The sequence below is a fragment of the Cryptomeria japonica genome, chromosome 10 (genome assembly GCF_030272615.1).
Source record: "Cryptomeria japonica chromosome 10, Sugi_1.0, whole genome shotgun sequence".
NCBI lineage: Eukaryota > Viridiplantae > Streptophyta > Pinopsida > Cupressales > Cupressaceae > Cryptomeria > Cryptomeria japonica.
In genome coordinates, this window is record NC_081414.1 from 857,861,038 (window position 1) to 857,933,126 (window position 72,089).

A 72,089-nucleotide genomic window follows, 5' to 3' on the forward strand; every position below is an offset into this window, starting at 1 on the left:
TACTAAAAATAGTAAGTGACTCCCAACTTCGTTAGGGCACAAACTGGGATTAACTATTACTTACTAAAAATAGTAAGTCCACTAAAGAATAATTAGACGAAGTTGCATGTCATATTGCTAGAAAACTCTTAAAAACCAAGAAAAATGTGCTATTCAACCCCTACTTACTAAAAATAGTAAGTATGCAAACCTCAACTAAATGTGATGCATGTATCATCACTGTGAAGCTCTCTGAAAACCCAAAAAAACTCTACAATCAGAAATCCTAAACTCCAACTACTTCCCACTCAAAATCCTCTCGGAAGATGGAAACCCTAATTCTACTCAAAATAGCCTATGGGCCTCCTAAATAGGCTATTCTCCACCATGAGTAATCACTGGCTGGGAGAGGACATTACAGTTTGACTCAGTTTCTCATACTTACTATTTATAGTAAGTCAGGGGATGATTGAGAGGGACCCTTACTATTTTTAGTAAGGCAATCAGATGCAATGGTTGACTCCTTAGTTCAGACGGAATCGAGAAATAATGTGATGCAGGAGCATCCCCGGTTCACAACAATCTTGCATCAACCAAAAACATTTCCTTTTCTAGTTTTTTTTTGTTTGCAGTTTTAGTTTCCTTTCTGTGTGTCCTAGTTTTGGCTCACCGATTCTTGTGGAGTTGGATTTTACTTGAAGACTTGATCATCTTTAATTCTTTCAAACCGTATCTCATTTGGATCACTTTCCGGCAAGATATCGCTACCGGTTTCCTTGATAGTTTCTTGTTACCGGTTGTTCCTTTGTTACCGGTTGCCTGAGACCTATTCTAGTGATCTACCAGAACCCATTCCGAAACTTGTAGAGCCTTGGGCATTGATCTCGATGTTGCTTGGCATGTGGCCGACCTTCTACGTTTCATCCTTTGGATTTTCCGGAGGAATCTCTTGGTGGAGGCCAACCTTGTTCATTTTGCAGGTTAGGTCTTGTTCTTCGGGTTTTGATCCTTTTTGGGTGACCAGATCCTTTGGGACGATATATATATTTGTAGTCATGATTTAGAATGTAATCAATCAGTCAGAGAATCAAGGAACATCAAATAGATAGATTGTGCCTAGAAGATAGATCCTTCGATTCAAGGTCCCGGTGTGACCTATTCTACCAAGTCTGCGTGCCGGTATGTTGTAACCCAGTTGTTACCGATTGGATGTAATTAACTTTCATGCAATAAAACTATCTGCTATGCATTGTCTCCATCATATTTGTGTGAGTCCGTTGTGTTTACTCTTGCTAATCAGTTTGGACTGATCTCTTCGAGGTCCCTCCACATCGGTGATTGCACCAATTGGCATCAGAGCGAAGTTCGTTCTAGAGGTTGCGTGTCCTGAATCTTGTTGTAGGGTGGCGGATTGTAGATCTCACCTGCAATTGCAAAGGACTAGCATGGATCAATGGTGCGAAGAGGAACTAGGAATGGTGGAGCACGTGGGAATGAAGACCCTGCTGTAATGGAGATGTTGCGAGATATAGTAGCTCGGTTAGAAGCCGTGGAGACAATCCAAAGAAGAGGCTAATATGTTGAGGATATGAGCGAAGACGAAGGAGAAGAAGCCCTGACAAAACAAGTGTAATATCCCAGTTATTTTTTTTTGTTTTTAGGCCAATAATAATCATCCACAAACAGATAACCCGTTAAGGTTAGAAAGCATAAACTAAAAACTTGCTGAAAAAAACAACCCTTCCAATTTTTGATCACCAAGTACCCAATGTCAGAAGGTGAGAACATACCGTGAATAGGGGAACGTTAGATCTCAAATCTGCTGAAAGATGAATTGGAATACAATACTGGGCGGCAAGCCAGCCCCTTCCGCTTATCTAGCAGTAATGCAAGAAACTTGGCAGTGAACCAGCCAAGAGAAACACACAAAGGCACAAATCACTCGACCGCGATATTTCAGCGGGAGGAATGAAATTACAAACAAGCTCAACTCAACCGCTTATGTAGTGGGAGGACCATTATAATCAATCATCACTCGACCGCTTATCCAGCGGGAGGACTAAATTACAATTAAATTGAAATAGGCGGCAAGCTAGCCTCTTCCACTTTTCAGTGGGATGAGAGTTACATGCGAGAATTGGTTAGTAGTACTACTACTTATCCTTACAGTTTTCAAGATAGCGAGAGAAGAAGAGTAATGCTCAACATCCAAATAATAAGATGAAATTTCTGCTAAGATCAAAATCTGTAGGCTCGAAATGCAAAACCAGCAGCCTATGGATTCACTAAAATGCTCATAACTCTCTCATTACTCACCCAATTCACCAAAAATTAGTTCTAAACTAATGCTACACCAGCCACAATGAAAACAAACCAAAAGAAAGCTATCAAAACACCCATATTTATTTTGCACACTTCCCAATGCACTCACTAAACCCAACACCTAACTTGGGAAGTTCAATTTTCAATATGAAAATCCCCAATCAAAATAAGATGCTAAAAACTTACAAAATGCATCGCTAGTGGTAGGAAGGATGGATGAGCTGGTACCCAGAATGATGGAATTGCCTGGCCAAGAGGTATGAGCAATATACACTTTCAGCAGTTCCGCGACCAGCAACCAGAAAACACTCCAATCTCACAAAAAACACTCCACAATCTACAACTCACTCACTAACAACACTGGAAATACATGGACACAGCTAGGTACTATCTTGAAGTACAAACTGAGACTTAGCTAGGAAGCCACACTTCGAAGCTCAGATTTTTCAATCACAAATTCGGTAGCATAACGATGCAAATTCATATGATAACCAAAATGGGAGCCCAAGGCTCTTAATTTTTAACTTCTCACTCCCCAAAACAAAATGCAAATGCTTACAAATTCGCCCAAATTCAACTTCTTCATTTGCATTTCCTTTACCACGTGGACCCAAGGATGGTGCCCAAACCATAAGTCAAAGAATTATGCCAAAAAGCACAAGCCCGCGATTTTGAATTAGCAAACATTTGTGGTGAATAAAGATAATATCTCCCACATCAAATCGGTATCCCTTTCTAGACATAAAATTTGCCTACCACTTAGGAGATAATATGCGCAATTTCCATAGTCATTAATCAATAGTAAAAATAATCAAATTAATTAAATATTAAACCTTAGGATAAGGAAATATTATTTAATTATATCACTTATAACTCCAATACTAATTATTGCCAAAACCAGGATGAAGCTAAGCTAGGAAGACAACTAAACTGCTGCAGGATCAAGACCCTGTCCACTGCCAAAAATAGAAATATGCCATACTGCCACTTACTAAAAATAGTAAGTCATGAACTACTGCTCCGAAAAGCATGATCTTCGCACCTAGTGACAGAGCATGGAGAGCTCAGTAGGACAGATCACCAAAATGGCCAACCCCTGACTTACTAAAAAATAGTAAGTTCTCACCTCATCAATGCTTGACCCTCATTCTTCATTCCACCTAGCCTATGGGTCTCAGAAATAGGCTAATGGACCATTGGAAAGACATCAACGAGGAAGGGAACATTACAGTCTGCGCTCCCTAAAATTGTTTGTCCTCAAGCAACTGTAAGGCTGGATGCAGTAAAATCTCCTCATTTTCTCACGTAGCATCCTCTGCTGGTAAATTTTTCCATTTGATCAAGTATTCCTTGATCACCCTTCTCCTCAAAGAACGTTCCCTGAAATCAAGGATAGCTTCAGGAACCAAAACTAGCTCTCCCTCCTCATCAAGCGGGGGTAACTCAGCTGAAGCAACAACGTTGTGTCCCGAAGCCTTCTTGAGGTGTGACACATGAAATACATTATGAATCCTGCTGCTTGATGGTAATTCCAGCTCATATGCCACTTCTCCAATTCTCTTGCTGACTCTGAAAGGCCCATAGAATCGTGACTTCAATTTCTCAACCCCACTCTTCTTGAGAGTAGACTATCTGTAGGGCTGGAGCCTCAAGTAAACCATGTCGCCCACCTCAAAGGTGCGTTCAATTTGCTGCTGATCAGCGTACAACTTCTGTTGATTCTGTGCATGCTAGAGATTGTCCCTCGGAATCCTCAGAATATCCTAACTTTGTTGCATCATATCCTTCGCCTGAGGGGTTCTGCTATTACCAAATACTAAGTCAGCGAAGCTCGGAGCTTCTTAATCGTATGGAACCATGAATGGTGACATCCGGATGGACATGTCGTAGGAGGAATTGTAGCAATACTCCCCCAGGTGAAGCCATCTCACCCATGCATTCTGCTGCTCTGAGACATAGTTTCTAAGATATCCTTCCAACCACTTATTCACTATCTCGGTCTGCCCATTAGTCTGTGGGTGATAACTTGTGCTTGGAGTGAGCACAATACCACATAATCTAAAGATCTCCTGCCAAAAGGCACTTAGGAACTTGTTGTCCCTATCACTTACAATGTTCTTTGGTAACCCATGCAATCTGAACACATCCCGAAAGAACACTTCGGCAACCTGGGCTGCTGTAAAAGAGCTAGTGATGGCAAAAAAATGAGCAAACTTAGTTAGCTTGTCTACCACCACATAAATACTATCCTTCCCTTGAGCTCGTGGCAACTTGTTGATGTGTCTTTTGTACAGGACCAAACACAAAATAAAATACCTAAAGGTACCTTATCCTCTCTTGAACAAATTTTCCCGACTGCTGAAGATTTCACCGAAGGATCAATCGGAGTAACTCCAAGGTTCTGATATGTAGGTTCTCTACGTGTGGATAAGCTCTTTGCAGTACGATATGATTTTGCTGGAATCACAAGGGGACTTACTTTCGATGGCCTGAACGTCTGATTTACTTTGGATATCACTAGAACGTGGGTCTTTATTGATCCTTGATTTTTTTTAAAAAGGGAAAAAGGATAAGGGTTGGAGAGGAATCTAATTCTAATGCTAAGAATGTAGGAGCAATGGATGACTTTTGATGAAATTCTAACTAAGTCTTGCTTTGACATCCTAGGATCATCTCCACAAGATTAGTGCAATCTTCTGAGGAAAGCTTTATGATGTTTAGATCACCACTACAAGCATGGACACTGTCAGGTTGATGCATATCAATGAAGAAGCGATAATTGAAGTTAAGCTTAAGCTGAATAATTCCAGTTGACTATGCAAGGCAAGTCTACCATCAACAAACCGCTAGTAGTATGGATATACGAATTTCACCGTTGATCATACAAATTTCTTCCATTCACCTAATAACATGAAATCAAATTTGAGAAGTATAGAGACCATGCAAATTGCTGAATTGATCCATAGAATTCACCATTTCTTCAATGAAGTTTACAAGTCTTTTGCAACAATATCTTGGCAACAATCTTTTCTTTCTCTTTCTACTCTACTCTAACTATTTCCTACTCTCTGACTATTCACTATTAGCTAACTATTAAATATTAACCCTTACAAATGAGAAGCCAGGGCTTTATATAGAGAGCTCCTTACAAATTGATGGCTCTGATTGACTTAGAACCAATGGCTAGGATTACAAGATAGAAACCCTAATTGGGGTACACCGAAGTTTGTGTTGTCTTCAATGAGTCAGGTACATTGAATCTGGACATGCTGAGGTGGACCAATCCGACTGGAGGAACAATGACTGGGATGCCACCTTGTCTGACGTTTGTGCCTTGATTGATATTCCTTCGTCCTTGATGTACTTTGATGAACAACGTACCTCCTTGACTCCCATATGCTTGATGAGGCTTTCTTATTGTCAAGTCTTCCCTTTCTGGTAGCATACCTTGCCTCGAAGTGCTGGCAAAGCCTTTCTTTGTCATCTTGTGGTAGAATGAGGTCTTGAGGCTAACTTGAACTCCTTGAGCACCCCTAGTCTTCCAACGCTTCAAAGCACCTTGAGTCCTCCCTTTTTGCATGTGCAACATCCTTGATGATGATGGACTGGAATAGGTCGTCCTTGTCCTGGCTTGGTCTCCTCCTATCTGCAAAATAAATCAAAGGATGATTAAGTACATATGACATATTCATTTCAACATAGTAGTTTGCACCTAAAATCATTAACGAGAAGCCATCAAAATGGAATTTCGCTCAATATCCTCTCCAGGGACAGGCCCCATAAGAATTTCGCTCTAGATCCTTTAGAAGGGTCAGGAGGAGCGAATTTTGGCAAATTTGCTCAATCAAACCTCATTTTCATCATTACTTCACCAGGATCAAGTCATTCACTCCCAAAATTGCCAAGGAATAGGTTTTGCTCAAGGACCTAGGCAACATATTAGACCACTTAGGAATTTCGCTCTAGACCCTCTGGAAGGGTCAGGAGCGAAATCCTTGTTTAGGGTCAAGTTCTATCACTTCTCCACTCCAAAATGTCTTCCAAGGCAAGCATACACTAGTCTTCTCTCCATCAAGGCTTGGGAATCCATCTCTTGACCTTCATCATGAGCAAATTAGGTGAAATCGAGAATTTCGCTCTGGACCCTTTGGAAGCATCAGGAGCGAAATTCTTGACTTTCTTGTTTTCCTTCACCTAAGTCTACTCTTTTCACTTTTCATACCTGGACTTTCATTTTTGGATCCCTTTCTCAACATGACAAAAATTGCTTGACCCTCAAAATGGCTAGAAAGGATAATTTCGCAAAGAATCATGGCCAGGGACAGGACCTATTTAGGATTTCGCTCTGGACCCTTTGGAAGGGTTAGGAGCAAAATCCTAGTTTAAGCTCAAAATCTTGATCATTGGTGGCCACAATCAATTCAAAGGCATGCCTAGGGATCCTTCCAAGCTCAATCTACCTTGATCCACACTTAGCTTGACACAAAAATGGAAGGAAAAGAGTGTTTTTGGGAATTTCACTCTGGACCCTTTGGAAGGGTCAGGAGTGAAATTCAAGATTTAGGCTTGATTCTTCATTCCCTTTGCCCTCATTCACTTCCTAAGGCAAAAACATGTTGATTTACTTCCAAATACGCCCAAGGGACTAAGATCTTGATTCGAACAAGGAAGAAATGGGTGTCTTCTTGGAATTTCGCTCTAGACCCTTTGGAAGGGTCAGGAGCGAAATTTGCATTTTAGGACAAATTCTATCATGTCTCTCACTTCAACTCACCTCAAAGGTCAAGGAAACGTTGCTGCATTCTTCCCTGAGCCATAAAAACCAAAAGTTTGACTTGATTTGCAAGGGAAATAGGCGATCTTAGGAATTTCGCTCTGGACCCTTTGGAAGGGTTAGGAGCGAAATCCTAGTTTTTGCTCAATTACTTCAAATTTATTGATTATTAGCAACTCAAAGTCATGCCCAAGGACATCTCCAATCCTATTTCACCTTGACACACACTAGACTTGGCAAAAAACTGAGAGAAAAGAGTGGTTTTGTGAAATTTCGCTCTGGACTCTTTGGAAGGGTCAAGAGCGAAATTCCAACTCTAGGCTTGACTCTTCATCTCTTCAACTCCAATCTTCTCTGGAAGGAAAAAATATATCACTCTCCACCCAAGGAACAAGGTTTGTAGCCTAAGTAAGGGAGCAAATGAGGTTCATAATGAATTTTGCTCTGGACCCTTTGGAAGGGTCAGGAGCAAATTTCATCCTTTAGGCAAAATATTCATATTCCAATGCTTTCAACCACCTCTCAAGGAAATAACACATCAATCCACCTTCCAAAATGCCTTATAAACCAACACTTCACCAAAACTAGGAAGGAAATGAGAGTTATGGGGATTTTCGTTCTGGACCCTTTGGAAGGGTCAGGAGCAAAATCCTCATTCTTGGTTGATTTTCCACTTCATTTATCCAATTCTCTCTCAAACTTGATCAATTTCAAGGTCCTTTCATCATAATCAAGGAAATCCACCATCAAACTAGCTCCAGACAAGGCTAACCTAGGGCCTAAAGCAAAAAAGAAGGTCAAATGGAGGATTTCGCTCTAGACCCTTTGGAAGGGTCAGGAGCGAAATTCTCCTTCCAGGTTGATTTCCATCATTTCATCGCCTCAAACCTCCTCTCCAAGGAAAATATGCATCCAAGTCTTCCAAACCATGCCTTAGAAGTTCCAAACTTGGTTAAGTTAAAGAGCAAAATAGAGGAAATATGAATTTCGCTCTGGACCCTTTGGAAGGGTCAGGAGCAAAATTTTCCTTCTAGGCTCATTTTCACTTTTTTCCTCCCTTCTTTGGCTTGGATATAACTCATTAGGCTTCTCCTGATCATCTTCCATTCCAAGTTAGCATTCACTTCAAGGCTTTGTGAAGAAAAAAGGGGCTCATATGAATTTTGCTCTGGACCCTTTGGAAGGGTCAGAAGCGAAATTCTTGTCTTGGTCAAAAATCCTTCACTCCTTCAAATTCTCTCACTTGGAAAGGCAAAGACACATCATTTACCTTCCAAATACGCCCAAGGAACAAGGTTGGTAGTCTAAGCAAGGAAGCAAATGAGGCTTATGAAGAATTTCGCTCTGGACCCTTTAGAAGGGTCAGGAGTGAAATTTCTATTTTACGCTAAAATCCTTGGCTCCTTCACTTTTAGTCACTCCCTAAGGCAAGAACATATCCATCTACCCCCACCATGACCAAGGAACAAGGATGTTAGCCCAAACAAGGGAGAAAATAGTGTAGGGAGAATTTCGCTCTGGACCCTTTGGAAGGGTCAGGAGCGAAATTCACATTTAGGCTCAAATCTTGACTTCATTTCTCACATTTCTTCATCCAAACAAGTGTTTTTCCCTAAATAATGCCTGGGAATGAGTTAGTTCTAAGTTTGGGTCAAAGTAGAATGTCTTATGGAGAATTTCACTCCTGACCCTTCTCTGGACCCTTTGGAAGGGTCAGGAGAGAAATTGAAATTTGCTTTGGACCCTTTGGAAGGGTCAGGAGCGAAATTTGGCATTCTTATACTTTACGTTATATTCCATATATATTGTCACGATGTTTGAGAGTGGTTTCGGACCTCCAAGAGTTATAATGCAAAATCTAGTTTTTGGAGGATTCTTCAATTTTCTAGACTTAGTCAAATTTCAGGATCAGGATGACATTCCAGATAGTCCAATTTCAGGACATTTGAAGATCAGGATGACATTCCAGAATTTATCACTCACCAATTTTACCTAACTCAGACCTTCAAAGATGATATTCACTCACCAAGCTTCGTTGACCTCCTCAAACTCAACCAAGACACAATTAGCAACAAGAGCAAAATCTTGTCTTAAGGAAGACATCCAAATATGACCCTAACCCAGAGCATCCGCTGACTCACCTTTCGCTAAAACAGAGCCTTCTCTCTTAGTGATCCCTCTGACAACACTCAGCATGCAAAGGCAAATAGACAAAACCCTAAAAGACCTAGAAACAAACCCCAGAAAGCAAAAAAGTAGGGGTCCCCATTTGCAATGGGGCGATGTGTGAATACGTCACAACACAACCCAGTGATGAAGTCCATGGAAATACTTTCCCATTTTTGACCGGGAATAGGCAAGGGTTGTAACAAACCAGCTGGGAGAGTGTGCTCATCTTTGTTTCTCTAACATGTATGATACTCCTTAATGTACTTCAAAACATCATTTTTAAGTCCCTTCCAAGAAAATCTCTCTCAAATCTGCCTGTGTGCTTTGAAGTAACCTTAGTGGCCAGCGAGGGGGATGTCATAGAAAGTCTACAAAATCTTCTCTTTTAGCTTAGATTCAGCCACTATGAAGACCCTTCCTTTGTACAATATCAACCCCTCAACCAATTTGTACCTTTCATCATGAAAAGTACCTTCTATAATGTTGGTTGCAAACTGATTTTTGGCATAATAAGCAAGCAACAACTCCGTCCAATCAGCAGTAAGCTCGCATAGTGAGCTTAAATGGGGCCTTTTGGATAAGGCATCAGCCACAATATTGTTATTTCCTTAACATACTCAATATCGAAATCGTAAGCCTGCAACTTATTCACCCACTTCTGTTGTCTTTCATTCAAATCCTTCCGATGCATGAAATGTTTAAGACTATTATGATCAGTCTTAACAATCAACTTACTCCCCACCAGATACTGCCTGAACTTCGCAAGGGCATGCATTATGGCAAGCATTTCCTTGTCATAAATTGAATACAGCCTTTCAGGTCCTCTCAACTTCCTGCTCTCAAAGACTATAGGATGCTTATCCTGCATAAGGACTGCACCAACACCTTCCCCAAATGCATCACACTGCAGCTCAAAAGGTTTGGTGAAATCAGGGAAAGCCAAAAAAGGGCAGGAAGTCATGATCCCCTTAAACCGTTCAAACACTGTCTGTGCCTTTTCGAACCATTCAAAAGATCCTTTCTTCGTAAGATCTGTGAGGGGGGCAGCCAACTGAGAATATCCCTTCACAAACCTCCAATAAAAACCACAGACCCAAAAATCCCTTCAAATGTGTTATGTTTTCAGGAGGAGGCCAATCAATGATGGCTCTAATCTTTTCAGGGTCCACCTTCACACCACCTGCACTGATAATGTTGGCTCTAATCTTTTCAGGGTCCACCTTCACACCACCTGCACTGATAATGTGACCAAGGTAGAGCAACTCTTCCATTCCAAACTCACATTTGGACTCCTTGGCAAACAGGGATTTGGATTGTAGTATGCTTAGCACCTCATCCAAGTGTTGTAAATGCTCCTTCCAAGATTTGTTGAATATGAGTATGTCATCAAAGAATATCAAAACAAACATCCTTAGCTGTTCTTGGAAGATTTTGTTCATACATGACTGAAATGTAGTGGGTGCATTAGTCAAGCCAAAGGGCATGACTAGGAACTCAAAATGCCCAAAGTGGCATCTGAAAGCGGTCTTCTCCACATCTGAAGCTCTCATTCTAATCTGATGATACCCCGACCTGAGGTCAATCTTAGAGAAGAACATTGCACCATGTAGCTCGTCAATGAGCTCATCAATTCTCGGGATAGGATACCGATTCTTGATATTTTCTGATTTAGGGCTCTGTAATCCACGCACATGTGCATGGTCCCATCCTTCTTTCTCACCAAAACAACAGCTGAAGCATAGGGGCTTTTGCTAGGCTGTATGTAACCCATGTCAAGCAATTCCTGGATTGCTTTCTCAATCTCATCCTTCTGCTTCTTAGGATACTAGTAAGGAGTAGTCATAACTGGCTTAGCTCCTTCTTCAAGCTCAATGATGTGTTCGGCACCTCTTTTAGGGGGTCTGCCAGGAGGTGGGTTTTCAAACACCTTACTTCTCTTGGTTATCAAGGCTTGAATGTCTTCAGGATAATTCCAATTTTCTTTTTGTGGTTTTGAGGGCATGACCATGACCTTACTTCTATCCATGATCATTGCTTGAATGTTTGTGGAATAGCTGCCCTTGTCTACCAATTGATTTGAAAGCATTATCAAACACTCTGCTGCCCACTCCACCTGATTATGGTGGATCAGCCTTTCCATCCTTTTCAAAGATACAACTTTAAGTCCACCATGCAACATTCCTCTCAATACTACCTTCTCCCCCTCAGATATGAATTTCAGATCCATGGTTTGCAAGTTTAGTGTGATCTCACCAAGAGATCTTAGCCATTGAATCTTGGGGACTGCATCATCAGTCCCACCAATGCTAACCACAAAGAAATCATCTCTGATTTCATGATTTCCCAACTTCAGAGACATGTTGGAAATCATCCGATTGCAGGATATAGTGGAGCCATTTGCTACCATGACTTTGAAGCCCCCAACTTCCTCTACCACTAGTCCCCTCTTACCAACAATCCTTTCATCAATGAAGTTGTGTGTCGCTCCTATGTCAATAAGAGCAATGACACGATGCTCTCCAATCACACCCCGAACTCTAAAGGACTCATTTTTCTGAATGGTCAAGAGTTGAGATACCACTCCTCTATCCTCTGACCCAAATTCAGGCCCTTCAAGAGCCTCTTCATACTCGTTGTCCTCAACTTTAGTTTGCTGTTCTGAAATTTCAGAATCTGATCCATCTGTAGAATAGCACTCCATCTGATGCAAATTTCCCTTTCCATGACACTTATGTCCTGGGGCCCAAGGTTCTTTGCAAGAATAATAAAGATTCTTCCTCTGAAGCTCTTGACGGAGCTCATCATCCATTCATGGAGAGAACCTCTTGATCTGATTTGTGAACTTCCTCTTATCCTTTCTGAAAGGAAAAGGCTTGGACTGAATTTTATTCCTTGGGGCAGCCAACTCCATGCTTCAAGATTTCTTAATAGCTTCTGCCAAGGTGGTCGGATCAAATGCTTTAACCCAACCTTTCAAAGGTTCCTCAAGTCCTTCAGTGAAAAGGACAACTAACTACTTCTCAGAGATGCTACTTACCATAACTGATAGATTTTGGAATTCAGTTATGTAAGTATCCAACGAACCTTGCTGCTTGAGTTGTGCAAGTTCTCTAAATTTCACCTCTGGATCCTTGGTGTCGAATCTCTAAATCAGCTTGTTCGTGAAATCAGCATAGGTGGTGATCAAGTTATGACCAAGGGTGACCAACCCATGGTACCATCATTCGTGGGCCACTCCATCCAAGCGCAAGGTAGCAAACTGGATGGCATCCTCTTTCGGCATAGGCCTCAAGGACAAGTAATTGTCCAACTTTTGCACCCATGCTCTAGTTGTGCTCTTAGTGCTTCCATCAAAGTGTGCTAAGGTCACTCTTCCAAGAGCTTGCTGATAATCTCTTGGGGCAGCAAACTTATAGTCATTCCTCCTTCCTCTCTTCATTTTCTGATTCATAAACTGATCTAGAGTTAGGATATCTCAGACCTCACCAGGGAGAGAAGCATACTCCATGTAGTTGTTTCTTATTTCATCAGCTATAGGTATCTCTATTTCAGCTTGATGTACTTCTCTTGGCAGAAATACAAGTTGTAAAGGTCTTGGAGCTGAACCTCCATTGTTGCTCCCATTGTTACTCCCATTTCCATTGCCTACCTAAGCATTAGAAGTGTTGGCTTCCGTTCTATTGTTGGGTTGGTTAGGGGTCCCAACCACGTTTTGGTTAAGTTTGGCCAGCAGTAGAGACATCATGTCCCTCATGGCATTGAATTGTCTCCCAGCCTTCTAATTAGGTGCCTCATTCTGTTTTGTAGTCTTGTCTGCTATTGAATCCACTGAGTCTGAAGAATCTAAATCCTTCCCTCTGTTCCTCAGTACTTCTGAAAATGTGTCCTCTTCTGGCACTATCGAAATCTGAAACTGCTATCTCTTTTGTTCTCGGTTGTAGTATCTGACGCCTCTTTCACTCATGGAGGCTTCTGTACCCACTGAAACTCACAGGCTAGCAGGAAAACCAGCTTTGATACCACTGTAATATCCCAGTTATTTTTTTTTGTTTTTAGGCCAATAATAATCATCTACAGACAGATAACCCGTTATAGTTAGAAAACATTAATTGAAAACTTGCTGAAAAAAACAACCCTTCCACTTTCTGATCACCAAGTGCCCAATGTGGGAAGGTAAGAGCATACGGTGAATAGGGGATCGTTAGATCTCAAATCTGCTAAAAGATGAAGTGGAATACAATATTGGGCGGCAATCCAGCCCCTTCCGCTTATCTAGCGGGAATGCAAGAAACTTGGCAGTGAACTAGCCAAGAGAAACACACAAAGGCACAAATCACTCGACTACGATATTTCAGCGGGAGGACTAAAATTACAAACAATCTCAACTCAACAACTTATGCAGCGGGAGGACCATTACAATCAATCATCACTTGACCGCTTATGCAGCGGGAGGACTGAATTACAATTCAATTGAAATAGGCAGCAAGCCAGCCTCTTCCACTTTTCAGCGGGATGAGAGTTACATGCGAGAATTGGTTAGTAGTACTACTACTTAACCTTACAGTAATCAAGATAGTGAAAGAAGAAGAGTAATGTTGAACATCCAAATAATAAGCATGAAATTTCTGCTAACATCAAAATCTGTAGGCTGGAAATGCAAAACCAGCAGCCTATGGATTCACTAAAATGCTCATAACTCTCTCATTACTCACCCAATTCACCCAAAATCAGTTCTAAACTAATTCTACACCAGCCACAATGAAAACAAGCCCAAAGAAAGCTATCAAAACACCCATATTTATTTTGCACGCTTCCTATTGTACTCACTAAACCCAACGCCTAACCTGGGAAGTTCGATTTTCAATATAAAAATCCACACTCAAAATAAGATGCTAAAAAGTTACAAAATGCATCACTAGTGGTAGGAAGGATGGATGAGCTGGTACCCAAAATGATGGAATCGCTTGGCCAAGAGGTATGAGCAAAATACACTTTCAGCAGTTTCGAGACTAGCAACCAGAAAACACTCCAATCTCACACAAAACACTCCACAATCTACAACTCAGTAACCAACAGCATTGGAAATACATGGACACAGCTAGGTACTATCTTGCAAGTATGAAATTGAGACTTAGCTAGGAAGCCACACTTCGAACCTCAAATTTTTCAATCACAAATTCGGCAGCATAACGATGCAAATTCATATGATAACCAAAATGGGAGCCCAAGGCTCTTATTTATAACTTCTAACTCCCCAAAACCAAATGCAAATGCTTACAAATTCGCTCAAATTCAACTTCTTCATTTGCATTTCCTTTACCACGTGGACCCAAGGATGGCGCCCAAACCATAAGTCAAAGAATTATGCCAAAAAGCACAAGACCATGATTTTGACTTAGCAAACATTTGTGGTGAATAAAAATAATATCTCCCACATCAAATCGGCATCCCTTTCTAGACATAAAATTCGCCTACCACTTAGGAGATAATATGTGCAATTTCCCAAAGTCATTAATCAGTAGTAAAAATAATCAAATTAATTAAATAATAAACCTTAGGATAAAGAAATAATATTTAATTATATCACTTATGACTCCAATACTGATTATTGCCAAAACCAGGATGAAGCTGAGCCAGGAAGACCACTAAACTGGTGCAAGATCAGGACCCTATCCACTGCCAAAAATAGAAATATGCCATACTACCACTTACTAAAAATAGTAAGTCATGACCTACTGTTCCAAAAAGCATGATCTTCGCACCCAGTGACAGAGCATGGAGAGCTCAGTAGGACAGTGTCACCAAAACAGCCAACCCCTGACTTACTAAAAATAGTAAGTTCTCACCTCATCAATGCTTGACCCTCATTCTTCATTCCACCTAGCCTACGGGTCTCAGGAATAGGCTAATGGACCACTGGAAAGACATCAACGAGAAGGGAACATTACAACAAGTGAACCTACCGGCAGTTGATCCAGAGGAGGAAAGGTTTTTAATGGTTTTGAGTAGGGCGAACACTAAACCTCATTTTACCCCACCGGAATATGATGGGAAGTTAGATTCGGATGAATTGATGGATTGGATCTCGGAGATGGAGAAGTATTTTGACTTTGAAAACACTGCAGAAGAGAGGAAGGTGAAGTATGCCTGTACCAGGTTGAAGGGTCATGCATCTCTTTGGTGGGAGCACTTGCAAGTTGATAGGCAAAGAAGAGGTAAAGAAAAGATTAAGACATGGGATAGGATGATTGCTAAGTTAAAATCAAAGTTTGTCCCGGCAAATTATCAAGTAGATTTGTTTCGAAAGTTGCAGAATCTGAGATAGAAGGAATCTAGTATGAAAGAGTACACCGAAGCATTTTACAAGTTGAACATCAGATCCGGACATGTTGATGATGAAATTGAACAAATTGCAAGATATTTGAACGAATTGCGGATGTCTATACAATATGAACTTAGTATGATCAAATTAGAGAGTGTTGAAGAGGCTTACCAGTATGCAATAAAGGCTGAAGAGAAATTGAATAAAAGGCATGAGCAAAGACAAAGAGGTAGAGGTGGAAGGTTTACCGAAGGAAGATTTCACGGAGAAAGAGGATACACTAGAGGAAGAGGAACCGGTACAGATTAGAACAAGGACAAGGAAGTGAGAAAGGAAGGTAAAACTTGCAATCAAAGGAAAATTTTCCACCTGCATTTAGGAAGAAAAAACATAGAAAACAAACTCAAAATGCGATGAAATTTAAAACATGGATCGAGGATGGACTGAGGATAAATCCCTTCCAAGGGCGAAGAAAAATTTTGCCTCGAGAAGCGTTCCTTAGAGTAAAATTTTCATTTTTTAATAAAAATTTCAAAGGGGTTGTCTATTTTTGTGAATACAAAAATATGAACAACATTGAGAGAAATCAGTGAAAATGTGTGTATTAGTGGGTTTGATCGCCTCCCTTACAGACCTGATAATGTCTTAAAAAATTACCTTCAAACACCCTGGAAATGCTCTCACAAAGATCACCTATCTCCTCAATGAGTGTTGGTTTCAAAAACATCAAATACACATAAATCTGAAGCATCCTTCCCATTCATACTCCATGAATGCTGAAGCCAAAAACTCAGTAAGCTCAAATGTGAAAGAATGAAGCATCCTTCACTCTCTTTTGCAACCCTAGTAAAACTTGGCCCTTGGCCAACCAATTAGCTCTATGAGATGACTGAATTATCACCTCCACAAATGCATTAATCTCAGCTGATAGTTTCACTTCCTCAAAATTGCTTAACCTAGAAGAGTTTTCGTTCCCAAAGGCTCAAAAATGGAAGAAACCCAAACCGGTTCCTTGTCCATACAAGAACTCCAAATCAAATATCAAATCTTGGATGATTAGAAGCTTAACTTGACCTTCTTTTATACTTTTTCTCCATCCTTTCAAGAAGCATCGAGAAATAATATTAAAATAATATTATTTGATTTATTTCACTTAAGTGACTTTTATGATATAATATTAATTTAAGTCACTTTATTAAATTAATTAAATATAAAGTTTCCTTTTAATTTTTATTTATTTGATCTTTATAAATAATTAACTTAATACTTGTAATTAAAATAATCAACTAAGCTATCAAAATATTAAGTTAATTACACTTCAAAAAATGGGGACATTACACTTCTTCCATTGGGATGTTCATCGTTGGATGCTCTTGTGCGTGGAGGTGGATTCTTATCTCTTTAGCTATGGATGGATACTTAGAGAAAATTGAGGTGTATGTTTCATATGCCATATGTATTTTGTAGATTAGGAAACATTAATGTATCATGAGACACTCATATTGTATTTGGAGACTATGTATCTTCCATAAAAGAATCTTGTAATCATTTATATTAGGATATGATGTGATTGGTTATGTTGTAATAATCTTTGTTGGATCTATGTGTTAATTGGATATTCATTATGTGAATCTAGAGATTGGGATATATGTTTGAATAAGGGTTGTTATTAGATTTGTACTATATGCATCTTATGATATGGAATGGAGAAGTCTAGTTAAAGATAATGTTAGTAATAAGTTAATAATGATATATGGTAATATTGGGATTAGGAACATTTTGTATTGGTGCTTTAAAATGAACCTTAAAGTATTAGTGGGGAATTGGTTAATGATAGATTGTAATTGAGTAAATGGTTAATCTTTAAGTGATGACGTTGAGATACCGTAGGGGAAATTAATGGATGAGTTGTTATGTTCAATTCTGCTTGCGTAGTATGTGTTCTTATGATTATGTGTTTATCTTGTTGATGACTATCAAATGCATGTGTAAATGTTTTTTTTTTAAATTTTATCTCTATTTGCATGTTAGATAGTTGTATTTCTCTAGGGTATTTTGGCAGGCATTACACTTACCCCCCTTGACCTTGCACAAATTTATACATGAAATGAGGGGGTTGACTCCAGACTTAGTCAAACACCTCCCCTACCTAGGTCCTACACAATGTGAGCTTGTAATTCATGACCTTTGTGCTTGCAATTCCTTATGGGATTACAAGCAAGCTTACCATTCTTTGTTCAATCATCAATTCCCAACAACATCCTGCATGTTGACAACATTAGCAACTTGTCAACATTGACAACATTGACAACTTTGACAACATTTGCAACTTATCCCCTCTCACAAATAAAGGTTAACGACTAGGATTACTTCCAAGATAAGACATCTAAACCAAAACACCAAACTGAAAGCAAAAAGTGAGTCCCCATTTGCAATGCAGCAATGTGTGATAACATCACAACAGACACCAATCCAAAATTAGCAAGCACCATTCCTTAGTTAGGCTTGCACTATAATACTTAAACATGAACAAACTCATTATATGGGGAGTACATGATAGTGTCCTAAGAAAATATGAAGGTAAATAGATAAATAAAATGTAATTATTTCCAATTTTCCAATTGCTAAGAAAACCATTGCACAAATCATTATTCATGCCTAGAAAATCTGTGGAACACTTTCTTCCAAAATCCTCATGGTAGAATATCTCATTACCAAATTATTTAATTTTTCATCTCCGCAAAAGGCATGAATAGTTGCAAAACTAGATCACAATGCAAACAATTTTCCAATAAAGCAAATCATATAAGAATGTACCTGTATAGAGGAAAAACGGATTCCATATAGCGGGTAGCCCCATTATCATTGTAAACATTTCGAGTCACTATGAGTAGAATGAGTGCCACTAAGAGGGCAATGGAGCAGCCAGTAAAAAATCCTAGATGTAATGAGAGATACAAATTAGATCTTTCAATTTTAAGTGTTATAAGCAATCAGCCATTTCTTTTATTCCTTTACTAGCTACAAATTCAATTAACAAGTATTTCCAAAATATATAACTTCCTTTTTCTTGAACTTGGTCTAATTGACATCAAACTTCTTGTGCAATATCATGCAAATTTACTTGGTGCTACAAATGCCTTTTTGTTAGTCATTTAATATGTCTACTTGAATTCCCTATAGATGAAAATTATGTCCAAATAAAAAGGGCAGATTATCATTCCTGTCCAAATGAAACTAAAGTCAAATAAACATTCCTAGATCAAATGAAATAAAGGGCACAAGAGAACTATTTCTGGAACAATATAAAGACCAAATTAAAATTCATGATCTAAAGAAATGAAAAGATAAAATTCCTATCCAAATAAGAATAAAAACCAAGAAAATGCTTGGTCTAAATGGAATAAAGACACAGATAAGAATGCCTAATCCAAATAAATTACAAAAAAGGCAGGAGATAATTGCCCGTAAATCACAAAAAAACAATTAAAATATCACTAACTGGAGAATTCATGAAGAGGGCAAAGGGACAGCTGTCTACATGTGGGTCTTTTAATGATTGTTCAATATGCCAAACCTTGTTTGTTTTCTCAATAAACAGTACCAGCAAGTAGTTTGTTGTTTCCTTGCAATTTATCATAGGATGAAATTAATAACAAAGGGATAATACTAAAAACTATTATAATAGCAAGAACCCCTCTTTTGGTGCTGCTTGATTGGCTGACTTTGATTAAGTGTATGGTGTTAATGTTTCTTAATTTTGAAAAGTTAATTGCAGAAAAATCAAAACCTGGAACAAAAAATTACTTAGTTTTATTTTTCACTTCCTACGAAAAAATATTCAAAAACCTAGCTGAAAACAATTCCAAACAGCTCCAAGTCAAAATCTACATAAAGAAGACACCTGTTGCACCAATGCCTGCTATAAATTTTGAAATTATATTGATTTTCCTTTTTTCCACATAAAGCTTTGTGCCTTGCACACACTCCCCGTCGTCGACAGGGTCCCCCTTTTCATTGCTACCTCGTTGAGGTCCTGCATAGGAGTTTTCGTAGGTAGGAAGAGTAGATTGCGACTGTTAGAATATTTAATCTTTACTTGGCTTAGGTTTATTTGTATTTAGTTTGAGATATTCCTTTAGAATCCCTACATGTAATTTGTCCTCTAGTACATGTGTGAGAAAAAATCATTTCTTGTATTTTCCTTTATTAAGGAATATTAGTTTATCTTCCTTGAGGATGTTGACACATTGCACACACATATCATGAATGGTGGCATTCATAGATTTGGGAGTTACTTTGTATCTCCTTTTCTGATCTCTATTTAAGAGAGATTCTTCAGTTTGGATATCATTGTAATGAGCTTCTCTCTCTCTTTCTCTCTCTCTCTTTCTCTCTCTCTCTTTAGGCTTTGCTTTCATTCATAATACATAAGGGGTTTTTCTTTGTTTTTCCCCTTTCAAAAGCTCTTGCGTCCCCTCTTCAATTTTTGGGTGATTGCTCTTAAGTTGCTCTCTACTTTGGTAACATTACTTCAATCAGCATACTTAATTGGATTTATTTTTCATTTTCTTTCTCTTGTATTTCCTTTCAGCGACAATGGGAGAGTAGACCTTGGAGAGATGATTTAAAATAGAGTTGCAAGCTAATCAAAGGTCCTGAGTCCTAGAGGTAGCAAAGTATGAATTGGGTCTAAGGGGAGATGGGTCTAAGGAATCAATACGTAAATGAAACTGAAATTCACTAAGGTGAAAATGTCACAATATTGCGTAAATGAGCAAATGAGGAAAAACTCAGCCCTTTATCTAATCTTGCAAAAGGCAAGTAAAGTTCGGTATTTTAGTTAGTTTTGCTAGTTAAGGGAGCAGAAACAAATTTGCACCTTTTGGCTGATTCGGCCGAAATCCATTTTATACTAGGAAAGGGGCACTCATTTTTTTTACATGACAAAATTGCCCAAATAAGTCGAAATGCGCAAATTTGAAAGGGGCGACTTAATTTAAATATCAAAGTCGCACATTTCTTGCTAAATGCGCGAAGTTGAAAAGGCGTTCACAAAACACCCTGATTGCCCGAAATTAAAGAGCAAGGCGATATAGTATGCAAATGAAACTCGCGCATTTCAGTTAAAAGGCCCGAAGTTCACAAAGGGGGCGTAAAAAACTTTTAGGCAAAATCACGTAAAATGATCAAAGAACCTGAAATTTAATCAAAGGGCATTTTAACTTAAAAGCCAAGACAAAAATCGCACAAATAAGTTAAAATGCACTAAATTTGTATATAGGGGCATCTTAACTTGAAAGGAAACAAATCACGCAAAACCTCCAATAAGGCTGAGTTTTGCCACAAAAGAGAAAGGTGCATTTAAAAAACTAAAGGCAAGTTCGCTCATTTTGAGCAAAAGGCCCGAATTTCATAAAGGCCAAAGGGGCATTGAACTAAAACAACAAATCGCACTTTTTTTATTGAAAGGGTCGAATTTCATGTTAAGTGAGTTAGGCGTTCGAAGTCAAAACAAATCGTGCATTTTCAACAAAATGGATGAAGTTTTGAAAGGCAAGACCTTTTAACTTAAAAGAAAATCGCATTTTTGCCAAAAGTGTCGAGTTTATAAGGATACAAAGACGAAATAATGAAATTCGGCCTTTTCTCGTATTTTGCAAGAAAGGCAAACCAAACCACATCGCAGAGAAAAAAAATTAAAAATGGACTATTTAGGCCAAAATGACCGAGTTTCATTCAAAGGAGAGGCATCTAGATAAAATCACACCATTTCAATAAAGTGTGCGAATTTCATAAGTTAAAATCGCCCATTTTAGGCTAAATGGCCGAAGTTGGGTGGTTGTAATGTCCCCTTCTCAGTAAGGAGAAACTAGTGGTCCATTAGCCTATTCCGGAGACCCATAGGTTGACTGGAATTGAGAATTAGGGTTTCCTATTTTTGTGGAATACTGTGTGAGCCAATTGATGCAGACGGTAGGGATTCTTCGATTTCGATTATGGACTCCTTCTGGGTTTTTTGAAGGCTTCGCAATGGTATAACATGCATCTTGTTCTAAAGTGATTTCTGAATTTACTATTTTTAGTAAGTTTGTGGCAGCTAACTAGATTTTGACATTTTTCTGGGTTTTCCGAGCTCATTCAGGGGGTGCGACGAGCATGTTTTTCGGAGTTGTTTTCATGACTTACTATTTTTAGTAAGTGTCAGTTCAAGCGATACTATTTTTGGCAATCTTGGGTAGAGCTCCAATCCAGTTCAAATTAGTGATTTCTTGCACTTCAGTTCATAGTTTGATTTGGCAGTGATCAGTAGTTGATTAATTAAATATTATTACTTTATCTTTAAGTTTGATATTTAATTATTTTACTAATCATTTTTGGAAAAGAGTGCATATTATCACTATTTCCCTAAGTTAGAAAGGCGAGTTATTTTGACTCCATATTGGACGCTAAAAAGTGTGAAATTCAATAAAGTTATAATATTTTTTGATGCAAATGTGGACTTAGGACAATGTGGTGTGATTTATGCCTAAGTGTGGATGCCAAGCATGGGGGCCACTTAGAATGAAATGCAAATGAGATTAAGGGGAATTTGGCGCCATTTACATTTGAATTTGAGATTTAAAAATCTATAAATACATGGTTGGGCGTCTCATTTTGATTATCTTGGAGAAATTATAACGTTATGCTGTTAGAATGGTGATTGAGTTTGAGCTTGCACAGTTTTGTACTTCAAATACAGTACCTAGCTGATCAGTGTGTTTGTTGGAGAAGTTTTGAGAGTGTGTTTTCAGTTTCCAATGTGTTCAGTGTTTTCTTTGTTGCTGGTTTGTGTGTGTTGAAGGTGTTTTTTGCTCGTGGCTCCCTGTGTGCTTGACATGTGGTTCTGGGTATCGGCTCCATCTCTTCCTATACAATGAGAAAATTAAATTGCCAAAAAATATCTATAATTTTCCTTTGCAATCCCTTTTATATCCTCTTTTTGAATTTTCAAGAAATTTTACTTTATTTCTCATAAAATGGACTTTTTAATTTTTAATTTATTTTTAGGCCTTGCAATAAGTCAAATTGTAATTGAATGTTCAAATTTGTAAAGATAATTAATTAAACATAAGTTGTCCATAAATTAAGACAACTTAATTTAATTAATCAAATATTCTCTTACCAACATTCCAGTTAGCCTATGCCAATTAAATAGGTTAAGGGGCTTCACCAAACACTCACTCCTAAGAAGAGGCAATTATATATAATTTTGCAATTTTGAAGAATCTATATATTCTCGATCTTTTTTCATGATAACTACTTGCAATCTTTAGAATGGAGTTGAGAAAGATATCTCAACATGGCTGTTTTCTCTTTACAGCCAAGTTCTATCATCAATGGGTGCAGTCCAAGACATATTTTTGCAGATTTTGGAGTTAAAATCCTCTTCTTCTATTTGTATTGGTAAGCTAGTGAGCTCATTATTGTTATTGTTGGACAATTTTTTTCCCATATTGATAATTAAAAACATACGTCTTCGTTGTTTGAAACCTCATTCTTCACTCCAAGAGATTCATTGTAGAAATTCCTCTCATTGTTCCTACAAGACAATAGAAGAACATGAAAACAACAAACAAGTGGACCAAAGTATAGAAAATAACACTTGGCTCAACCAAACAATGAAGTTTCAGCATAACATTGGACATGACACAAAAAAATTCCATATAAGAAAAACACATAATTGATATAACATTACTATGAACTACTTAAGATGTTAAATACTTCAAAATTTCCACATTCACCACATTCATATAGATAAGAAGATACTTTCCTTTTTCTATTAACAAGTTTGAATACCTTATGAAAAACAAAAAAACAAAAAAATGGTCGAAGTGGCATTATAGAAGAATATAGCTCACCTATAAAAAAGGTAAGTCTATGTCTTTGCCTTTTTATTGTTGGCCTTAATATCTTTACAACTTTGCTTTGGTTTCCAGTTGCAAAGTGTTTTGTAAACGTTTCCTCAACTCTCTCCAATAATTTATTAACCTACAAAATCCAATCAAGAGACAAAAAAAATATGGCTACTAAATAAAGTATGCATAAAATTTCTAGTTTTCTAAAAATTCAAATGAACTGAAGTTTGTAGAAAAATTTGTAATTGATCATTCACTTGATAATAACAATTTATTAATAAAAGAAAAGGATGTCATGCGTTGATTTAAAATAAAATTTGAACATTACAAAGGCAATTGATATGTCCTTTAAGCCATCTTTTTTTTTTTTGCCTAAGTTGAGTTCAATGCCAAAATATTTGCTACAAATTCTCTACTACCAAGTTTATGGCATTTTCGATGGTAACAAAAGTAACAACAAACACAAAAAGATTAGATAAATAGATCTTTTCATATAAGTAGCATCTTTATGATCGCTTGGTATAGGGATGGCCCAAAACAACATACTTTCACTACCATATATGTTTTTTGAGTAGCAATGCTTACAATTAGTAATTACACAACTATCAACAACTGAATCACAAAAAGATAGATCATTACATAATGACAACAAACATAACAACTCAGCTACAACAAAAGAATATTAAACCAATGGTTTACATGCTCCATGTACAATTATAGCCCTCAAAAGTGTTAGCATTTTAATTCATACCTTTCAATGTGACACAAAACAAAACAGCTTTATTGGTACCCTATCATACCTAGCTTCCATACTACCCATTGATGTGTTTTTTATGCACATGCAAACACAGAATAAAATACCCAAAAGTATCTTATCCTCTCTTGAACAAAATCTTTCAAATGCTGAAGATTAGCTTAAGGATCACTTGAGAAGACTCCAAGTTTCATGAATGTAAGGCCACTACATGTGGATAAGCTCATTGGTTTGATGTGATTATGTTGGAATCACAAGGGGACTTACATTTGAATGCCTGAATGCTTGATTTGCTAGAACTTAGATCATTACAATCTGGTGATGTTTTTTGTCCTAAACTAACTTGAGTTTGAAAAAATGGCAAAAGATGAAGGGTTAAGAGAGTCTATTCTAAAGCTTAGAATGTGAGAAGATGGATGAATGATTAGATGGAATCCTACCAAGCTAGGTCTCACCATCAACTTGAACAATTTGACACAAGCTCAGTGCAATCTTCTAAGGATGTTTCAAAAATGTTCAAATCAATTCCATAAAACATTGATCACCATTCAAGTTAATGCATAAGCAATGAGTGTAGAACGATTCAAAATTAAGCTCATATCATTCCAGTTGACCACACAAGGCGCACTTACAAGCAGCAAGAGGCTAGTGGTATGGAATGAATGGATTCCACATAAATACATTCAACAAATTCTTCCATTCAATCTAATTATTTATCATCTAACATGAAGATCCAACAAGAAACCATGCACATTGTAAAGAAACAATACACTTCACCGTAACTTCATTGAAAATGGAGTTCATTTACAACTTAGGCAACAATTTCTGCCTTCTCCTCCTATTCTATTCTAATTGCTATTCTATTTTTCTATTCTATTCTCCTCTTTCTACTAACTATTCACTATTAACCTTTACAAATGAAGAGTTTGAGCTTTATATAGAGAGCTCATTTACAATGAATGGCCAGAATTGATTCTCCATCAATGGCCAAGATTTAATAATGAAACCCTAATTAGGGTTTGTTACAACAAACTCTCCTTAGCCAATGAGAAAATTACATTCAATGAGCGTGGACCAATAGATATCAAGGGTAGGTACATTGGAGTTTGTGCCATCACTGGTGAGTCTAGTACATTGAATCAAGACATGCTGAGGTAGACCTTCCCTGATTGGCGAATGGTGACTGGGATGATGACTAGGATGCCACTTCAACTCGCACTTTGTAGGATTGATTTGATTCATCACCATGAAGGGATGTTGAGAGATATCTCTTGATGCTCAAAATTATTCAATTTGGTCAATGTAATGATTGATGAGAAAAAAACTTTGATTAACTCTTCTGAAACTATCTACTTCGTCAATCATGTTTGATACAAGTGTTGTGATGACTTTGGTTGACTTTCTCTTGCTCATGATGTACTTTGAGTGGATGATGCACTTGGTTGAATGTAGCTCTTCAGTGTACTGACTTCGATTCTTGGATTCCCGAAGGGAAGGGAATTCAATATTGTAAAACATTCTCTCACCGTGTAAGTTATCCTTCATGCTCTAGTGTTTGCTGATGAAGTTTCTTGAAGAGGTCTTCCTTGTATCTTGATCTTGGTATTGAAATTTTCTCCTTGAGATACCTGCTCCAATCTTCCTCCAACCTGGTCCTTTTGATCTCTTTCCTTACCTCCTGTAAAACAAACAAATGGGCATCAAACATACATGATATATAACCTTTACATACTCCCATCTTGACTTGATCTTTTATTCTATTTGTTGCAGATCTGATATGTGTTTCTAAAGAGGAGATCGCTTCTTGGTTTTAGCAAATTTGCTGTCCTTTTGATGAATTCACTCCTTCCTTTGTGAATTTGCTGTCCTTTTGATGAATTCACTCCTTCCTTTGTGAATTTGCTGTTGTTCTGATAGAATTCGCCCCTTAAAGTGACTGATTCTTCTCCTTTGCTGATTATGATCACAATTCCTACTCTTGTGAAGTTCGCTGCCCTGCTCTCGAATTTGCTTTTGGAGAAGTGAATTGCCTTAAAATGGTGATCAAATGAGCATTTTGAATCCCTTATATAGGCGTCTAGGTAAGAGTCATGTCTCTTTGGGTACAGGCCGACTTAGTTTTGTAATTAAATTTGATTTCTCTTTTCCTAGAGAAGGCCGACTTATCATTTATAAAAACACATGTTCGAATTGTCCTAGCATGAAGTCGTTCCAATTTGGGAGCAAGGATAAAATTCGCTCAAAATCTGTTGCAAGGTACATGATCTTGAAGTGAATTTCACTCAAATTCCTTGGCAAGGTATGGTTCCAAATGAGAAATTCGCTCCATGTCCTTAGCAAGGTACAAGGTTCAAGTGAGAAATTCGATCCATGTCCTTAGCAAGGTACGCTAGCTTAAGGTATTTCGCTTCAAAGTTGGAGCAAGGTACATGCAAATGAGTATTTCGCTTCAAACAGGCTGCAAGGTACATGGTTCTTTAATGAATTTCGCTCCAAATCAAGAGTAAGGTACATGCCTCTTGATGAAAATTTCGCTCCAAATGTGTGGTAAGGGACGGGCTTTTACCAATTTTACTCAAATTAAGGAGCAGGGTACACTGTCTTGGTGGAAGAATTTACTCCAAAAATGATGCAAGGGACAAATTCAAGACAAACTCGCTCTAATCTTTTGGCAAGGTACACGATCTAACCAAATTCGCTCTGATTGGAGGGCAAGGTACATGTCTTCAAGGAAACAATCCGCTCTCAACTTGGAGTGAGGTACATGCCTTAATGAGAATTTCGCTCCAAACTTTTAGTAAGGTACGTGATTTGACAAATTTCACTCTTGGCCCTGGCAAGGTATGGGAGCTTGATAGATTTCGCTCTTGGCCCTTGGCAAGGTACGGGAGCGAAATGCAAAAATTTTGCTCCAATTAATGCTTGGACTTGAAGTTCGCTTTTCCCGTTGAGTTTATGAAGTTATCTTGTAACTCCAAATCTGCTCTCTCATCTTTCGCTCTTCCACTTCTAAACATGAAATTCGCTCTCTGATCCATGCACTTGGAGTAACTCCTAAACTTTGCCTTTGAACTTGCTCTTAAAATCACTCCTTCCTTTGTACTTAAAATCCGCTCTTGAAGGCCAACACATGGAGTTCTTTTTTCAAAACGATGATGCCCAAATCGAACTTTTAAGGAGTCAAAATATACATTCTATGCCAGATCGGTGGCTGACAGGATTAAAACCATTTGTGTGAGTTGATCAGATCAGATCAATCTTTGATTGTTTTGTTGACACAAAGTAAATTGGTGTTTTAGCTTCCATTTGCATTGGCTTATCCCTCTAATCAAGTGATGATTGCCCTTCCCTGCTAAGACAAATCGGTCTTTTGACTTCTTTTCCCTGCAATGATCTGATTTATCAAATTTTAGTTGCCTTCACCTTTTGAATCCTCTCTGATTTGGGGCTGCCATCTATCTCCCTCAATTTCAACATTTTAAATTACGGTATTGAAAGGATATTGAAAGCAAATAAAAATGAAGGGTTATTACATTCTGAGAATGAGAGAATTATAAAATCTAAATAGCTATTTTGATTTCCAGCCTTAGACTCATATCCTAGCCCTTCACTAAACTCAAATCATGTTAAAACAATTTCATCAACAATAGAAACAGAATTTGATAATTGAAAGCCTTAGAAACGAGCCATTCTGAGGTAATCACGATGTTCAAAACTCTACATGTCTGCTCCAAACCTTGGTGCTGTTTGCTCGAATTCCAACCTTAATGCCTGCCCAAATCTTTCTCTGTTTTCTACTCTCTCCTTGTTTTGATCTGATTTTGAATTTAAAGCCCAAATGGTTTTGTTTAAGTGACACATCTTTTACTCCAAAGGCCAGCTTACTTATTCAATACTGCCACCACTTGTTTTATGTCCCATCGTGGATTTAGGGGGATTGAACATGTGTTATAATAGTGAGGTGGATGCTCCTCTATTTTGTTTTTGTTAAATGCCTTAAAAATTTTCTTCTCTACAAAATTTTAGTGGGCTCCATGCAATGTCAAAGGCAATTACAATGCCTAAAAAAACATTTTAAATTCCCAAGCCAGCAGTTAGTGGGTCCCGGCAAAGAGTCCTTAAGAAAAACCAATTTAATTCTCCATTTTAGAGTGTGTGGGGCCTAAAATGTGTAGCAAGGATGGATGAAGAAATGTAAGGTGTTGGAGAAAGGCCACGGGTGAAAGGGAAGTTAGCAATTTGGCATCTAATGCGATTTGGAGGATATTAACGCCCAAATATGGTAAAAAATAACGAATGTCAATAACCTCGCTCTGGTCCCTTGGAGAGGGACAGGAGCGCCTTTTCACTTTTGTCCTCAATCCTTCATTTTTTAATTGCCAATTCACGTTGTGGGGCTAGCAATGATCCCTTTTGTCCCTTCAGTGCATGTTCAACTCGTTTTTTGCAAGGCAAAATTGATGTTCTAGAGATTTTCGCCCTGGTCCTTCAGTGAGGGACAGGAGCGCCTTTTGCATTTGGCCTAGGATCATCAAGTTTTTGGAGTCAAACCTTTGTTCATCATGATTTAGAAGACCTTTCCAATCTTGCTCAACTTTGCCTTAGCATAATCTCGGAGGGAAATTGTTGATTTTATAAAAATCGCCGTGGTCCTTTAGTGAGGGACAGGAGCGCCTTTTGCATCCATTGCGCAAATTCTTGATCATATCAACCTCAAGGCATTTTAAACATCATTTCAAATTCGCGCCTTGGCTTAGATCCTGCAAGAACAGTGCAAATTTGAAATTCAAGCTCCGGTCCTTCAGTGAGGGACAGGAGCGAATTTTGTCTTCTAGGCCAAAATGCTTCACTTTTCACCATGAAATGTCTTGGCTAGGGAAGATTTCACCTTACTTCATGCTATGAATAAAAGTTAATGTCCAAAAAAGGTCTAAAATTGTGCATATAAAGAAAATCGCTCTGGTCCTTCAGTGAGGGACATGAGCGCTTTTACCTCTCTAGACAAAAACTCCATCATTTCATTGCTTTTAATCAAGTCTGGATGCTCTATCACGTTCATTTCGTCCTCCACCATGCCTTTGATGTTCCAATTTGACCAAACAAGGTCAGGAATGACTCAAATAAGCCTTTTCGCCCTGGACCCTTGGTGAGGGACAGGAGCGCTTTGCCTTGGTCCCTTGGAGAGGGACAGGAGCGAAATTCGCTCTGGATCCTCAGTGAAGGACAGGAGCGAAATTTGACTTTTTGAACTCTCTATCAGGATAATTTTTATGGAATATTCCATATATACTTTCAGGATGTTTGAGAGTGGTTTCAAACCTCCAGGAGTTATATTGCAAAATCTAGTTTTTTGAGGTTTTTCAGTTTCCAGACTTAGTCAAATTTCAGGATCAGGACTTTCAGACTTAGCCAAATTTTAGGATCAGGACTTTCAGACTTAGCCAAATTTCAGGAGCAGGACTTTCAGACTTAGCCAAATTTTCAGGATCAGGACTTCACTCCAGCAGGACCTGCTATCCTATTGATTTCCCTGACAGCACTCAAAAATGCAAAAGCCAACTGACAAAACCCTAAAAGACCTAAAAAAAACAAACCCTAAAAAGCAAAAAAAATAGGGGTCCCCATTTGCAATGGGGCGATGTGTGAAAACGTCACAACACACTCTCGGCCACGCACGAGCTTTCTACACATCTTCCTTCTATGTCTTCCGCACCTTGGTCACCTTTGCTTCTGTGCTCTCTCCTTCCTGGGGTCTTTGGTTCCGATCCTCCTATTTTTGACTGCTCTGCCAAAGACAAATTCCCAATTCTGTACATAGTGGTTTCAAAAATATCAACAACCTCCCCCTCAACGTCCCATACTGCTTCTTCGTCACATTCAGAGTGTTCAGACAGTGTTCTTTCGGACTCGGATCCAGACTGCCTGCTTGACGTTGAGAGTATGGCATGGTCGACGAGATCTTCCTCCACTATGTCTGGAAGTGGTAGGTTCCTTGCAACCTATACCAACCGATTCCACATACACGATTTTTGCCTCTCCCGACTACGGCTCCGACTATTGCTTTGCCTTTCTGCACTCCTTGAGCCATCAACAATCGCCCTTAGCTGTCGTCTCCATTCACTTTGCTCTTTTATATGGAAGGATCTCCATACCGATCCTTCCCTTGCCTCTCGGGTGGTATTCGTACGTTGTTGATCTTTGTTTGGTCGTAGGGGCATTAATTGTCAGGGATTGGGCATTTGCTCATATCCCTTTCTTCCTCTTCCCTACAGTTTCGTTTTGCATACCTCTGCAATATTTTCTGTCGACGACGTTCACGATCAGTCTCTTCCCTTTGGTCTTGAAGTTCAATTAGGTTTCGTGTCAATAACCTCGGAAGGTTTTTGAGAAGATCATATATGGTTGTGTTGACCATGAGTTCGCTACGTATCATGCCTTCAAGAACGGCTCTCTCTCGAGCCTCCCTTTGCACGTACAAGGTGACTGAAACCTCCCACAGGTCTACCAAGTCCTTCGTCAATCGATCCTCTCGTGCTTCCGCCTGGGTCACCTCTTTATGTGTATCACTGTTAGTGACGATAAATTGTTGATAGAATGGTCGGCCCATTAGTGCCTACCACCTGCTGCCATATTGATCTCCAGAATTCAAATCGACAACGACACCAAAATGTTTGGTCCCTAGGGTGTCAATTTAATTCACACAGTACATAAAGTAATACACAGACAATTATTCATAAAGTGCTTAACACAAGATCATGGAATCTCATAGACAGAAAGATATGTCCTTTATTGCATTCCAGAAATTTCAGTACATGATCATTACTTCCGTCGAGGTTCCCTTACATGGCAATATATACTACTTGGCGGTTGACCGAGGTACCAACCGTCATAACTAACACTAACACGGGAACCCACACAGCCAACTCATTACAAAAGTATTATTAAAACATAACTAAAAGTATTATTCTTATTTGTTGCCTAACAATCGGTTTGAGCAGTAAAGACTCAATTTGTTTGTTAAAATTAGCAAACGACTTTATAAAGAAGTCAACAGTTAATTATATAGGCAGCACCGACATAAATAAAAGGTGACATAAAAGAAGCGGTCTTTATTTGAGTTCATATTAAATGGGAAAACAATTCATAAATCTACAAAGTGGCGTTGAAAGATTATCATAGCAATTATGTTATGCAAGGCAATGACTAACAATGCATTGATAATTAATTAGAAGTCAAGCCCGCTAATTTGAAAGAGACATATCTCTTCATGAGGGTTTCGATCAAAATGAAACAAGTTGAAAGATAAAGGTTTGTGATTAAAGTATAATATTAAAGCAGCAATTAGAATGTTAAGGTAGCAATGATTAATGAAATAAATAAATAAATCATTTAACAAAAGGTGTGTATACAAAGAGACATCTCATTTCATAGAAGCAAATGAGATATAAGACTACCATGAAGCATTGAATAAAAAGGGAGTAGTGTGTTGTGGGAAGACAAGATAGATATACACACTAGATGAGGAGTGGACATTACATAAGACATCATTTGAGAATTGAGGAGCAGATTTAAAGGTAATATAAAAGCAACTAAATAGCAGATTGTGAAGTGAGTTTTGGGGCAGATTCAAAGGTTATATAAGAGAAACTTCATTGTGAGAGAATCGTGTGGCAGACTTATAGTCACTTCATAGCATTTGAAGATCAAGTTGAAAGGGAGAACCATAGCATAAGTTGTGATGAACCCATTATTACTATAATCTGATGACTCAGTTGAGCAACAGCAATTTACAACATTGAGGATACAAATCAGAGAAAGCTATCAAGACCTAAATTATGGTAAATCTCAAACGGGGACATTACAGATAGTTCCAATAAATCTGAAAATCAGACCTATGATGATATAGGAGGTGCCTCTAAAGAACAATGATGATAGTATCTCATCATTAAGCCAACCTCCAATATTTAAGAGTGACCCTTGTGTTTCCAAAGCACCCAAACAGCTACTATCCTCTCGGACCCTTCAAGGAAATCAATATAGCTGTATAAGACAGCCACCTCCCATTAATGCACAGAGTAGTGATTCATGAAATCGAGCTGGAACATCAATGTCTTCATGTTCACATCCATACCAAGCACCATAGTCCAACCGAAACACAGTCTTTTGCAATTCAAGATCTAGTATCATTACAAAATTCCCATGCTTAGGATCATACATCAGCTGAAGCTTAATTTTCCAAATTCCATGATAAACCAATGTCTCCACAATATTCGTCTCAAGTACCAATATTAGGACAGCTGGATGTTCCTTCGGATGGTAATTGACATGATATAGTTGTATCAAGAAATAAGAAGACTTATAAATCAGTCCAATATCTTTTGGACTCCCTGCCAAATCCAATTTGTGCTTAACCTCTTCTATTTGTGATGTCAAGTTATTACTAGCTGGCCCATAACATGTGGACACGATATTTTCTTGTCCCTTCATGGTTTGAGTCTTCATAAAATTTTCCAAATGACATGTCTCAGCAATGTAATGTTTAAAATCATTAGCACAAGAAGAATTTTCTGATTCATTCCTTATTTCTTGTCCACATAATTCTGATTGCTCTATATGCTTGGTTGTCATAAGAAGTTTATTCATCAATTATTTTACGTCTATAGTACCTTCCCTTCAAAGAAATAGGGAACTATGATACCCTTCCCTTTAATGACTTGTGTTGTCCTCATTTTTGTTTCCAAAAATGAAGGACCACTACGTTAAAATTTTTGTGAAAAAATGAAAAATTTTACTCTATGGCATGCTTCCCGAGGCAGAATTTTGACTAATCCTTGGACTGGCTTAATCCTCAGTCCATCTTCGAACTACGTTTCGAATTTCGTCAAATTTTGGTTTCGTTTGCTATGCCTTTCCTTCAATTTCGGGTTTTAAAACCCCGACTGCAGGTGGAGAATTTTCTTCAAACTGCAAGTTTTAATGATATTCATTGTTTTGGGTTTTTGTAGGGGAATTTTTAGCTTATTACATGTGAAATTTTATTAAAAGATGTTACTTGTAATTTATTTTAAATTTTCCTTCCTTTGTTATTTTTAATTGTTTTTTGGTCATGTTTAGTTAAAATAGGGATTTTTTGGCTCAACTGCAAGTAAACTTGCAGTTTGGTCAAAAAAACCCTACTTTAAAAGTTTTTACATGTAATAGGGATTTTTAATCCCCATTACATATGTGCAAGTATTTCTAACTTGTTGTAGGGATTTTATTTCCCTTTTACAAGTAATTAAAACTTGCAATTTGCTCCAAAAAACCCGATTTTGGCTTGGCAAGTGAAAAAGTAAAAAATAAAACTTGTCATTTGTCTAAAAAATCCCGATTTTGCCTTGCAAGTGCATTTTTGACAATTTTAAACTTGTAATTTGTCCAAAAAAACCCGATTTTGCATTGGCAAGTGAAAAAGTAAAAATTAAAACTTGTCATTTGTCTAAAAAATCTCGATTTTGCCTTGTAAGTGGAAAAAATGAATTTCGAACTTGTTATTTCCTCCCCAAAACCCGATTTTCATTGTTTCATGGCAATTCGAACTTGTTGTTTGTCTCCCAAAACCCGATTTGCAAGAAAAACGGATTTGTTGAAGATGTCAAAGCGATTTTTTGTGGAGATTTGTTGGAGATGCAAGGCATTTAGGATTCTATCCTATTCTCATGCATTTACAAACACATTTTTCGCCATTTAGGGTTTATTGTTACTGGTTTTTTGAGCTAAATCAACTAACATGTGGTTCCTTCAATCCACATTTTGGGCGTTTTTTACTCCACAAATCTGCATTCTCCTAAATCGTTTTCCCTTCTCTCACCTAGGCGTGGAGTTTGGGATAAGATTCAAGCTATTTAATGATCCATCAATGATGCATTGAATACCACGTTTTTGCAAAAACGTGATTCCTTTGGCTGCAAATTGGAAGGGTTTAATGCCACAAATCTTTGACAAGATGAATCATTTTTGCTTTTCATTCTAAGGCCTTGGGATTTGAGGAAGATTTGACCTCTTTATTGTTCTTCCCCCAAAAATTGGTTTTTGTGAAAGAAATCTTCCCCTTGGTATGCAATTTTTGAATTGCATTGTTCTTCCCAAAATTCCCTCTTTACTTGTATTCGGGATTTTTAATCTCGATTACAAGTTCGCTGGAAATTCTTGTTCTTCCCCTACGCTTAAGGAATTTAACCATTTTTGGTTAAAATTCCAAGTTAAAAGTGTGAAATACCCCTCCCTTGCAAATTCGGGTTTTAAAAACCGGATTACATGTCGAAGAGTTCTTCCCATTTTCATGAAAATGACTTTCCCAGATTTTCCCATTTCTATCCATTCATGTTCCCCATATCCGTACTTTCCATTTCCATCATTTCCCGCAAGTCAAAATCTCATTTTTTGTCCATTTCTCCATTTTTGAATTTACAAGTGTACTTGCATTCGGATTTTAAAACCTGATTGCATGTTGTGACGTTTTCACACATTGCCCCATTGCAAATGGGGACCCCTGTTTTTTGCTTTTTAGGGTTTGTTTTTTGGTCTTTTAGTGTTTTGTTAGTTAGCCTTTGCATTTTTGAGTGTTGTCGGGGAGATCAATAGGATAGCAAGTCCGGCTTGAGTGATGTCCTGATCTTGAAAATTTGGCTAAGTCTGGAATGTCCTGATCCTGAAATTTGACTAAGTCTGGAAACTGAAAAACCTCAAAAAAACTAGATTTTGCAATATAACTCGTGGAGGTCTGAAACCACTCTCAAGCATCCTGAAAGTATATATGGAATATAACTTAAAGTATAAGAAAGAAGAAACATAGAAGGAAATGTCACTTACACTTAAATGTTATATCCCATTAAAATTATCCTGATGGAGAGTTCAAAAAGTCAAATTTCGCTCCTGACCTTCACTGAGGATCCAGAGCGAAAAGCGCTCCTGCCCCTCTCCAAGGGTCCAAGGCGAATTGCTCATGTCCCTCACCAAGGGTCCAGAGCGAAAAAGCTTAGTGGACTCATTCCTGACCTTGTTTGGACAAATTGAGACATCAAAGGCATGAAGGAGGACGTAATCAACCCATTGAAGATAGTTTTGAAAGTTAACAAGGCATAAATGAGCTCATAAAGGCCAGGGCGCTCCTGTCCCTCTCCAAGGGACCAGAGCAATTTTCCCTCAAGACAAGTTTTTGGCAAAAGGAAGGCAAGTTTCGCGTTTGAGGTGGGTGAAGGAAGACGCAATCGATCCGTTGAAGATAATTTTCGAAGCTGGCAAAACACAAGTGAGCTTATAAATGCAAAGTCGCTCCTGTCCCTCTCCTAGGGACCAGAGCGAAAAACACATTAGCTAACCTTCCTCTCCAAATTCGGACGAATCCAAGTCAAGACGCAAGGTCAAAATGATGTTTAAAAGGTTTCACGGAGGAATGAAGTAACAAAGGCCATCAAGTTGATGAAAAATGGCTAGGGTGCTCCTGTCCCTCACCAAGGGACCTGAGTGAAATTTTCAAAATACTTAATTACCTAGCATTGTGAAATACTATTTCTTGCTTCCAGGACTCAAGATGAAGGGGGGAATGATATTCTACGTCTAGAAAGTGATTCAAGGCTGATACGATTAAGAATTTGTGCAATAAGCTAAAAGGCGCTCCTATCCTTCAGTCAAGGACCAAGGCGATATTCATTAAAACAATCATTTCCTTCCAAGACCATGCCAAGGCAAGGTTGTACAAAGTCAGAAATGCCTTTAAGAAGATGGTGAACAAAGAAATTACCCCAAGAATCAATAATCTTAGGCTCAAATACAAAAATCGCTCCTGTCCTTCACTGGAGGACCAGGGCGAAAATCCTTAGAAGAGCTCGTTTTGTCTTGAGAGGGCGAATTGAACATGCATAGGATGAACAATAATGACCATTGCCTACCTCACAACTTGTATTGGCGATTGGAAAAGACAAAAACAAAGGGCAAAAGGCAAAATCGCTCCTATCCCTCACCAAGGGACCAGGGCGAAAATGGTTCTAAGGAGCATTCGTTCCAAAAATTGAATAGATCAAACACAAGATTTCAAGTAAAATGCCATTTTGGACGTCCAGGATGAAGTGTTGAACGTGAAAAACAAGAATTGCAAGGCTAAAGTGTAAGGGCGCTCCTGTCCCTCTCCCAGGTACCAGAGCGATCTTGTTGATGTCCATTATCTTGGCATGCCTAGGCGCCAATATCATCTATGGCACATTAAATGCCAATTTCGATAAAACCTTGAAATATTTTTGAAATTAAATTGACATTTAATAAGTGCGCAAAACATTTAATAATTAATTTATGCCTTTAAAAAAATCGAAATTTTAATTATAAAGGCATTTAAAAATTATTATTAATTTAAAAATAAAATTGGGGCGCTTGGGGTATTATTTAATGTTTTTATAAAGTCGGCCTCTTCTTTTATTAAATTTTTATTTTTTTGGCCTATTTTCATCAAGTCGGCCTATGGGGAGGTGAAATGGTGAGCGCCCTATATATTTGGAGGTGTTGTTTCACAATTCAAATCATTCAATCATCCTTTCAAGTGCGAAATTGGAGAGCAATTTGAGGAGCGAAATCCAGAGGAGTGGAGTGAATTTCTATTAAGTGTGGAAGAAGCTAGTGGAGGGCGAAATTCATCTTGAAGGCTATTGGAGAGGCGAATTTCTTGCTAGATTGGAGGATAAATTCCAGATGTTTTGAAGGTGTTGAAGGCTAGAGGAGGTGGAGTTGATGCTTGTGAAGACTAAAGGGGGCGTATTTTGCTAAAGGGAGTCTTGATCTACATTTTGCCTAGCAAATTCTCCTATTTTTGCATCATTTTTTAGAATTAATTCCCAAGTGGAGGTATGGCGTAATCACCTTGGCACCATTTTTGAAGATTTAAATTTTGCTTTGAAAATCCTAAATTAGGAAATGATAACTCCAGATTTATCATGAGGTTTCCTAATTAAAATCTTGAATCTTCCTTTTAAAGTTTAATTTTTAGATTTCAAGATATATTACTAATTTTGAAATGTTGTGTAGGTATCAAGATGGCGACTCCAAAGCCCGGAAGATCTACAACTCGGAAGACTCTCCTCAAGGAAAATCAAGCCAGATCAAGGACGATCAAGCAAGGACAAGGACAACCTTCTTCGATCCAGCCTAGCATCGACAAGGACGGCCTTCTTTGGACTAACGTCATCAAGGGTGACTTCTCCAATCCAGCATTCCAAGGCGAGGTACATCAGTCATCCTGCACATCAAGGACACAAGAAGTTAGAACAAGGGTTCGTTGAAGAAGTAGATAGTTCCAGATGAATTAATTAAAGCTAGCTTCTCAACAACATCAAGTTGAATATTTACCAAGTTACAAGTGTCAGACGAGGTGGCATCCTAGTCATCACTTCTCCAGTCAGTGTGGTCCACCTCAGCATGTCCAGATTCAATGTACCTAACTCATGGAAGGTGGCACAAATTCCGATGTACCTACCCCGGTTATCCATTGGTGGAATTTTCCAGAGAGGACATGTGTCCAAGCAATACAATTATTTCATTGGTCAAGCATTAAATGTTATGTAATGGTTGTAACAAACCCTAATTAGGGTTTTCATTGTAAAATCTTGGCCATTGATCTCGAATTGATCTAAGCCATCGAATTGTATTGAGGGCACTATATAAGCCCTGGCATTTCATTTTGTAAAGGCAATTAGAAATAGTTAGAATATAGTTGGAAGCAGTTAGAAGATAGATAGAGAGTAGTTAGAAGGTGATTAGCTAGTTGATAGAATAGCAATTAGAGTAGAGAGAGAAGGCAAAGATTGTTGCCAAGATGTTGTTGTAAAAGACTTGTAACTTCATTGAAGAAATGGTGAAATTTATGGGTCGATTCGACAATTTGCATGGTCTCTATACTTCTCATGTTTGATTTCATGTTATTAGATGAGTGGAAGAAATGTGCTTGATTGATGGTGAAATTCGTATATCCATACTACTAGCAGTTTGTTGATTGCAGACTTGCCTTGCGTAGTCAACTGGAATCGTTCAGCTTAAGCTCAACTTCAATTGTCGCTTCTTCATTGATATGCATCAACCTGATGGTGTCTATGCCTACAGTGATGATTTGAACATCATAAAGCTTTCCTTCGAAGATCGCACTAGCCTTGTGGAGATGATCCTGCGATGTCAAAACAAGACCTAGTTAGAATTTCATCAAAGATCATTCATTGCTCCTACATTCTTAGTATTAGGATTAGATCCTCTCTTCGCCCTCGTCTTTTTTCCTTTTTTCAAATCTAAGCTAGTGAAAAATCTGTGTTCCAGCAATATTCAAAGCAAATCAGAAGTTTAGGCATCAAATGTAAGTCCCCTTGTGATTCCAGCAAATCACATCATACCACAAAGAGCTTATCCACACGTAGAGACCCTACATACAAGAACTTTGAAGTCATCCTGATTGATCCTTTTTCGCGATATCTTCAGCAATCAGAGGCTTTATTCAAGAGAGGATAAGGTACCCTTGGGTATTTTATTCTGTGTATGATTGTGTACAAAATACACGTCAACACATGTATGTCCTTTCCAACTTGTATACTTGCGAAAATTCTCCCAAGATCCGAAATTTGTCAAAGTCAAGATTTTCCCATTTCTACATATTTCCCCTCTTCCTCTCTCAAAATCGTGAAATTCAAAAATCAAAGTTTTACCCATTTGAAGAAGGAAGAATGATATTTGCAGCTAACTATGATGTTGCCTTAACTCTTTTAAGTCTTCATCACAGCATTCCAGGTTCACAATCAATGTCAGATTTGTCGGCATCTCCAACTCCAAAGAAAATGAAATACAAATATGACAAATATCAGAATGAGGTTGCACCTTCCCAGGTTTCTTCTCCTTTGGATCGCATCAGAGACACGAAGATAGGGCACGTTGATATGGCAGAATTCATCAACAGGGTAGAAGATCCACAGGATAACAACTTGCAGCGGTTGTTGGATAGCCATATCCATCATGCATCTTCCTTCCCAGTGGCTGCCCTAGAACCTGAGTTCGTTCTTGCATGCTCCCATCATTTTGACAAGGAATCAAGAGTCATAAAAAATGATGATGGTGAAGCTATAATTTGTCTTGATGCAGATACAATCGAGAAGGTCTTCAGAATACCTCCTGCACCTGTTTATATGGAAATCACCAAAGAAAGTGCAGCAGAGTATTATGTGAAAAGGGAAAAAGATTGCAAGCGACACATCAATAGGTGGATCCAAGAGCCACAACCTTCCTTCTCAAGGTGGGCAAAGTTGTACCGTTGTGATTTCAAATGGGAGATAGGAGACACCATCACTCTTCTCAGCAGGATAATGGACCTTGAGCATTCCAATGTCTTTGAGCCATGGATGTATCAATTCATTATGTTCATATGGCAGTCACATCACATTTCATGGGGTGAAGTCATCAGCAATGCCTTGTGTGAACAACTTGCAGCAGTTCCTACCACCATGACCTTCTTCATGAATTCTTATTTGGTATATTTAGTAGTATCACTTAGACACTTTCCAGGTCTTTCTACCAAGGGTGATCGCTCGCTTATACCAATTTGGGAATACTATGACCAGTTGCCATTGAAACCCAGCAGACTGCATTTTAGAAGGGTCCAAGATGCATTCTTCGGATATTTCATGTGTCAGTTTGACAGAGATCTCAGGAACAAAAGAGTATCAGATGAGGCATGGGTCAAGGTGTCTGAGTATGGGTGTTTGTTCTTGAAATTTCCCACCTTCACCTATATGAGGATAGGATGCTATGATGGTCAGCCATTCATGCTTCCAAGATACCCAACCGATAAGATAATTCTTATGGAGTTGGGAAGACAGATCATGGCTGTTCATACTTTTCAGTCTGCTAGACACAAGGTTGGAATGGGGATCTCTACCACAAACCCATTGAAAATTGGTCGATACTCCCTTATCACATCTATGAAGGCTAAGGCCATGGAGGCTGAATTGTAGGAAATCAAGCTTAAAAGGTTCAAACCTAGAGCTGATTTTGATTATAGAGGTATGAAGGAGAAGATCAAGAAATCCTTTGTGCATGTTCATCACATTGAAGACATTTGGGTAGATCTCCGCACAGAAGCTGAAGTTCTGAAGATGGATTACTGTAGGCTCACTGTTGAGCAAATTGTTGACTTGAACTTGGCAGATATCCCACAAGGGATGATCGATGATGGCCATATACTTGATCTTGAATACACTTCACGGAGGGTTGAGGAAGCTCCACTTCCTTTGATCCAATGGTCACACAAGGAGTGCGTCTCCATCCTTGACAGATTTCAGCCTATCTTGGCCAACACTAACGCATGGCTGAAAAGTAATTATGTTAGACTTATCAAAATCAAGGTTGGTAAAGAAGATGATTCTACGGGGCCTCTTGGACGGAAATCTGAGATTCAGATTGATAACAAGGAGGGTGCTTCATCTTCGGGCACAAGGATCAAGTTACGAGTCAGTCATGCAGTAGTGCTTCCTCCTGAGGAGATGACTATTCGCGGGAAGGAGAAATCACGATTCTATGTTCAGGTGATCGATCTAGATAATCCAGAAGAGGGGCAGCAATCTGACGATGCTCCTAAGTCTCCAGTTTCAGACTCGCCTCATGAGGTCATTCCTCCAGTTTCCATTGAGATGCCTCTTTCTCCTCCTGATTTGCTCGTAGATGAGTCTCCTCAGAATGTAGTTCCCATTTCAGCATACAAGCCTTCTCCTGATCGACAACAAGAAAGTGTGTTGAAAGTTCCTGAAGATAATCCCACTTGCATTCAATTATCAGAAATTGATACTTCCACTTTTGGTTTTGAAGAATTCATGAGGCAATCTTCATGCCCATTGGTAACTGAGCAAACCGTGGTCGCTATCCAAACAAATATTCCTCCCAGGGTGACCACGTTAATTCAAACAAAAACTGCTTCTCCTTCGCCTACGGCTGCTACTGGAAGTGAGTTGATGACTTTGCCTCCATGGCTTAGTTCTTTCACCCCGAAGAGGAAGAAGCAAGAGATCTCACCTAATGCCTTTGACTATCAGCAACTCAAACAGTCCAGATCCAAAGTTGCTAAGAAGGCCAAGACTATCTCTAGGGTAACCGTTGATAGCAACAAGATGAAAGTAGCTAAAATTGTGGAACCTATTGTAGATAAGCCACTTGATGAAATGTCAGCTGCTGATTATAAGGTTACAAGGATAGAATTGGGCAAGCAAACGCATGAGGTCATTAAACATGATGCTCAGTTTTCTGTTGCTTCATTAGTGCAAATGTGTGATGATCTTCTTGCGAACAAAGACAAGCTAGAAGAGGAAAACCGACAGCTTATGGCAGCCATTCATAAAATCACAAAACCTGCTGCTGAAGGGAGTAACTCCATAGGTTCTTCTGGTTCCCAAGAATCGATTCATGGAGTGGAGAGGGCTGCTCAGAAAGTACAAGCATTGGATTCCTGGGTTGATCAGCTTCATGATCAATGTGTACAAGTAGTGAAAGACATTTTTCAAATAATGTCTAAGTTGGAAACCATTGAGGAGAAGCTGGATCAAACTTCTAACACTTTCAAAAAGAATCTGGAAAGTGTTGAGAAAAGTCTGACAATCTGGCGTACCATGCCCCAACAACAGTTGAGTGTTCTACAGGAGCACGCCATCATCTCTTCTAGGGTCATGTACTTGGAATTTGAAGAACTCCTGGAAAACAAGACCCTTGTTCTTAAATCCCTCATTGAGGAGATCTGTGATGCAAAGAGATTTCGGGGCGAAGTTTACCAAGATATTGTCTCACATTGTGAAAGGGCCTCTTGCAACATAGTAAGTTAGGATGGAGAGCTGATTCCAGAAGAAGAATTTCTTGCTGATTTATAGATGAGGATTCATAATGAATGGAGGAGCGAACAGTTCTCGGCAGCTTCGATTCAAACATAGATGAAACACCAAACCTTTCTGCATGAAATCCAGTCTATCCTGGATAAAAACAATTCTGTGCTCCTCCACTGTCACGACACTATTGTGAAGACTATGGTTGTTGCCAAGAACACCCATGAACCAAATCCCGAGGAACTACAAGTGAACATCCAAAAATTTCAAGGATTTGTGTCTTCACAAAATGCAACTTAAGTGTTTTTTTCAACACTTAGTTTAATTTTCCCTCTTTTGTAATCTTTAGTTGTAATTTAGTTTTGACAAGTTGCATGTAAAAGTATTTTTTGTAAAATGCAAGTTACACATTACTTACACTTTTGTAATTACATGTAAGGCAACTACAAGCTATGTTCGACTAGGACTGTAGTTGGAATAAGTCTTAGTTAGTTGGAGTGACTCTTAGTTAGTTAATGAAGTCTCAGTTATTTATTGAATGAGTCTTGGTGGTTGAGAGAATCTCTCAAGTTAGTTAGGATCCTCCCACCTTTTTCTCAAGGCTCCTCTTCTATAAATACTTGAGGAGTCCATTGTAATTATCATCTTTTGGAAAGCAAGCAAAAACTCTGCCAAATTTACAGCAAGAAGTCTTTGAGCTTATGTATGTGAATTGAAGGTTTTGAAGAATAATAAAGAAGGATTACTCAAGTTTTGAGTCTTTGAGCTACAAGTTTGAGTTTGATTCTTTTTATTTATTCTATGCAAAGTGTTTCTAAAGGAGCTTAGTCCAATCTAATTTGAAATCTTTGAGCTACAAGTAGAGAAGATTAATTAAAATAGGAAATCTCTAGAAGGAGCAACAAGTCTTTGAGCTTGCGTCCATTCTTGAGAAAAATTATTGTTTGATAAGAAATAGCAGCAAGTCTTTGAGCTTGCATTAGTTCTTGTCTTTGTGTTGAAAGAATAGATTATTCCTGTCTTTGAGCTGTTATCTTTTATTCATTGTAAAAATTTAGTATAGCAAAGGGTAGATAGGACTTCCAATAGTCAAGTCTTTAAGCTTGATATTGCTGTCCCGTCCCGAACGAAGTGATGGAAGTCTTTGCACTTTCAGGAAACTTCATTTCCTTTCTCTTATTTCACTTGAAAGTGGTTATTGCTGTTATTCAATCGCTATCCTTTTCTATGAAGAGAAAAGGATATTATCTTTCTTGAAAAAAGAAGAAAGATTGCTGTCCCATCCCATTTTATTTTCCAAGTTGTAGTTAGATAGGGGGAGCCTTCCCTTAATTAGGAGAGTTTTTACTCGTGTGCTATGGTTGAAACCACAATTTTGTATATTTCCCCAAGTGTACAAAATTTTCAACCAACAACTTGCATGATCTATGTAGTTGACTTGTTTGATTTTTCAAAAGTGTTGTACTGTATGGGCAGCCAACAACTTAGTCTCCTTAGTTCTTCCCATCCAATCATGACATACACTTTGGGTCCTTTTTTTATCATCAATGCCATGATAGATAAATTCAGACCTCTTGAGGAATGGATCTATATTAGAAGTATAATGTATGACTCTTGAATCTTGAGAGTTATCATTAGGAAACTCAACAACATTTGCATCCTCATGCTCGAAATCATCATCCAAATCATGTCCTGAACCATTTCCTGGATCCCATACCTTGCTATCTCCAATCAATTTATGCAAATCTGATTGGTTTTCATTCTCTAATAGCATAAGAGGTTCATCCATCATAGTTACCTCCATTTGCTGATCTGAATTCTTTGCTTCTGCTGACTCTTCTCTATCTGTTTTATCATTTTCAACATGTTTTCTCATGTTTGGATGTTGCAACACTTCATTCCTATTGATTTGATCAATCCCTTCAATTATTTGCATGAACTCCTGTTGACGTGTATTTTGTACACAATCAAACACAGAATAAAATACCCAAGGGTACCTTATCCTCTCTTGAATAAAGCCTCTGATTGCTGAAGATATCGCGAAAAAGGATCAATCAGGATGACTCCAAGGTTCTTTGATGTAGGATCTCTACGTGTGGATAAGCTCTCTGTGGTATGATGTGATTTGCTGGAATCACAAGGGGACTTACACTTGATGCCTGAACTTCTGATTTGCTTTGAATATTGCTGGAACACAGGCTCTTACTAGCTTTGACTTGAAAAAAGGAAAAAAGATGAGGGCGAGGAAAAGATCTAATCCTAACACTAAGAATGTAAGAGCAATGAATGATCTTTGATGAAATTCTAACTAATTCTTGTTTTGACATCCCAGGACCATCTCCACAAGGTTAGTGCGATCTTCGAAGGAAAGCTTTATGATGTTCAAATCATCACTGCAGGCATAGACACCATCAGGTTGATGCATATCGATGAAGAAGCGACAATTGAAGTTAAGCTTAAGCTGAATGATTCCAGTTGACTACGCAAGGCAAGTTTGCAATCAACAAACTGCTAGTAGTATGGATATACGAATTTCACCATCAATCAAGCACATTTCTTCCACTCATCTAATAACATGAAATCAAATATGAGAAGTATAAAGACCATGCAAATTGTCAAATCGACCCATAAATTTCACCATTTCTTCAATGAAGTTACAAGTCTTTTACAACAACATCTTGGCAACAATCTTTGCCTTCTCTCTCTACTCTACTTTAATTGCTATTCTATCAACTAGCTAATCACCTTCTAACTACTCTCTATCTGCTTCCAACTGCTTTCTATCTATTGCCTTTACAAATGAAATGCCAGGGCTCATATAGTGCCCTCAATACAATTCGATGGCTTAGATCAATTCGAGATCAATGGCCAAGATTCAACAATGAAAACCCTAATTAGGGTTTGTTACAACCATTACATAACATTTAATGCTCAACCAATGAAATAATTGTATTGCTTGGACACATGTCCTCTCTGGAAAAATCGACCAATGGATAGCCGAGGTAGGTACATCGGAGTTTGTGCCACCTTCCATGAGTTAGGTACATTGAATCTGGACATGCTGAGGTGGACCACACTGACTGGAGAAGTGATGACTAGGATGCCACCTCGTCTGACACTTGTAACTTGGTAAATATTCAACTTGATGTTGTTGAGAAGCTAGCTTTAATTAATTCATCTGGAACTATCTGCTTCTTCAACGAACCCTTGTTCTAACTTCTTGTGTCCTTGATGTGCAGGATGATTGATGTACCTCGCCTTGGAATACTGGATTGGAGAAGTCGCCCTTGATGACGTTAGTCCAAAGAAGGCCGTCCTTGTCGATGCTAGGCTAAAGGAGGTCGCCCTTGTCCTTGCTTGATCGTCCTTGATGAGAACTTGCCGACTTGTAGATCCTCTGGGCTTTGGAGTCGCCATCTTGATACCTACACAACATTTCAAAATTAGTAATATATCTTGAAATCTAAAAATTAAACTTTAAAAGGAAGATTCAAGATTTTAATTAGGAAACTTCATGATAAATCTTGAGTTATCATTTCCTAATTAACTACACAATTTTCAAAACTTGAAGTTCAAAATTCAAAATTTCAACATTGTGACTAGGATGGTCTCGCCATACCTCCACTTGAGAATTAATTCTAAAAAAGGATACAAAAATAAGGTGAATTTGCTAGGCAAAATGTAGATCAAGACTCCCTTTAGCAAAATGCGCCTCCTTTAGTCTTCACAAGCATCAACTCCACCACCTTAAGTCTTCAACACTTAAGGAAAATTTGCTCCAAATAGGCCAGCTTTCACACTTCTTCTTTGCCCTCCAAATCACACTTGAAATAATGAGTGAATGATTTGAATAATGAACAAACACACCCAAATATATAGAGCGCTCACCATTTTACCTCCCCATAGGCCGACTTGACAAAATAAGCCAAAAAATAAAATATAAAAAACACTAAGAAGAAGGCCGATTTGACAAAATATTAAAATGATACCTCAAGCGCTCTATCTTTTTAATTTTAATTTAATAAAAATTAATTTTAAATGCCTTTATAATTAAAATTTTGATTTTTCTAAGGCTCAAAAATTAATTTATTAAATGCCATGCGCTTTTATTAAATGCCAATTTAATTGAAATTTTTAAAATATTTTGAAGTTTTTAGCGGATTTGGCATCTAATGTGATTTGGAGGATATTGGCGCCCAAGCATGGTAAAACAATGAATGTTAATAACCTCGCTCTGGTCCCTTGGAGAGGGACAGGAGCGCTCTTTCATTTTATGCCTCGCATTCCTTGCTTTCACGTTCAAAATTTCCTCCTTGGCGTCCAAAATGGCATTTTTATTTGGAACTTTGAGTTTAATTCACTTGATCTTTAGAAGGAGCATGCCTTAGAACATTTTCGCCCTGGTCCCTTGGTGAGGGACAGGAGCGATTTTCTACTTTTGTCCTCAATCCTTCATTTTTTAATTGCCAATTCACATTGTGGGGCTAGCAATGATCCCTTTCGTCCCTTCAGTGCATGTTCAACTCGTTTTTTGCAAGGCAAAATTGATGTTCTAGAGATTTTCGCCCTGGTCCTTCAGTGAGGGATAGGAGCGCCTTTTGCATTTGGCCTAGGATCATCAAGTTTTTGGAGTCAAACCTTTGTTCATCATGATTTAGAAGACCTTTCCAATCTTGCTCAACTTTGTCTTAGTATAATCTCGGAGGGAAATTGTTGATTTTATAAAAATCGCCCTGGTCCTTTAGTGAGGGACAGAAGCGCCTTTTGCATCCATTGCGCAAATTCTTGATCATATCAACCTCAAGGCATTTTAAACATCATTTCAAATTCGTGCCTTGGCTTAGATTTGTCCAAACTTGGCAAGAAGGACTGGATATTAGGTTTTTCGCCCTGGTCCCTTGGAGAGGGACAGGAGCGATTTTGCAAATCCAAGCTTATCCGTCCTTTGTTAGCCTTCCAAATTATATTCAATGGATAAATCATGTTTTCCTTGGTCTCTTCAAATCATAAAATTGTCTTGATCCTGCAAGAACAGTGCAAATTTGAAATTCAAGCTCCGGTCCTTCAGTGAGGGACAGGAGCGAATTTTGTCTTCTAGGCCAAAACGCTTCACTTTTCACCATGAAATGTCTTGGCTAAGGAAGATATCATCTTGTTTCATGCTATGAATAAAAGTTAATGTCCAAAAAAGGTCCAAAATTGTGCATATAAAGAAAATCGCTCTGGTCCTTCAGTGAGGGACAGGAGCAATTGTACCTTTCTAGACAAAAACTCCATCATTTCATTTCTTTTAATCAAATCTGGATGCTCTATCACGTTCATTTCGTCCTCCACCATGCCTTTGATGTTCCACTTTGACCAAACAAGGTAAGGAATGACTCAAATAAGCCTTTTCGCTCTGGACCCTTGGTGAGGGAGAGGAGCACTTTGCCTTGGTCCCTTGGAGAGGGATAGGAGCGAAATTCGCTCTGGATCCTCAGTGAAGGATAGGAGCGAAATTTGACTTTTTGAATTCTCTATCAGGATAATTTTTATGGAATATAACATTTAAGTATAAGTTATACTTTAAGTTATATTCCATATATACTTTCAAGATGTTTGAGAGTGGTTTCAAACCTCCAGGAGTTATATTGCAAAATCTAGTTTTTTGAGGTTTTTCAGTTTCCAGACTTAGTCAAATTTCAGGATTAGGACATTCAGACTTAGCCAAATTTTTAGGATCAGGACTTCACTCCAGCAGGACCTGCTATCCTATTGATCTCCCCGACAGCACTCAAAAATGCAAAAGCCAACTGACAAAACCCTAAAAGACCTAAAAAAAACAAACCCTAAAAAGCAAAAAGCAAGCGTCCCCATTTGCAATGGGGCGATGTGTGAAATGGTCACAACATCTAGCGCCACCTTGAATAAATGTTCCTGAAACATTTCAGAGATAAAGACTCAATCAACACCTAGAACCTCCAGAAAATTCAACCTAGCTCATCAGGAGATTAGAAAATGTACTCAAAGTGGAAGGAAAATCCTTAACCAAATCCAGACACTTAGTCTTTGATTACCCAGGTGTGTGCAAGTGTATTCATTTCGCTCGACAAGACAATTATAACCTTCAGGTTCCCCTGTGATCAACTACGTAGTTTATCTAAACTTCAAAAGCATCCTGGATAGAGCCTCGCTGCCAGTCAGACGTCCATAGTCCCGACGAGGTTATCGCCGCAAGCTCACGAACATTGCTCCATTGCCAGCCAGGCGTCTATAGCCCCGATGGAGTTACTCGCATATTCCCCTTAGCCAATTTTGATATTTCATTTCATTTCATGATTTTTTTTTATTTTTTATTTTTTTGATATTGCTTTTTCACTCCGTCAATTCCTTTGGCTCGTAAGCAGTAAAGCTTACTAGGGTTTGAGGATTGCAGTGGCTCTGAAGCCAGATTTTAGATTTTTCACCAATCACAGCTTTTCCTGAAAACCATAATGACTCGGAGTCTATTAATGTGTGAAGATATAGTAATCAACAGATGTCGGCATCAAGACACAAAAAATGATTCCCTTCCAAGTCAAATACAGGTCCTGATCAAATGATAAAGCTGAAGAGGAACAACCTCGGATTCCGAGCACTTCATGAATGGATATCTAAGAAATGAGTCTAACATAAGATCCAGGATATCGCCAATGTGTGAGCAACAACACAAACACCTTTCTCACAAAATGGAGACTCCCACTCAAGACACCTAAACTAAAGCAAACGGACCGAAAAACCGACTCAAAGCAAACTAAATTAAAACGCACACCAAAAGAAAACTATCTAAAGAAAGAAAACAACTAAACTACCTGAGCCACACTAGATCATGAGTCAAATGACTCAAGGCAAATTAAGAACAAGGCTCAAAAGACCTCTAATCTAAAAACACGAAAAGAAAACCTACTCTAAACCTATATACAAGAGTCCTAGACTCGACATGACTCAAAGAAGCAAAATATATACATGACTTTACATGATTTCTCAGGTTGTGCAACAGGAGCATGGCAAACGTGATGGTTCTCAATTGGGCAAATTCATCCTTAAACACAGAAAGGCAAACTCTCACCATGCATTTCTCATACTCAAGCAAGTTTTCACTCAAAATGATCAACTGAGGTAATTCGTTAGGACCATGATCAATCCAGATGCAAGTTGTTTTCCCAAAATCCCCATAATCAAAATCATAATAACTTTCAAGGCTAGGATTAAGGAAAGAGACAACCTGGCATATTTCTGGCTCAGATGGAATTGTATTGTCGGAAGCGAGGTCACCAGCCGCTTCAGGAGGTCGCCATTGGTGATGAACTATTCCACGAGCATCCACAACATGTTGATCTTGATTAGGAAATTCCTCTTGAAACAAGCTCAGCGCCCCTTTGAATAGCTCAAGATTCTCTGTTTTCACTGAGATATCTTGCATAAACCAAGCATCTCCATGAAATTTTGTTAGTGTATCCTCAAAAATGAGAGTCTCCTTGAAGGATTGAACTTCAAACATCTCCTCTAGTCGATCAAAGATAATCTCAGGTGGCCTTTCTTCTTCAAGAATAGCCTCGGGAGGTCGGAGATGATGATGGATCACATCACTCATAGTAACTTGCTTATCTAGAAAAAAATTTGGCAGTGATTCCATTTGCGTTTCCTCTACAAGATCCTTCAATGCTTCCTCAAATAGCATAATGGTGATGAAATCTTCAAGCGCCCCTTCGAATTGTTCTTCATATCTGGATTCTTCATTCAATATGTCAACTTGATTGTCTTCTTCAATGAGGCCATTTGAAAACTCCTACAATTCAATCTCAAGGATCTCCTTTTGTAGCATAAGTGAGAATTCTTCAAGGAATTGGCACTAGAAGGAGGGCAGAGCATTATCATGCTGTGAGTAGATGAAATCGAGATCCTAATTCGCAAGGAGTTGTGCAGGACTTTTGTCCCTCCTCTGCGCTCAACAGAATTGGCGCTAGAAGGAGGGCGAGTACTATCATGCCTCGATCATTATCAAGCTGTTCATAAATAATCATATTCGCAGGGAGTTATCTAGGACTTTTTCTCCTCCTCCACGCTCGACAGAATTGAAGCCGAAGAAAGGTGAGCGAACACGAACTCTTGAATCCAAGGAAGATCAGTGGAAAGCTTTTTCTCAAACACTCGACGAAAGGTGATCGTTGGGTCGTCAGTTGGACTTACGCAAGAAGAAATCAAGCTGGAACCACTTGAACGTTCAAGTTGAATCCGAGATATTCAAGATCTCCCTTATTCTAGAAAATCAAAAAAAGTGAAAAATAGAAAATCCAAAAAAAATCAAAAAATCAAAAAATCAAAAAAGAAAGATTTCTCAATGGAGCGGCAACAGTTTCACGAGGAGCAACATGTTGATTTTCCTGAACTTTGGTGGAGATTAGATACGCAACTTTATCCACGAAGATTGTTCGAGTTCGCAAGACCAGGGCAGTGTCGAGTCCACGAGACAGAAGAACATGATGAAATGCATTGCTTGAAGTACTTATCAAGGATGGAATCGGCAGCGCAGGGAAAAATCTTCTTTTGGGATGTCCCTAGGCCAGAAACAGAAGAAGGCAATTTCAGTGTCCCAGAGAGCAAAGATCCTCTTCTAAGCTTCATGTGGATGATCGAGAGTCAGCTCATTTTGAATGGTGAAATGCATTTAGAAGACATATTGCTACCATTGTGGTGTAGAATTCACAACTCACCTCACTCTGAATTTACTTGCTCAGTATGTGAAATGGCTATCAATCAAGTCAGAAACCAGTTTGGAATGCCAACTTTGTCCGAGGAAGAGTGTATTATTGACAAATCTTGGGGTGTGCATCTCGCAGCTGAATTCAGGAGAACCTATGAAAAGGACATTGCTCCAGCATCTGAATATGAGAAGGATCAATTGTACGTTGACGATACAAATGCACCTGAGGAACAATGTATTACAATGGATAGCTCACCATGCCTTGCACCTGAAAAGGAATACCATGAAACAAAAGTTGAAGAATCAGTTGAGAATACTCAAACAGTGATAAAGGAAGAACCTTGGAGTCACCCTGATTGATCCTTTTTCGCGACATCTTCAGCAATCAGAGGCTTTATTCAAGAGAGGATAAGGTACCCTTGGGTATTTTATTCTGTGTATGATTGTGTACAAAATACACGTCAACAACTCCATATTCCTGTTGTTCACTCCTTGTTCCATAGGAGTGGGTGCGATAGATGATTAAGTGCTTATCTTGGATGACAAAGCATGTGCCAAACCCATTTGTAAACAAAGATCATCAATTTCTTTATCTTTTTCTTCAACCATTTGGTTAGCTCGATCTCTATCATTGAGAAATTCTAGATAATCAACCTTTATTATTTCAATTGCCTTTTTGATAGGTTGCAATTGTAAATAAAAGATCCTACTTTGAAGACCTTTTTATCTTCCCTCCATTTGGATCTTGCGCATGAGGTCTTCAATGGCTAGGTGAGTGTTAACCATTCTTGTAAGTGCTTGTATTACTTTGTCATCTGAAACCACACATTTATTCTCAATACCTTGTAGTGCCATAAGTTCATGATCAAATTCATTTAAGTGGCTTGAGCTTCCACTTAAAAAAAATTATAATTCCACTTTATTTGAGTGAACACTATCTCCATCAATTGCAAGTGACTTACATGAAGGCACCATATAATCCTTGAAAGGTGAGATCGCATTGTGAATGAAATACATCCCTTCATTATACTTATCAATATTGATTTCCAAATTTCCCACATAAAAACTTGAGTATTCTTTACCTGTAGCAGCAACTTTCCCAAGACTGAAAATTGCATTTTCATGTCGAGTTTACTCCTCAGTTAGGGTTGCAATAAATAACTGATTTCCTGATTTGTCAACCTCCTTAATGGCATCTCCTTCAATCTTCTTGTGCTCTTCAACATCAACTTGATGATGGTGCTCAAAACAATTGATTGTCTCATGACTTGCAAGTGACTTATAAGAAGGCACCCATATAATCCTCGAAAGGTGAGATCGCATTTGTGAATGAAATCCATCCCTTCATTATACTTATCAATATTGATTTCCAAATATCCAACATAAAAACTTGAGTATTCTTTACCTGTAGCAGCAACTTTCCCAAGACTGAAAATTGCATTTTCACGTGGAGTTTGCTCCTTGGTTAGGGTTGCAATAAATAACTGATTTCCTGATTTGTCAACCTCCTTAATGGCATCTCCTTCAATCTTCATGTGCTCTTCAACACCAACTTGATGATGGTGCTCAAAAGAATTGATTGTCTCATGACTTGCAAGTGACTTACAAGAAGGCACCATATAATCCTCGAAAGGTGAGATCGCATTGTGAATGAAATCCATCTCTTCATTATACTTATCAATATTTATTTCCAAATTTCCCACATAAAAACTTGAGTATTCTTTACCTGTAGCAGCAACTTTCCCAAGACTGAAAATTGCATTTTCATGTGGACTTTGCTCCTCGGTTAGGGTTGTAATAAATAACTGCCTGATTTGCCAACCTCCTTAATGGCATCTCCTTCAATCTTCATGTGCTCTTCAACATCAACTTGATGATGGTGCTTGAAAGAATTGATTGTCTCATGAAGCCTCTACTCAAAATCAGCTCTAGGAAAATAAAAACCAAGTTTGTTTCCAAGCTATAATATCCCTTGCTGATTATGGCCTTCAAATGCTGAAGATAGGCTCAAGGAATATTGTCAAACAGCTGTCCTACAACCTCTAAACCTGCAGTTACCAAAATCTGATTGCTTTCTTGATGTTCATGACCCGAGGAATTATATCAATCCACACACGAATATTAGGCTTCTTGTTCTAAGTTTCAGACTGATAACCTTGCATGTTATTGATACAGAAAAGGCTTTGCACAACTTTGTGTGTTATTGACACCAATACACAAGACATGCAATTGCAAATGATATCTAAATTATAAACTCAAAGTATTAATGACTCTTTTCTCTTCTCAAATGCATATAGATGAATTTCAATGACAAACGTGCACCTACAGCCAAGAGGCATTTTCACAAACAATTGGCATGCAACTAATTAATTGAAGTAACAACATATGAGCTGAATGCTACCTTATTCCTCCTTATTATTGAAAGCAATTGACTGATTACAAAGTACTTAAGCAATGGCCAAGACTTTTGGCTTACAATGGAATACTATTCAGAAAATTCTGAGTACTAATGGCAGCCCATAAATTCATTCATACATGACTGAAATTTGAATGCAAACAATGCAAAGTGAACCTGGATGAAGCGCCTAGGTGTGAGGATGAAGAAGCACACAATATCAATACACTTTATACTCTCCTCTTGCCAAATCGACCACTTTTCCAAAATTGCCCTTGTTCTAATATGAATGTCAATAATAAATAAATGGCAGCCCCTTTGTCTCTCTTTAAGCACTAAACTCCATTGCTATGACCCAAGGAAGAGGGCGCTCCAACTAGCAAGTGGAATCGATGTAGTATGAACCCTCCATGAGTGAAATCGTGGTTTCCAATGGCTGTCCAATATGACTGTAACTTTACATCAAACTTCAAGTAATAATAAAATCAGTCCTCCAACGCCTCCAATATGCCTCCAATGCAACTAACCAATGCAATCTAATTTTACCAATGATCTCCAATCTGCTATGCAAGATGACCTCAGAAAATTAGAAAGACTGAAATGTCTTCCTCTCAGCTACAAACCTTCAGAGGAATTGTTCACCAGCTCAGTTATGCGAATCAATGGGAGGTATATGGGAGGTATTGTTCTCAAAGACCAATAGAACTTTGCAGAAGCCCTTGGCTCTACAAATGATCATAACAAAGCAATATTCAACAACTAGATGCCCAACAATGAGGCTGCCCCCCTCTATTTATCCTTTTCCTTCAAGAGGTCGGCCTCCTTGTAGAATAAATAAAATAATATTTAATTGAACTTTCTAGAAGAATCCCCTTAAAATAATAATATTATTTAAGTGACTTTATTATTTAATTTCACTTTAGATAATTAAAATATCATTATAATGTAAAGTGCAATTGACAACATACGTGACACCATACGTGAGAACACATTATCTCGTCAAAAATTCATATAGAAATCGAATGTGAAGCCCCAAGCAAATGCCCAAGAAACCCTTGTGATAGCCCGTATGATATCACCTGATGTAAAATTATTAAATATACTAAGAGGAAATAAATCATTACATGTTGATTAATTAAATAAGGTTATTATAAATAAATGCTTAAAATGTCAATGTATTTAATATATAAAATTATAAAGGAAAAGTATTATTAAATAAATGATTAAGCTAGTAATGTATTCAATATATAAAATAATAATAATAAAGAAAAGCATTATTAAGTAAATGATTAAACAATCAATATATTTAATAATAAGAAAAGTAATATTAAAACAAATTATTAATACAATGTTATAGAATAAACTACGAACTATTAATAAGAAAAGTGTATTAATTTAAATCATTAACATAACTCTACGAACTATGCCTTATACAACCTACGTACTAAGACTACCCCCGCACGAAGTGGTGCGACGGTAATCGCAGCCTTGGGTTGCAACCACCGTCGCATCCCTTCGCACGGGAGGACCCGTGGAGGGATACAACCCTTCACGGGGTATAAGGGAGAACAACAGCGCATAAGGGAGAAAGGGGAGGAGAAAGGGAGGACTGCTGCGTAGATGGAGAAGGAGGTCTGGAAACTACTGTTGTGGGTTACGAACAGGTAAGGATGTCATAGAATATATATATGTTAATGAATATAAGTAATGAATATTTAATATATATGTTAATGAATGGTTTTTATATGTTAATGAATAGGTGTAAACATATGTTAATGAATATGTGTAGATATATGTTAATAAATACATATTAATGAATAGTTAGGAATATACGTTAATAAATAATTGGGAATATATGATAATGGATATTTTCGAATATATGTTAATGAATAGTTTTCTGAATATATGTTATGGAATACTACGAATATGTAAATGTAGATTATGGAATGGAAAATAGTAATGAATTGTAAAATGTAATATAAATGTGATGGAGGCTATAGGGAGGAAAGTCCCTTAGCCTAATGGAGGGATTATGATAATCCCTGGTAGGCAGTATATACTGAATTTTTATATGCATATATGTTATGGCTTGGTTGACGAGTTCATCCAAGAAGAGACGGATCTGGTCGGTCCTCTCTGGTGGACTTGGATGGTGAGATGCATCATCCAAGGCAAGGAATCGATCATATATGATGGTCTCCCTTGGTATGGCTTGGATGTAAGAAATTACATCCAAGATAGAAATCGAATTAACCTTCGATTTCCTGGATGGCTTGGGTGTAAGAAATTACATCCAAGAAAGGAATCGAATTAACCTTCGATTTCCTGGTATGGCTTGAAACCAAGATGGGTTCCAAGAAGGCGAACTTCACAGCCGCCTATGGACATGTCCCAGTATTGCACTCGTATCATTTTTATTAAATAAGAATTGAAGATTAGTGTTAATTAAGTAATGGAAGTTTAATTGCAAATCAGATTAGTTATAGATATATTTGTTGTATTCTAACAATCTGTTTTGCAGGACCGTGATCCCTAACTAGTAGGGACATTACAGTGGTATCAAAGCATAATCCTGCCAACCTGTGGGAAGGATTCTTTGTTTATGATCACATATCAGAGAAAGACAGGTGCGAAAGCAATGGCCGATCAATTCGCCAAAAAACTTCATACTTTCATGGAGGAAACCAATGAGAAATTCGAAAGAATGAGCCAATTAATCCTCCAAAGTACAAACAACAACAATAGAGATATTCCAAACCCTAGAAGAGAGACACACTCTAATCACACTGATAACGAACGATCTCCTCAAAGTTCTAGACAAGCAATTCCCGAATTTCTTCCTAGAGAGGAACATGTGGGGGATGAAGAGGAACCAGCCACACTTGGGGTGGAAGAAATCGCCCAAATTTATGCTAGATTAGAGCCAAAAGTTCAGAGGGTGGTTTCCTTCAGGGACTTCTATGAGTCCAAGACTAGTGAAGGTAGAAGGAGAAAACCTATGGGTAAAGACCTCAAAGCTAAAGTCAACAAAATGTCCCTACCATGCTTTGATGGGCCAAGGAAGGATATCGCCCAAGCTTGGGTACAAAAACTAGATATATACCTTTCTTACAACCCCATGACCGAAGGAGATGCTATAAAATTTGCCATATTCAATTTAACCGGAGCAGCCCATAATTGGTGGCATAACAGTCTCATTACCCTAGGACACAAAAATGTCTCCACCTACAATGAGTTTACCCAAAAACTCATTAGCCAATTTGACCAGGAAGACTCCAAATGGTACTTCCAAGAGTTAACACACCTTAAACAATTGGGAACCATTGAAGACTATATAGACCAATTCCAAAACCTATCAATAATGGTTCCTGACCTATCCCAGGGAAGGCTTACCTACATGTTTTTAGAAGGCTTGAAAGACTATTAAATTTTTTGTAAAACCCTTGGAACCACAGAATTTAGTAGAGGCCATTAAGAAAACTAGGATGGTCGAATTTAGTGCTCCCAAGAACACCTCAACCAAAACACCGCATAGGAATGAGGGACCCCAGAGGGACCGCTGGGAGAGGCCCTACCGCTTATGCGAGAAACCTTGGAGTTTGAACCACCAATGTAAGGAGAGAGAAGAACTCATGGAGAAAGGGTTATGTTTCAAATGCAAGGCCCCATGAGGGAAAGGCCATGAATGTAAAAGAGGATAGTTAAATAACACAAAAGAAATGCGGGATGAGGAAAGACCCTATAAAAGAGCCAGGTTTGAAAACAACGAACCAAGTACCTTGGCAGTCATCACTCAAGGAAGTAAGAATAGATGCTTCAAACTCAAAGGGACTATCAAAGGACAGAAAGTAGTCGCATTGGTGGACATAGGAGCCTCACATGACTTCATTAGCAAACACTTAGCAGCAAAGAGAAGATTAAAAACTCAAGAGTTTGGACGGTTTGAAGTGATCATGGGCAACAGAGTCACAGACAGGTGCACTAAAATTATACCTCAATTGGAAGTCACCCTGGGGGGCATACAATTAAGAGGAACTTCTTTGTGGTGAACCTAGAGAATGGCATCATTTTGGGGATGCCATGGATAAACTCATTGGGACGGTTCACCATGGATAGTCTAAATCGAGAGACATGCTTCCAACATGAAGGGAGAGAGATAACATTAAAAGGAATTCCCGATGGCTCTCCAAAGATAGTATCATGTAATAAAATGGAGAAAATCCTTAGGCATGATCAAGGAGAGTGGGTCGCCCAATGTATGGTCTTGGATAAATCTCCGACCGAGGGTCAGATCATTCATAGTGATATACAACCCATCCTTAGGAGACACAAAAAAGTCTTCGAAGACATTCTCTCGGGCTTACCCCCAAAAAGGGGATTTGAACACTCCATTGAATTAGAAGAAGGAGCAAAACCTGTCATTACCACTCCTTACCGCCACCCCCACAAATTCAAAGAGGAGATTGAAAAAAACCATAAAAGAACTATTAGAAATGGGACATATCCAACCAAGCAGCAACCCCTTTGCTTCATCAGTGGTATTGGTCGAGAAGAAAGACGGGATGATGAGAATGTGCATAGATTATCGGGAGTTGAATTAAAAAACTATAAAAAACAGATACCCTATTCCGAGAATTGACGAACTAATGGATGAACTACACGGAGCAAGATATTTCTCTAAAATTGATCTAAGGTTAGGATACCATCAGATTAGAATGAGGGAAGAGGATATTCCCAAAACAACATTCAGATGTCACTATGGACATTTCGAGTTTTTGGTTCTACCATTTGGTCTCACTAACGCTCGGACCACCTTTCAGTCATGCATGAATCATACCTTCAGGCAATTGTTGAGGAAATTTCTTCTAATATTCTTTGATGATATACTCATTTATAGAAAGACATGGGAAGAACATCTCCAACACATTGAGGAGGTATTAAATATTCTTGAGTCTGAATCCTTATATGCTAAAGGCTCCAAGTGTGAATTTGGAATGAAAGAAATCATCTACTTAGGCAAAATTAGTGAGGCCGGAGTAAGTGTGGATGAGGAAAAAATTAGGGCCATCAAGGAATGGCCCACCCCTAGAACCTTAACACAACTAAGGGGGTTTGTGGGACTATGCAGCTACTATAGACGTTTTGTAAAAGGGTTTTCCAAGATATCAACACCCCTCACTAACCTAACTAAGAAAGGAGCCTTCACATGGAATGACCAAGCCCAACAGGCTTTTGAACAACTTAAAATAACCATGAGCTCATGTCCAGTATTGGCCATTCCCGACTTCTCTATGCCTTTTGAACTACAATGTGATACATGAATCAAAAGGGAAGGGTTCAGGAAGCCTAAGGACAAAGATGGTAACAACTGATGTAGTGGGTAGATAGATTTCAATAAACCAGTTCTTGTTTCGCCAGAGATAGCCTCACAACTAGACAAAAACGGTGCAAGCTCCAAGGGATGAAGGACTTTTAGACCGGAGACGCTCGTTTTAGGCACCTAATTCTAGCGTAGCCTAAGACGAACACCTGCAGTTGAACTAAGCACAGTTTGGGTTCAGACTAAACATGCATAGTGACCTACAATCAGCAGACCCCCCAATGGTATGAACCAGAAATGCATCAGATACCCCTCTACACTTCACCATTAAAATCCCTGCACTCTAAAATTTAACCAGCTGAAAGAAACCATGCAAACAGACTGAAAACAAGACAATAAACACCAAATCAATATTTATATATTGATTTCAGCTGCCTATTACAACAATTTTTGCAGTATCTCTATGCTACTATTAAGATCTAACCTATTCTAACTTTTAAAATCTAACTATAAATTCTAACTCTAACTCTCTAACTATCTAACTTTTTACAAAAGAAAGGCCTCTACCTTTTATAGAATTTACAATATTGAATCAAAGGCTAGGATGGACTGCAACCAAGGGTCCTGATCTGCCTTCCAGAAGCTAGTAGCTTTAACCTACGCCCAATCAATTCTCAGTTATCCAACCAACCACAATTTCAACTACCTACAACTGTTTTGCCATTATTTTGAGTCCATCCAGTAGTTGGACATAACTGTCCACACAAATATCTTGCACAGGACACATAGGCAGTTTTTTCAATAAAACAGTTTCAGTTCACAAAAACTGAACTTCTGGAATTAAATCTAGCTGTGTGCTTTTCTTGAGAAAGCATGATTGTTGCATTCAGAGTGTTCTTCGATCTTTGGTGGTGAACTTCAGCTTGTTGTTTGGGTGGCATGCTTCCCAATGCTCGGTTGCTCTTGCGCTCATGCAACGCGTTCCTACATCCTTTTCTTTTCCAGCCTTTAGTGCCTGGCTCCTGGTTTTCTGCGATGATGTCCTGCAACCTGCAAACGATCAATTTCGTTTTAACAAATCAATTTGAAAAATTAAATAATTTAACTTTAACAAGTATTAAATTTTAACGTCGTCTGGCCCGAGAAGTTCTTTGTGAGATGTATCTTGAAATGTCATTTTTCTCTTCGAACATGAAATCTGATCCTTGGTGTTGATGGTGTTTGGGTGATCTGAATCCACTAAAGCTTCTTGGTTGACTGGCGAAAAAGTGATTTTGCCCTATTGTTCAATTTCGGCCTACAAGTTGGTTTTGAAAATATCTAAGTTTTAACGCCCCTTTCTGCATTGGCATTGTCGGGCTAAAAGCCACTTTGCAAACTTGGTAACTTAACGCCTTTCCATTTTAAATTTTTTCCTTTATCTCCCGAAAATCGACAAATATGGGGGTTTTGCAAACTTTTTACATTTGACATTTCGCTTCTATTCACCGAATTTCGGCCTGGAAGGGGGGGTTTGCGATTTTAAAGTTTAAACTTTTTGACATTTTACTTCCTAATGCCGAAATTCGGGAGTTTGCGATTTTAAAGTTTTTAACTTTCTAACATTATGCCTTTATCCACTGAAATGGAAGTTTTGCGATTTTGCAAGGCTTTAACGTTTTTGGAATTTTACTTCTAAACGCCGAAGTTCGGTACTTTACCACCTTTTCACAAGTTTTAACCTTTTTTCATTTGGTATGAATTTCGGCAATATGGATATCTTCGCAAACCTTTCGATATTTTAAAGTTTCGTTTAGTCAACTATCGCCGAAGTTTGGCATTTTTGGCCTCTTGCAAAGTTTTACAACTTTCGCGCATACATATCCTCTATGCGAATTTTGGGGGGGTTTGTGACCTTTTTCAAAGTTTTGATATTTTTAACTTTTAACCCCCATTTGGCAAAAATCAACATTCCAACGTCTTTGCAGGCTTTTAACTCCTCCTTCACATTTAGGCGACTTTGCGAGAATTGGGGAGTTTGAAGTTCGCAATATGACCCTAGAGGCCGAATTCGGTTTAGTGGCACTTGACCCTTGATACCCGCTTCCTCCTCTACAAGGACAGAAAGGCACAAACTGGGGGTCCATGTCCAAGATGGGGATGGGTGTGCAATACGCACAACAAATGGTGACTCGGCTGGGAAATGTTCCTGAACATTTCAAGGATGACTATCCGGATTGAACCCCAGAATCTCCAGTATATGCCCCACAAAACAACCCAAATGACAGAGGATAGATTTAAAGTAAAAATGAGGTCGCAAACTGAATCAAGTCACCAACCTTGAGAAATCAAGTGTGTGTAGTGAAATTCATTCTAGCTTAAAGAAGGTTGAGATATCATTGTTTAGTTAAGGCACGTTACATAGAGCGACTCTAACCCCAAAAGCCACTTGGATATAGCCCCACTGCTAGCAAGAGTCTATAGCCCCAACGGAGTTATCGCCTGTAAGCTCACAGAGATTGCTCTATTTCCCATAAATTCTCTTATTAAAAATCAACAGAGGTTTCTGCATTCCCAAAGCCAAGCATTTTGATATTTCTTTGCTTTTCAATTTCTTTCTTTTGATTTTTCTTTTACTTTTCACTTTTCCACCTTGGTTGGTAAGTAGTGAAGCCTACGTGGGATTGAGCGTTACAGTGGTCGTTGAAGCAAATCTTCAAATTTTTCACTTGCAATGACCTCCCTTTGATAAAATGACAAACTTAAGCGATTTTAAGCGTTAAAAAGTACAGTGATCATAACGTTGGTGACAAAACGCAGTAAGCAACTAAATTTTTAAAATGACTAAGCCTTAAACCAAATGAGATGACTACAGGGGCAACCGTCAATTAGGTGCTCTACCAAAGTCGGCACCCAAGAAACAAACCGACAAAACTTCCTAACCTCGTACACCAATGCTGGGAAAAGAAAACATACCCCTACAAAAACTGACAAGGAGGCAGCTCCTTCGAAGGGACACCTATACTACGACAAAGCAAACTAAACTAAAGCGAAAAACATGGAAACTCAACTAAAAACAGAAAATGAACTACTCTAAAATGGAAACAAAACCTAAACTAAATATATATAAGAAAATACCGACTGTCCAAAAGGTGGACTATATGCATGCGTTCCCAACCCGGGGTGATTTTTCAGTATATGCAGTAGTAATAAGGCAGTGGCAACAGTTATCAATTTGGTCTGTTTGTCTTTGTATTCTGAAAAGAAAAATTTTAGTTGGCCACTCTCAGGTTTAACCAAGGCATCGGGCAAAATTATCAATTGGGGAAGTTCATTAGGTCCGTGGTTAATCCATTTACAGGTTGTTTCTCCAGAATATTCAAAATTGAATTGAAATTTTTTAGAATTAACAACAGGAGGGAAAGAAACAACCTGACAAGTTTCTGAGTCATGCAGAGTATTGTAGGGTGGGTTGTGCGGCAGGAAGGCTTCAACAGTTGTATCAGGAGGTCACCATTGGTGGTGTAGCATCTCGGTAGCGTCTAGTGTATGCAAATCAACATCACATTCCACATTAGGTTGCACAGGCTGAAAATCAATCATGAAACCACACTCGAACTCAAGAAAGAGGGCACATCATCTATCGGTAAATCCTTGGGCTGTATGAACAATGCGGCCTTATGAACTTCTGTCAGCATGCCCTCAAACAACAGGGACTCTTTGATTGATTGGTCCTCAAAAATGTCCTCGACGGACTCTTGGATTGCATCGTCCATTGGTGAGGCTATCACAAACTTCTCTTCGATGTCGGGTTGAACTATGGAGCTTACTGGATCATTCTCAAAAACATCCTCCTCAGCCCTATCCTCATTAGTTGCAAGAACAACCCAGTCACCTACTATCACACCCTCTTTTGATGCAAGGAGAGTGTTGTGACGTATTCACACACCGCCCCATTGCAAATGGGGACCCCTACTTTTTTGCTTTCTGGGGTTTGTTTCTGGGTCTTTTAGGGTTTTGTTTATTAGCCTTTGCATGTTGAGTGTTGCCAGAGGGATCACTAAGAGAGCAAGCTCAGTTTTAGCTAAAGTCGAGTCAGTGGATGGTTCGGGTTAGGGTCATGTTTGAAAGTCTTCCTTAGGACAAGGTTTTGCTCTTGTTGCTAATTGCGTCTCGTTTGAGTTTGAGGGGGTCAATGAAGCTTGGTGAGTGAATATCCTCTTTGAAGGTCTGAGTTAGGTCAAGTTGGTGAGTGATGAAGTCTGGAATGTCATCTTGATCTTCAAATGTCCTGAAATTTGGCTAAGTCTAGAATGTCATCCTGATCCTGAAATTTGACTATCTGGAAAATTGAAGAATCCTCAAAAAACTAGATTTTGCATTATAACTCTCGGATGTCTGAAACCACTCTCAAACATCCTAACAATATATATGGAATATAACTTAAAGTATAAGTGAAATATCACTTATACTTAAATGTTATCACTCTAAAATTTAACCAGCTGAAAGAAACCATGCAAACAGACTGAAAACAAGATAATAAACACCAAATCAATATTTACATATTGATTTCAGCTACCTATTACAACAATTTCTGCAGCATCTCTATGCTACTATTAAGATCTAACCTATTATATCTTTTAAAATCTAACTCTAACTCTCTAACTATCTAACATTTTACAAAAGAAAGGCCTTTGCCTTTTATAGAATTTACAATATTGAATCAAAGGCTAGGATGGATTGCATCCAAGGGTCCTGATCTGCCTTCCAAAAGATGGCAGCTTTAACCTATGCCCAATCAATTCTCAATTATCCAACCAACCACAATTTCAACTACCTACAACTATTTTGGCATTATTTTGAGTCTATCCGGTAGTTGAACATAACTGTCCACACAAATATCTTGCGCGGGGCCCATAGGCGGTTTTTTCAATAAAACAGTTTCAGTTCACAGAAACTGAACTTCTGGAATTAAATCCAGCTGTGTGCTTTTCCAGAGAACGCATGATTGTTGCATTCGGATTGTTCTTCGATCTTTGGTGGTGAACTTCAGCTTGTTGTTTGGGTGGCACGCTTCCTAATGCTCGGTTGCTCTTGTGCTCTTGCACCGCGTTCCTACATCCTTTTCTTTTCCAGCATTCAGTGTCTGGCTCCTGGTTTTCTGCGATGACATCCTGCAACCTGCAAACGATCAATTTCATTTTAACAAATCAATTTGAAAAATTAAATAATTTAACTTTAACAAGTATTAAATTTTAACGTCGTCTAGCCCAAGAAGTTCTTTGTGAGATGTTCTTGAAATGTCATTTTTCTATTCAAACGTGAAATCTGATCCTTGGTCTTGATGATGCTTGGGCAATCTAAATCCACTAAAGATTCTTGGTTGACTGGCGAAAAAGTGATTTTTCCCTATTGTTCAATTTCGGCCTACAAGATGGTTTTGAAAATATCTAAGTTTTAACGCCCCTTTCTGCATTGGCATTTTCGGGCTAAAAGCCACTTTGGAAACTTGGTAACTTAACGCCTTTCCATTTTAAAAGTTTCCCTTTATCTCCCAAAAATCGGCAAATATGGGGGTTTTGCAAACTTTTTACATTTGACATTTCACTTCTATTCGCCAAATTTCGTCTTGTAAGGAGGGGTTTGTGATTTTAAAATTTAAACTTTTTGACATTCTACTTCCTAACGTCAAAATTCGGGAGTTTGCGATTTTAAAGTTTTTAACTTTATAACATTTTACCTTTATCCACCGAAAATGGAAGTTTCATGATTTTACAAGGCTTTAACTTTTTTGGAATTTTACTTCTAAACGCCAAAGTTCAGCACTTTACCACCTTTTCGCAAGTTTTAACCTTTTTTCATTTGGTATGAATTTCGGCTATATGGATATCTTCGCAAACCTTTCGATATTTTAAAGTTTTGTTTAGTCTACTATCATCGAAGTTCAATGTTTTTGGCCTCTTGCAAAGTTTTACAACTTTCGCGCATACATATCCCCTGTGCGAATTTTTTTTTTGGGGGGGGGGGGGGGGTTTGTGACCTTTTTCAAAGTTTTGATATTTTTATCTTTTAACCCCCATTTGGTGAAAATCGGCATTCCAACGTCTTTGCAGGTTTTTAACTCATCCTTCACAATTAGGCGACTTTGCAAAAATTGGGGAGTTTGAAGTTCGTAATATGGCCCTAGAGGCCAAATTTGGTTTAGTGGCACTTGACCCTTCATACCCCCTTCCTCCTCCGCAAGGACAGAAAGGCACAGACTGGGGGTCCCTATCCAAGATGGGGATGAGTGTGCAATACGCACAACAGGCAACAGATGCATTATCCCGAAGATCCCACCTCAAGGCCATTACCAGCATCTCAAAGGATTGGAAGGAAGAAATCCTCAATGAATATGACCAAGACCCACAAGCAGAGGAAATCTTGGAGGGAAACCTTCCCAACGAAGATTTTAAAGTTAGGGGAGACCTCATTTTGTACAAGGGTATACTTGACCCCTCAGACCAAATTCAAAAACAAAATCTTCAATGAATTCCATGATAAACCCCTGGCAGGACATCAAGGATACTATAAAACTTATAAACACATAAGGGAAAGGTATGCATGGAAAGACCAAAAAAGAGATGTCCAAAAATATGTACAAGAATGCCTAACTTGTCAATGCAATAAAACAAAACTCACCCACCTAGCTAGATTGCTTCAACCATTTCCTATTCCCAATCAAAAGTGGGAGAGCATTTCTATGGATTTCATAACAGGGTTGCCAAGAGCACAAGGAAAGGATAGCATTTTTGTGGTGGTAGACAGACTCACGAAGTATGCCCATTTCCTTGCAGTCTGCACAGAATACAAAGCCTACCAAATAGCCGATCTATTCTTCAGGAAAATTTTCAGACTCCATGGACTCCCTCTGAATATTGTCAGTGATAGAGATAGCAAGTTTATTAGCCAATTTTGGTAGGAACTCTTCAAAATGGCAGGAACAATTTTGACCCCTAGTACCAGTTACCATCCTCAAACTGATGGGTAGACTGAAATAGTGAACAAATGGATAGAGGGATACCTAAGGAATTATGTTACAGGGCAATAGATGGCTTGGGTCAAGCGGTTACACCTAGGAGGACATTATTACAACACGACACATCACATGTCAATAGGGATGAGTCCTTTCCAAGCCTTGTACGACTATGAGGCCACAAGCTTTGGAGAGCTAATAACCCAGGAAAGCAAAGTATCAAGTGTTAGGCCCAATATGGAAAGCCAATGTACTAAGAGGGGAGGGGTGAATCAGTACTTCAAATCCTTTTATTAACAATATCTTTATTGTTATGTATAAACCAAAAACTACTGTAACATAACATAAAGTTAAAACAAATAAATAACAATCATACATGATTCACTCCATAACACATATATTTTGGTTACGCAGAAACTCTTGGTTAGATGATTTCCTATTTCCTATGCTACATTAAGAGTGGATGTACCCCTATCAATTCAGGACAAATCAACATTGCTGGTGGAGATGACTGAGGAAATCAATTTGGGTACACCTGACAACCCTAAGGTCATTCATTTTGCTGCTTCTCTATCAAAACAAGAAAAGATAGATTTTGTCAATTTCTTTCTAGAGAAGAAGATTAGCTTTGCATGGTCCTATGTAGATATGCCTGGCCTCGATCCAGAGTTAGTCCTTCATCATTTTCCATTGAAAGCAGATGCCAAGCCCGTTAAACAAAAACTTAGAAAGATGCATCCTCAGGTGGCTCTTTTGGTCAAAGTGGAATTAAAAAAATTACTAGATGTGGGCTTCATCAGACCCATTGATTATGCAGACTGGATTTCAAATTTAGTACCAGTTAGCAAAGTAACTAGGGGCATCAGAATTTGCATAGATTTTAGGGACCTCAATAAAGCATGCCCTAAAGATGATTTTCCATTGCCAAACATAGACATCATAGTGGACATGACGGCTGGATATGAGATGCTTTCATTGATGGATGGTTTCTCCAGCTATAACCAAATTCGCATTGCTCCTGAAGATCAGCATAAGACAACATTCACCTGTGCTTGGGGTACCTATTGTTGGAATGTGATGCCCTTCGGTCTTAAAAATGCAGGTGCAACATATCAAAGAGCAATGACGACAATTCTTCATGATTTCATGCATACTTTGATGGAGGATTATGTTGATGACTTGTTATGCAAATCTGTCACCAGAGATAGTCATCTAGCCATCCTGGGCCCAATCTTTGACCGAATGGAGACCTACAAACTCAGGCTCAATCCAAAGAAGTGTGTCTTTGGTGTTACAGCGGGCAAATTACTAGGATACATTGTTTCTCACCGAGGCATTGAGGTCGACCCTGCTAAAGTCAAAGCAATAATGGATATGCCTCCACCTTCAAACCTCCGGCAATTAAGACGTCTGCAAGGAAAGCTCCAGTCAATTCATTGCTTCATAGCTCAGTTGGCCGACAAATGTCATCCATTCCAACATCTATTGCACAAAGGTGTCGCTTTCAAATGGACTGAGCAGTGTCAATCAGCCTTTCAAGCTCTCAAGGAATATTTTCTATCGCCGCCTATCCTAATGCCTCCTATAGAAGGAAAGCCATTTTTATTGTATATTTCTGCCACTGAAACGGCATTAGGAGTTCTATTGGCCCAACAAGATGAGAATGGAAAAGAGCGAGCTATTTATTATATCAGCCGAACACTAGTCGGTTATGAGCTAAATTATTCAACTATTGAAAGGGCATGCTTAGCAATGGTATTTGCAACGCAGAAACTCCAACATTATATGCTGAGCCACCAAACATTGTTGGTTGCGAAAATTGATCCCTTAAAATATTTGCTTAGCCGCGCAGCTTTGACGGGTTGCCTAGAAAAATGGGTCATGATTCTCAGTGAATTTGACATTGAGTATATGGAGCGAAAGGCGATAAAAGGACAAGTCATAGCAGATCAACTTGCAGAGGCTCCTATTTATGATGATCATCCCATGTTGACAGATTTTCCAAATGAATCTGTCTTTGCTCTTACATCTTCTAATGAATGGAAGTTATACTTTGACGGTTCCCATACCAAGTTTGGGTCCGGAGCAGGCATTTTGTTTGTCACCCCTCAAGGTGACGCTATTCCCAAGTCTTACAGAATAACTTTCCATTGTACCAATAACATTGCAGAGTATGAAGCACTGGTCACAGGACTCCGAGTAGCAGTCCACTGGAACATCACGCATTTGCAAGTCTATGGAGATTCTCAATTAGTCATCCGACAAGTGAATGATGACTATGAAACAAAAGATGAAAAGCTTATTCCTTATAAGCACATGGTAGATTTCTTCAAGACAAAATTCACAGCTATCCATTTCAGTCAAGTGCCAAGAATGCAAAACAAGTCGGTAGATGCAATGGCTACAATCGCTTCCATGTTGAATATGCCTCATAATATGGACAAGTGTGAATTCTTGGTCGAACAATTGTTGGTCCCCTCTTTTGACATTCCAACAGCTGATGTGATGTGCGTTCTTGTTGGTCCCAACTCCTCATGGTACAATGACGTATATCAGTATTTGAAATCCCAAACCTTACCACCTAACCTTTCCACTAACCAACGCCAAGCCTTTATCCGACAGACAGCCAAATATGTCATCATTGCCGACACCCTTTACCGCCGTTCCTTTGACCATACCCTCCTTAGGTGTTTGGATTCTGACGAAGCACAAACGACTTTACACGAGGTTCACGATGGTATATGTGGGGGCCATTTCAATGGTCTAAGCTTAGCCAAAAAGTTGACTCGTGCGGGGTATTATTGGCCTACTCTGGAAAAAGATGTTCATGAATTTGTTAAGAAATGCTACAAATGCCAGATCCATGGAAATTACATTCATGCACCAGCTCAAGAGCTTCATTCTGTCATATCTCTGTGGCCCTTTTCTCAATGGGGATTGGATCTTATTGGCAAGATTCACCCGACATCTGCAAATGGGCACAAGTTCATCATTACAGCCACAGAATATTTCACAAAATGGATTGAGGCTATCCCCATGACCTATATCACTAGTGTCCAAATCTCAAAATTCTTGCTGAATTATATCATATGCCGGTATGGGGTTCCTCTTTCCATAGTCACTGATAATGGTCGTCCCTTCAAGAATAAAGATGTTAAAGAGCTTTGTGAAAAATTTCATATTCAACACCGTTTCTCCAGTCCATACTATCCACAGGGGAATGGTCAAGCTAAGGCATCAAATAAGACCATTATCAAGATCCTGAAGAAGGTTGTCAATGACGCTGGTCGAGATTGGCACATACAGTTAAATCCAGCACTATGGGCCTATCGCACTTCTATCCGCACCCCTACTGGCGCAACACCTTATTCCTTGGTGTATGGTGCGGAAGCCATTTTACCTTTGGAAGTGGAGATTCCTTCCTTGCGGGTTTCCTTGCAACACCTGATTGATGATGAGACACACAGAGTCTCCCGGCTGCACCAGCTTGAGATGTTAGATGAGAAGCATCAGACAGCCCTGACACATTTGCAAGCATATCAAAACCGTCTTCGTCGCTCTTATAATAAGAAGGTCAAAGGGCGACACTTCGAAGTGGGAGACTTGGTTTTAAAGGCAAATCCTAAGAATGCATAGTCTAATGACATCATCAAGGGCAAGTTTGAACCTAATTGGGTTGGGCCTTTCATAGTAACTGCAGCCTATGGCTCGGGGGCATATCAGCTTGCTACCCCAGAAGGCGAACCTTTGTCTGATCCTGTCAACAACATGCATCTTCGCAAGTATTGGGCATAATTTTCTATCAGCACTTCTTCAAATATGATCCTGAAAAAATACAAAAAAAATTGAAAAAAATCAAAATAAAACAAAAAAAATTGAAAAAATTAAAAAAAGCAAAAAAAAAAAGGAGAAAAAGAGCAAAAAGTAAAGAAAAAAATGATTCGCCCTCTAGTGAAAACCTGGTAAACAGGCGCTTGGGGCAAGTACCTTGGTGAAAACCTGGCAAACAGGCGCCATGTGTAAAATGAGATCATTGCTCTGTCATCTGTCATGACCTCTAAGCTATGCTTTCCTTAGCCGGTTTATCGTGTTTATCTTAGTCTTAACCCAATGTTCTATTCCAGGCCTATTATTGGTCAACATCATTGTCTTGCATACCCTGGTTTCTTGTACATATGTTTTGGTCCCGGTCTGTGTATGTCTTTCAGATGCGCATTGGGTGTGCTCCCCTTGTCATGATCGATCACTGGAGTTTTAAAACATTTGAAAATTGTCATGAAAAAATCATAAAAATTGAAAATTGTCCTGAAATAATTCACAAAAATTGAAAAATGTCCTGAAATAATTCAAAAAAAAAATTGAAAAATGTCCTGAAATAATTCAAAAAAAAAAAATTGAAAAATGTCCTTCAAAAAATCAAAAAAATTGAAAAATGTCTTGAAAAAATCTTCCAAAAAAATTGAAAAATGTCCTGAAAAAATCTCATAAAAATTGAAAAATGTCCTGAAATAATTCCAAAAAATTGAAAAATGTCTTGAAATAATTCCAAAAAATTGAAAAACGTCCTGAAAAAACTCCCTAAAAAGTCATATAAAGTCCTCAAAAAATGAAAACAAAAAAATTGTAAAAACATTTCAAAAACATTAAAATCCAAAAACACGCATTCTGCAATAAATATCCTCTGTGCATAGACAACTCACTAAGTATACATCCAACGACTCGCAATCCAATGCTGTGCTTTAATGAAATCATGCATTAATAGATGAACTTTTTCACTCAAACATTCAAACTGATCAGAATTGTCATATCAATTAACATCAAAATCATTTGTCCTTGTCACTTCTATCATGGGTCTTATACAGGGTGTGGTATACTCGAAACCAGACTGTGTCCTGTCTTAGACGGGGTACCGCATTCCCTGACACCAGACAGCATGATCGTCCTATCAACACTTTCAACTTTTGACAATGAAGATCAAGATGTTTGTTTGATTTGTTGGAATTTGTGCATCTTATCTTTTTACTGATTTATCTTTGGCTTCGATCATGTTCCTATGTTGCTCGATGATGTCACTGAGTGATTTAGAGTGACCGGGATGGTTCATGATCCTTTTCTTTTTTTGATTGTGATTGTTGTTTGTCTGCGATGTGTCTGTCTTTTGCAAATAGGGTTGCATTTCAGCTCTGGCCTTCAATGCCATGATGCTACGCATCCATTTTGCTACATAAAAATAAAGGTTCTCACCTACAAAGTGCATTACTGAAAGCAAGTTTTTCTTCAATTGTCCTCTGTCTCATGTTCTTCTTACTAACACTTCTTCCGTCCGGACGGATAGTCAGTTCAGTCTAGTGCTCCGATTTCCAAAAAAGCATGTTGCATCCTGCATCCATTTGGTTAGTACATTTGCATTATATCAAGCATCATATCAAGTATTTTATCCATTTCATATTCTATATGCATCAAAAACACATAAAAATATATCCATACATGTTCCACAATGGTACATAAATAGTGCATAAGTCATCCATACATGAAAAATAACCATACGTCATAACATATTGCATCCCATCATATCGATGCATATCATATCATCTATCACAAACATATTGGAGTACAAAATTGGATTGTTTGTCCTAAGTATGGCCCGCAGGCTGACTACAAAATGTCAAACTACATAATGTCATCTGTCTGTCCTAAGGAGCACGTGCCTCTGTCACTGGGTGCTCCCTCTGTCCTCCTCATCCCCGCAATGTCCCGCAAGCAATCAAAATTCATGAAATTGAAAACATGGGTTTTTGAGATCCATACCGCTGCTCCTGCATCATCCGATCGTCTGAATGTACATACACGTTCCCCGAGGTGATCCGCCATTGGAATGTTTGCCATCTCTCTGCAAGTGTCCTTGTCCAGAGCAATAAATTCTCCTCTTTGGCTAGTACAAATGAGCAATTTTCACCCTCTTGGTCTCATTTATAGATCTTTGTCAGTGCATAGATGGACGTGCGTCCTCTCCATGTTATGTTGGTCGCGGTCTTGTTTACCTTAAATTGCTTGTCCTTCATGCATCCGATCTCCGATTGTCCGTCCGTTCGATCCTATCATTTTTATCAATCAATTGGCCTCTTTTCTGCATGTTTCCGGCCAATTCCTTGAGGGGGCATGCATATGTCATTGTTATTGTCTGCGGCATTTTCATATGTCATTGTCAGTGTCTGGGGCATTTTCATTACTGTTCTTTGAAACAACGCTTAAAATCGCATTGTCTCAAAGAGGGGCAAAATGTAGACACCTAAAAATGGTCAACGCTTGCAGAGTCATACTTTAACATTTGCGCATTGCCTCATTCTAGGTTTTTGCGTCGCATTAACATTTCTCCTATGTCACGCACTTGGTTTTTATCATTTGCGAGCATTGAGTCATTCTTCTATCATCTCGCCTTCGAATTTGGTCTTGTCGACAACAACCTTCAGTCATGATTTTGGTCGATCTTTGTCCTTGTCAATCTTGTCATATTGCGATCGATTCGTCATCGATCCTTGTCCTTTCCAATCATGTCAATTTGGTCAAGTTGTCATT

General features: G+C 38.5%; 1 long non-coding RNA gene across 1 annotated transcript; it reads right to left on the reverse strand.

The window, feature by feature from the left end:
• Positions 1 to 18,389: 18,389 nt before the first annotated feature.
• On the reverse strand, positions 18,390 to 53,960 carry LOC131065148 (uncharacterized). The gene is made up of 3 exons (XR_009359142.1): positions 53,377 to 53,960; positions 23,468 to 23,597; positions 18,390 to 18,504 (listed from the first exon to the last, which is right to left on the reverse strand). It is a non-coding gene; the product is annotated as an uncharacterized LOC131065148 (long non-coding RNA).
• Positions 53,961 to 72,089: the final 18,129 nt, after the last annotated feature.